The sequence below is a fragment of the Panulirus ornatus genome, chromosome 4 (genome assembly GCF_036320965.1).
Source record: "Panulirus ornatus isolate Po-2019 chromosome 4, ASM3632096v1, whole genome shotgun sequence".
Taxonomy (NCBI): domain Eukaryota; kingdom Metazoa; phylum Arthropoda; class Malacostraca; order Decapoda; family Palinuridae; genus Panulirus; species Panulirus ornatus.
In genome coordinates, this window is record NC_092227.1 from 88,884,517 (window position 1) to 88,956,605 (window position 72,089).

The window sequence follows — 72,089 nt, forward strand, 5'->3', positions numbered from 1 at the left end:
GTGCAAGTGGTGAAAAAGAGGGCAAATGAGAGTTAGGGTGAGAGAGTATCATTAAATTTTAGGGAGAATAAAAAGATGTTTTGGCAGGAGGTAAATAAAGTGCGTAAGACAAGGGAGCAAATAGGAACTTCAGTGAAGGGGGCTAATGAGGAGGTGATAACAAGTAGTGGTGATGTGAGAAGGAGATGGAGTGAGTATTTTGAAGGTTTCTTGAATGTGTTTGATGATAGAGTGGCAGATATAGGGTGTTTTGGTGGAGGTGGTGTGCAAAGTGAGAGGGTTAGTGAAAATGATTTGGTAAACAGAGAAGAGGTAGTAAAAGCTTTGAGGAAGATGAAAGCCGGCAAGGCAGCGGGTTTGGATGGTATTGCAGTGGAAGTTATCAAAAAAGGGGGTGACTGTATTATTGACTGGTTGGTAAGGTTTTTTAATGTATGTATGATTCATGGTGAGGTGCCTGAGGATTGACGGAATGCTTGCATAGTGCCATTGTACAAAGGCAAAGGGGATAAGAGTGAGTGCTCAAATTACAGAGGTATAAGTTTGTTGAGTATTCCTGGTAAATTATATGGGATGGTATTGATTGAGAGGGTGAAGGTATGTACAGAGCATCAGATTGGGGAAGAGCAGTGTGGTTTCAGAAGTGGTATAGGATGTATGGATCAGGTGTTTGCTTTGAAGAATGTATGTGAGAAATACTTAGAAAAGGAAATGGATTTGTATGTAGCATTTATGGATCTGGAGAAGGGATATGATAGAGTTGATAGAGATGCTCTGTGGAAGGTAATAAGAATATATAGTGTGGGAGGCAAGTTGTTAGAAGCAGTGAAAAGTTTTTATCGAGGATGTAAGGCATATGTACGTGTAGGAAGAGAGGAAAGTGATTGGTTCTTAGTGAATGTAGGTTTGCGGCAGGGGTGTGTGATGTCTCCATGGTTGTTTAATTTGTTTATGGATGGGGTTGTTAGGGAGGTGAATGCAAGAGTTTTGGAAAGAGGGGCAAGTATGCAGTCTGTTGTGGTGAGAGAGCTTGGGAAGTGAGTCAGTTGTTGTTCGCTGATAATACAACCCTGGTGGTTGATTCATGTGAGAAACTACAGAAGCTGGTGACTGAGTTTGGTAAAGTGTGTGAAAGAAGAAAGCTGAGAGTAGATGTGAATAAGAGCGAGGTTATTAGGTACAGTAGGTGACCGATAGAATTAGGTGTCGCTCGTTTGTGTTGGGAGATGAAGGGGACGGACGACCACAACACTGATAAATGAAACACTGCGTCCGAGAGGGACAGAGGTTCTGGTGGTAGATAGTGTGGTCAAGAATGCCTTGACCAAGTGTGGGACTGTGAACAGTCTGAGATAGATATGGTTCCTCTTGGAGGATGGTGGTGTCTGTCTCACTGCAATCCCTACATGTCACAAGGGACAAGGTTACCTCGTCCTGATTGTGTCATCAATGTAGGTAGGATGTTGTACAAGGGTCTCCCTGGCCGGGGAGCGCGGCGGGTGGTAGACAACGCAGTGAATGATGTTGCCAGTCTGGCGTGGGTGTAATGTGCGCGAAACCTTGATCCATAACTCCTCCAGAGCCTCAGGCACGCTAGCTGTCAGCTGGACTGGACGGAAGTCTTTGTGACAAAAGAATACCTCACCTGCCCAACGCTTTGATGTTCGGAGGAGATAGACGAGAATACAGTCACTCAAGCTACACATTTCAGGAGTAATCTGCCAGGTTTCTGTTATTGCTGTGACCTGGCAGTGACCTGACCTGGTGGTAATGGCAAGTCTCTCCAGTTTGTTGGGCAGGGAGGCGACATTTAAGAGCAGCAGGGTCGGCAGATTGTACCACTTCCTTGGAACTTCAAAACATTTTAAGGGTTTAATTTCAGCTGTCTTGTGTCGCCTTCTCTTAGTAATTAATGTTTCAATTGTGTGTGTGTGTGTGTGTGTGTGTGTGTGTGTGTGTGTGTGTGTGTGTGTATGTATGTATGTGTGTGTGTGTGTGTGTGTGTGTGTGTGTGTGTGTGTGTGTATGTGTGTGTGTGTGTGTGTGTGTGTGCGTATGTATGTGTGTGTGTGTGTATGTGTGTGTGTGTGTGTGTGTATGTGTGTGTGTGTGTGTGTGTGTGTGTGTGTTTATGTATGTGTGTGTGTGTGTGTGTGTGTGTGTGTGTGTGTGTGCGTGTGTTTATGTATGTATGTGTGTGTGTGTGTGTTTATGTATGTGTGTGTGTGTGTATGTGTGTGTGTGTGTGTGTGTGTGTGTGTGTGTGTGTGTGTATGTATGTATGTGTGTGTGTGTGTGTGTGTGTGTGTTTATGTATGTGTGTGTGTGTGTGTGTGTGTGTGTGTATGTGTGTGTGTGTGTGTGTGTGTATGTGTGTGTGTGTGTGTGTGTGTGTGTGTGTGTGTTTATGTATGTGTGTGTGTGTGTGTGTGTGTGTGTGTGTGTGCGTGTGTTTATGTATGTATGTGTGTGTGTGTGTGTTTATGTATGTGTGTGTGTGTGTGTGTGTGTGTGTGTGTGTGTGTGTGTGTGTGTGTGTATGTATGTATGTGTGTGTGTGTGTGTGTGTGTGTGTGTGTGTGTGTATGTGTGTGTGTGTGTGTGTGTGTGTGTGTGTGTTTATGTATGTGTGTGTGTGTGTGTGTGTGTGTGTGTGTGTGTGTGTGTGTGTGTGTGTGTGTGTGTGTTTATGTATGTGTGTGTGTGTGTGTGTGTGTGTGTGTGCGTGTGTGTGTGTGTGTGTGTGTGTGTGTGTGAGGGGAGGGGGGTTTGGTTAAGTTCTCATGGTCATGGATGGTTCTATGAGTCTTCGACCAAGACGCAGGAAGTTCCTCATTGATTTCCAGAGTCGTGAGGGCAGTAATGCTGACGTGTGAGAGTAACGGAACTCACCGTCAGCTGGCGGACACTAAGTACAGCTCGTCCCTCTGTAGCGAACTGTAGGTTGCGTCAGCAGACATCACTCTGGTCTGTCCACTTCCTCAACACCTTACTTAACCCTTCCTGGACGCTTCCATCCATTCTCCCGTATCATCTGTGTTCTTTTTTGTATGTTAGCTGAGACGGCTTGGGCAACCGATGCCTAAATCAAAGACATCTCATTGGATGGTATTGCAGGTGAATTTATCAAGAAAGGGGATGACTGTGTTGTTGATTAGTTGTTAAGGATAATCAGTGTATGTATGGATCATGGTGAAGGGCTTGAGGATTGGCGGAATGCATGTGTAGTGCCATTGTACAATGGCAAAGGGGATGATGGTGAGTGTTCAAACTACAGAGGCATAAGTTTGTGGATTATTCCTGGAAAATGTATGGGATGATATTGATTGAGAAGGGTGAAGGTATGTACGGAGTGACAGATTGGGGAAGAGCAGTGTGGTTTCAGAAGTGATGGAAGATGTGTGAATCAGGTGTTTGCTTTGAAGTATGTGTGTGAGAACTACTTAGAAAAACAGATGGATTTGTATGTAGCATTTATAGATCTGGAGAAGGCATATGATAGGGTTGATAGAAATGCTTTGTGGAAGGTCTTAAGAGTATACGGTGTGGGAGGTAAGCTGCTAGAACTATTGAAAAGTTTTATCAAGGATGTGGTATACCGGAGTCGACGTGCTGTCAGTGGATTAAACAAGGGCATGTGAAACGTCTGGGGTAAACTATAGAAAGGTCTGTGGTGCCTGGATGTGGATAGGGGGCTGTGGTTTCGGTGCATTACACGTGAACAAATGTGTACTTTTTTGTCTGTTTTCCCGGCGCTGCCTTGCTGACGCAGGGGATGGCAATGCTATTTCCTGTGGGGCGTGGTGGCGCCGAAAAAGGATGAATGCAAGCGAGTATGAATATGTACGTGTGTATATGTGTATATGACTGTGTATGTGTATGTATATGGGTATATGTTGATATGTATATGTATATGTATGTATATGTACATGTATGGGCGTGTATGTATATGAGTGTGTGTGTGTGTGTGTGTGTGTGAGTATATGAATGGATGGATCTTTCTTCGTAAGTTTCCTGGCGCTACCTTGCTGGCGCGGGAGGCAGCGAATGGGTATAATAAAGAAATACCTTAACCTGAGCTAGGTGCTCATCATATCGACTAACCCCAAGAGGTGGGTGAACAGCTGGGTTGTCTGTAGGCCAACTGCTGCAACCAGATTTTGAACCTATGTGCTCGACCCTGGGCGGCCCGTTGATGTGTCACGGACAGGAGGGGCCGCTTACCGCTGCACCACGATGCTCCATTACAAATTTTTTCCTGATTATCTTTTATGGGTCCCACTTGCTGACATAGTCCAGCGAGATGAGCCTTGCTTTTCCTTCAAAAAACAATTTGACATAGTTCACTGGTGGCAGCTATACTGTAGTTCACTGGTGGCAGCTATACTGTAGTTCACTGGTGGCAGCTATACTGTAGTTCACTGGTGGCAGCTATACTGTAGTTCACTAGTGGCAGCTATACTGTAGTTCACTGGTGGCAGCTATACTGTAGTGCACTGGTGGCAGCTATACTGTAGTTCACTGGTGGCAGCTATACTGTAGTTCACTGGTGGCAGCTATACTGTAGTTCACTGGTGGCAGCTATACTGTAGTTCACTGGTGGCAGCTATACTGTAGTTCACTGGTGGCAGCTATACTGTAGTTCACTGGTGGCAGCTATACTGTAGTTCACTGATGGTAGTTTTACTGTGCCTTCCAGGAAACAACAAAGAAAGATGGTAAGTTCCAGGTCGTCTGGAAGGTCAAGGTGGTTTTGTCTTTTCCTCAGCAACAAGTTTGACGAAGAGATGATCTCTCCAACCGATCAAACCTCCTGCCACACACCCACTTGTCTTAACTCTGGAGTTACATACCAGGTAAGACGTGGGCCTCGTGTCGGCGTCCTTGTCTGCAGTTCGGTTTATAATATTCAGTTTTAATTCAGGAGCTTCTGTCAGGAGGTAGAGTGACACCAGCCTGGCTACAGTCTGGTTCAGAAAACGATATTTTAGTTTAGGTTAAGCACAAGCTGGTAAACCCGTCGTGTTTACCTTAAAGCCACGGGTGAACCTCCGTTCTTGATATACACGATCTTCTAAAAGTTCCAAAGTCCTACAAACTGTGTGTATAGTGGGGGATCCTCCTATGGTTTCAATAGTTACTTTCAGTTCATTATAAATCTTGACTTACATTTTCCTAGACTATAGAGTTCTGAAATTCGTGTCCTCATGTCTTTCCTACACCCATGAGCTGCACCTTCTCACAACATCTCATTCGTTTCCTCATTCTTTTCTTCGCTTTCTATGTTCGGTTCAGTGTCTGGGCACGATGAGATCTCAGGTTCGTGACCAAAGATGCGAACGACGGGAAAATGAGATTATCCGCCATGATACCAGCCAGGGAGGTACTTGCACCCGTCCTCACCCAGCCTGTGGTGTACACACGACACCATCCTCCTCCCACAGACACTCAGGCCACGCGTGCAGGGCTGCCTGGGGGGCCGGCCAGCCAGGTCTTAAAAGCAGAGGAAGATAATCGAGCCCAAATGACAGACAAGAGACCGTCCTAAAACCTGACGGGGAACAAAGGCCTTTAAAACCATCTTCCCTCACCATGGTGAGGCTAGACCTAGGGCCACACAAGCCTGGCCAACACAACACCAGCAGGAGGAGGCAGTAACCAAAGTCTGGCCAGCAGTGCCGGAGTGAGAGACGTGGGAACAAAACTCTGGCCAACACAACACGACCACATCATTCATCCATAAGACGGTTGTGAGGGAGAGGAACTCTCTGATCTCCAGGTCCATGCATCATGCAGGCTCTCACTCATGGCTTCATGCAGGCTCTCACTCATGGCTTCATGCAGGCTCTCACTCATGGCTTCATGCAGGCTCTCACTCATGACCAGATATCGAGAGTGTAGAGATGGTGAGAGGGGAGGCGTCCGCCGGTGAGAGTGTGTGTGTGTGTGTGTGTGGTGGCCAAGGTCCGGGGTGAGAGCAGGTGTTGGGAGGACATGCGGTGATGGCCCAGTGTATGGCCTCCCAACAGCCTGGCTCCTGTTGCTCTTATCAACAGAGCTCCGGCAACAGGGGCTCTATTACGTGAGTGTTACTGTTAGTATCAGTAAAGTTATCTTTACAACAATTTTATGAGAGAAAAAAATGTTGATGGATAAGAGAACTCTAGATTTCAGAGATACAATGGTAATCCAGAATTAATTGTGTGTGAGCAGGTCTCTCTGATCAATCTGGATAAAGAAGACAATGGAAGTTAACAATATGGAGTATTTACTTGTCAGTTATCCACAGTTGATTTTGTTATATTTGTACAAAAAGATAAGAAACTAGTTGGACACTCGTGCCTGTGGCGGAGGTCGTCCACAAGAGACCGTAAGATAGGACTGTTATGTCATCCATAACGTGCTGGCTGGCTGGCTGGCTGGCTGGCTGGTTGGCTGACTAGCTGCCTGGCTGGCTGGCTGGCTGGCTGGCTGGCTGGTGAGATGAAGGTTGTAATGTGGGAACACTGGCTCTGGGGACGATGCGGTCATTGTCATGCTGAACACACAACTTGAATTGCTGGGTAGAGTACAGTACGTGTTGTACATTATTTATAACTCCAGCATTCACCAAGGACTGGTATTACACACACACAGACACACGCATACACACACACACACACACACACACATACATACACACACACACACACACACACACACACACACACACACACACACACACACACACGGCAGTTATGGTAACGCTTGACTTGGTGATGGGGAGTCACGGAGATACAAGTTTGTAGAGTGTATACAGGAAGATGTCCTACGCCATCATGACAATGAACATACTAGGATCAGAAAGGCTGATACATCATCATTACCTGATCTTATCTTCACACATACTAACATGAATATTGAGAATATTATAATGGTACACCAACGGGAAAAGTGATCATGTAGTTTAGATATGTGGTAAATGAGGATGTTAAAGCAGCACAAGTGAGACATGACATTCAAAGAGGAAATGAGATCGTGAAAATTAGAAAATCCTCAACAATATTTTTGGTAACTTTGGGAAATGGAGTTCAGTCGCCAGAACCTGGGCTCTGTGGTGTGAGGTTCTGTAAAGGAATGGGTAGAGACGTTGAAACCACTAGCTTTAGATATAGATGGAATAGTAAGAAAGAGGAAAGAATGGTTTACTAAAAGATGTCAAAAAGTAAAGAAGCTTCGAGATATTAAGTAGCAAACATATAGACGGCAGTCCAGACCGCCACATTTGCAAGGTATAAGGGTGCAAGGAACGAGTATAGCAAGATGAAAAAAGAGAAACAAAGAAATTTTGAACTGAATATCATAGACGAAGCAGGAGACAACCCAAAACTTTTCCATAGATTCATGAAGAGTCAGTCGCTAGTTGCAGAGCAGCTAATATGGCTTGAGGGATTCAGAGGGAAGGGTTGTAGAGGATAATGTAAGGATATGTGAGGAACTGAATGACAAGTTGAAGTGTTATGACAGTGAAGGGAAACTGTAGCCCCAATACCAGAGATGGAGTGGGGAGGGAGGAGGTTTTAGAAAATATTGAGATATATAGAAAAGACTCTCGAAGTATTGATAGGTCTTGACCCACACCAAGTTAGTTAATGGTCCTGATGAATTCGTCCACATATTCTGTAGATGTGTGGAAACGCACTTCACAAACCACTTGAAATGTCGCTCAAAATATTAGTGAAAAATTATGATATCCCAAGGGAGTGGAAAGGGCAATCGTCATACCTATCTTTAAGAAAGGAGACCTGGAAGAGTTGCTGGACAACAGATCAGTTTCCTTGGCAAGTGTAGTGTGTAAGGTACTGGAAAAGATAATCAGAAAGCAAATTATTTACTTCCTCTAGGGGGAAAATGATCTAAGTGAAAGACAACATGGTTTCAGGGAAAGAAGATCATGCATCACGAACCTCTTAAATTTCTGCCTTAAACAGAAGGGAAGGCTTGGACGAATGATTGTATTTGGACTGCCAGAAAGCATTTGACTCTACACCACCTGGCTGGCTGATGAAAAAGCTCGATCGCCAGGCAGGAGTAAGGGAGAGATTACTTTAATGAATTGAGGAAGGGATCAGGTGGTTGTGTGTTGGCCCCTCCCAGTACCCCCAGCGAACTCAAGAAAATCCAATCCCCTGCCCTTGGAGCAAATCATTAGGTGCTGGATGGTTTGTGAGGAGGTGTTGGGTGAAGTTAGGTATGTCATGATGGGTGACTCTCCAGCCCTACAGACATAATGTCTCTCCAGTATTTCCAGCCCTCTGGCTGGAGTGGTGGCGGCCTCTGTGCCTGTATAATAGTTGCAGTAACACCTAGCCCATGTACCATGTTGTTACCATCTCTGCTCCTAACACTGTGATCCACATTATCAGCGGTGTATTGAAGGCGATAATGGAAACCTTAATGTCTATGTCTTTCTACTCCTACCACACCAGTCCACGAGTGTCTGTTCTTTTCCACTACAACATACATCCTGGTCTTTTGCTGCCTGAATTAATTTGTATTCTGCAGGTGATGGTAGGGCAGGTGACTCCTGTTCTGCAGGTGATGGTAGGGCAGGTGACTTCTGTTCTGCAGGTGATGGTAGGGCAGGTGACTTCTGTTCTGTAGGCGATGGTAGGGCAGGTGACTCCTCTCAGAACACCTTCTGTTTTGAGTGATGATGAAGTCTATATTCCCTCGTCACATATACACCTTCCATACGTGACTTCCTCAGATGCTGTGCTGATCTAAACTTCTCGAGGTTCCTTTGCCTGTAAGAGCCGCACACACTGTCATGTTGTTATTGTGCATTAGAACGTGACTGACCACACGACATATGGGCCTCGGTCTTTATCATTCCTCAGTGTGAACAATGATCATGATATTCCATAATATTGATTATGAAAATTCGTTCATTCAAGGAGATTCTGTTAATAAAGAATCTATTTTGAATCAGAAACTTTGAATGAACAAAGTTATGCCATGATAAAGTGATTTGCTGGAACACGGCTGAGCCAGCATCATTATGCCTCCATACCTGACTGGAACTTGAAGACGAGATAATCATCATTTTATATTCCAAGTGTCGATAAAATTTAAAGTGGTGATGGTATACTATAAGGTCTAGTTTCAACAATTTCTCAATCAAGATACATTCAGTGCTCAGTCTTGAACTTAGATATATTCCAGTAAACATATCATCAATCTACATTTTATAGTAAGTTCTTCCACGTCCCATTGGAGTAATTATATGCAATATGTCTTGGTTATAATCCTCGTTCTCTTGAACTATTAATAGTTCTCCCCACTATCGTGTTATCTAATATCGTACGTTGATAAAAAGTTATCCTAATCATCTTCTCCAGTCCCTAAGTGCTACTTGTCAATAATACAATAATCCAGTAAGAAAAAAGTGTTTAAAATTTTACAGCTGAACAGATTGTGGTACTAAGAATTTATTTTCTTATTTGTTAAACTAGATTTTATTTGTTTAGGTACACAAAACTAAGACTTTCTCTAACATCGCAGGAGTAAGGTACTTATGTAGAGGTAGCTGGAGGCAAAAGATCGATATATGAAGGCAACGGGCGAGCCTGAGTGGACGCAGGTGTGTGAGTGTGTGTGTGTGTGTGTGTATGTTGTGTAAAATATGACTTAGTTTACAGGATCCAATATGTTACTGATCATTACATATGGAAAATTAGAAAGATCAATACATGTATGCACATAATGTGTACTTACCTCAACGTATGGCATATTTTGGATATAATGTCATTATGTCTTCAAGGGTATGTTCAGCCGTGAAATAGTCAAACTGTCGAAACCACTAGCAGTAGATCGAATATTATGTACTGATCATAAGACTCGCTAATATGTCAGCTTGTGTTCATCGGGTGCACAGCATATTTCTCACTACTTACCACATATATCTGTACCCTTGGTATGTTCTAGTTTTAGAATATCATATTGTCTAGTACAGATCCGGTGCCTTTCATAATGATGTATTTAAACCTAAAAAAAAATATCATCGTACATAATACTTAAGTTTACCTTCAACAACATCAGGAAACATTGATCTGAAAATGGTCTTTGAAGGGATGGCTTAAACGTTATAATTTTGATTCAGCGTCAAACTTCAGTCCTTCTTTAGAAAATTGACTTTATATTTTCTGTGCTATCGATCTGTTGGTCTAATAAAGCTGAGAGATTCCAGTGATCTAGCTAGCCCACGTTGATTTAAGCCCACATTTGAAGGTATCAGTTATCGTCTGTGTGCCATTATTGGCACAAGTCGGGTGTGTGTGTTGTATATATGTGATGAATCATCGTCTCGCCATCAGTCAACTTTAGAGCTGTTGCACTAAGGATGGACCAAGTCGACAAATATCTCTTTTATCCGTATGTATGTAATGACTACTGACGGTACAAATCACTGAATAAGAACTCAGCAATTGTCTTATCGTCAGGAAATGACTGTTATGTCGTCAACAATGTGGGCCGAGATCACAACGAAATGTCGGTAAGGCAGAAGTTTTGGCCAACCATATAACCAGGCGGCAATTTCGATGGTTTACATTATGTTATTCTGGTATATTTTGAAAATCTTGGCATAAAGCAAGTCAACAAAACAGTTCATGAACGCAGAGGTGGCATCATCACCTAAAAGTCATGTGAACACCGTGTTGATTTTAGCGCTTACTGCTATCTTACGAATACACTTCCTCCACATGCTTTATATTCTTGGTTAAGGTAATGACCTTATCACTTGTTTCTCGGCTGTTTTAGTATTTTTGTGTCTTCTCTCATTTCATAAGAAAGGAACAATACATAGTGTACATATGATGAGAGTCTATGTTTGGGAGACCGCTCCGGTGAGAGAGCTATGGAGGAATACATTTTTAATTTGGTTACGAATCTTTTCCTTTTATCAGACATTGTTCTCCCTGCTCATCTGAATATGATTAAGGCAATCTGTGTTATTCTGGTAAATATCGAGTAAGTTCCGCATATTTCGGGAGTTTGCTGCACAGATAAGACCATTCACCTGTCCATAGCCATTCAATCCATGCATACCTACATTGCCTAGTCAGTCCAGTGGGTGGGAGCGACGGTACATTAGCGAGGTGTGCACAAGCCTGTAGGATGGGGATAATGTACAACGTGGATCATGTGTGTCGAAATGTTCTCGACGCCTTACTCTCATTCCACGACATTGACATGTGAATCATCAGGTGTTCTGGGTTGTTTAAGTACCTCGTGTGTAAACCTGCTGGATTTGGATGAAACAGAATTTCATGTCTCATTGTGTTTCGAGTTTTCATCTTGTGAAAAAGTTTGTTATTGTTTGCTCCGCCTTAATTTTGTTCATGTAAAACTCGTAGATTGTAGTTTGTTAGGCGAGCAACTAGTATTTGAGTCTCCTGGTTGTAGCGTTACTTGACACCTGTATATGAATAGCGATTATAAGCTATACAGAACATTTTGCACTTTTCATGAAGGTTGTGGGCATGCATTACATTACATATTATGACGCCCTGGGGGCATATATCATAAGGTATACTCGACATATCATACTACTTAATATGAAGCCCTATGGATGTTCATCTATAGATAAGCAAGACATTCTACAATACCTATCATGACGCCCTCTGGGCGTACATCCAAAAATACTTCTATAAGCAAGTTCACGACCATATCTGGTATTTCAACTTTAGGAGAACGGAAATATTTTTAAAACATTAGCTTTTCAACAAGAAGTGTTGCAGAACAATATATAATAATTCTGTCATTTGACATATTAAAACAATATATCTATAAATATTTTTATAAGAAATATATTTCATATATAATGTAATAAATAGAATGATATAAAGAAGTATGATTATTGATTCGGAGAAAGTAATGCAAACTTGCAATAGTAGTTGTAGTTATTATGATTATTTAGGATTACTTGACGGTTTATGTGGGTGAGCATGACAACTTGGGGAAATCCAGAGATCTTGTAAGAACGTACTTATTGCTAATGGGATTGTCGCAAAGTTGATGAGTGTGTGTAGTCTATCGATTTCTTTTTTTTTTTTTTTCTTTCTCCTTGCCATTTTCCCTTAGCAAAATAGCGCCAGGTATGGATGACTGGACCTCGCTCAGTTCCCTCTGCTCCTTCATTTAGAGAGTTAATACAGGAGAGAATTTCCATATCCTTCTCCCCAGTGCACACACACAGCCCCGTCCCTCCCAGCTGCCCTCTGCACCTGATGTATAGTTGGTTGGTTGGTTGGTTGGTTGGTTGGTTTGTAGTTTACGACTATCAACCGCCAGGGTCAATAGAGTCGTCAGCTTCAAGTTATAAACACCAATCAAAATCCTTGAACACTGTAGTTTTCTTTCGTTTTCTTAATGAAGTTTGTGGGTAAAACTTCGTCGGTCACAAGCTTGGCACAGACTGTTGTCAGTGACAGCCCATTGTCTGGTGTGTCGTTACTGATGTGGGTTGGGTGTAGGTGTTTGGAGTGCCATTACACGCACAGTTCGGGTGTGTGTTCTCAAGAGTGCCATTGCTGGCACAGAACTGATAAGAATAGAAAATTCAGAAGAGCATCACAGATAGTACAGGAATTACGAAAGTCAGCTTTCAAGTAAAGACCAAAGGTCTTGAATTGTCCACCATGGAAGAGAAAAGTGAGTTGTGACCTGATCACAATATGCAAGCTTTTAAACTAGTTTGATGACTCTGTTTGTTTCAGTTTTAAACCTTTACGTATACACGGATAAAGCACTTCAGTGATAGCATGGGTATAGTGGACATACCTATTAGTGGAGGAGGCAAGTATGGAGGTACAGTGGGTCTGTACAGAACATGGAGACAGGAAGGTTTACGACTGGACCCAGAGACCCAGATGGTCCTCATGCCGTCACAGAAGGAGGCAGGTCTAGCGTACATCAAATGCAGGATTCATAATTACAGGACTTCAAGTTCGATGATTGTTTCTATGGGGTAAGATTAGTGGATGAGTAGAATATATGTTTGCGAGATGATGAATACAGATGTTAAAAAGTTTTACCATGAAAAAGTTAAGTATACAGAAGTTCAACAGTTTTGGTATAGCAGAAAATGTTGAAGTGATGAGGCCATGCTTAGATGAGGCTTCATTCATGTGTCATGTGTTGAAGCTGGAGAAAAGTTTCGTCCAAGTGATTACAGACAAATCACTTTTGAGGTAATTTTCCACACAGCCAATAACGCTGGTCAACACGAAAGTTGCAAAGAAAAATTACCAGATTTTAGATTTGCAAATATCAGTGGTCTTCACATTGCTCTTGAAGGCAATCTTGGGTTGATATCGTTAATGAGGACAATAGGGACGTACCTTGGAAAAGTTTCAGTAATACTTTCAAAGTAGTGGAAGGAACATATGACTCAATGTGTATAAGACGGTCTTGTTCCAAAATAAGGTCGAAGTGGTGGAACAGTGGCATAAAGAAGTGCGTGTTGTCTAAGAAAGGATCACACTGGAAATTCAAAGAGACAACTAACCAATATGACGGAATAACTTGCGTAAATTTGCATGGAGAAACGTCAGTATAAAGCGTATTCTGCTAAAAGCACCAAAAGAATCTCTAAAGAGGCATATAGTTGTGTTAGAGGCTAGAGACTCATTACCCAGTCAAATGGTCCATTAATAACGGAAAATGGTGACTTGGTTCAAGACAAGAAGCCATGGCAAAGATCTCAAACTATCATTTTTTAACATCTGTGTATACAAATGAAGACACAACTCAAGTTCCGTAACCAGCTCCATTGCTAAGCAGTAAAAACGTTTTACAACTTATTGAAATACAACATAAAGATGCTACCAGCGCTGAACGGAATGAGAGAAGATAAAACAATAGCCCCAGATAAGCTTTATCTGAGGACACTGAAAGAGGCGAGGAATGAGGCAATTAAATCACTGGCTGCTCTTCTCATTAAGTTACTCGCTATGGGAAATGTTCCAGGGGGATGGAAGTTTGCCAGTGTAACATCGATATTCAAAACAGTTAAAAATTTCTACCCAAAAACTATCGAACATTAGGTTAACGTCAGTAGTTGATAAGCTAATGGGAACCATCATTCGAGATGAGACCGTAGACCACCACCTAATTAACGATTTTCATCATAAGGTTTTCGACGAAAGCGCTCATGTCTGACAAATCTGCTTGATTTCTGTAACGATATACTCAACATGTATGATGAAAGTAAAGTTGATAATGTTATCTATTTAAATTCCCAAAAAGCGTTCGATAAAGTTCCACATCAGAGATTACTGACAAACATTAAGTAACATGATTGATATAGCTAGATGGGGTTATACTTCGGTGATTAGGAAATTGGCTGACTGGCTGAAAATAAAGTGTGATAAATAATGGTCAAGCCTCTGAATGGTCAGACGTAGCAAGTGGTGTACCACAGGGATCAGTCTTGGCACCGGTTCTCTTTCTTATATATATCATTGATACTGATCATGAACTACATTGTAAAATATCTAAATTCGCGGATGATACTAAGTTAGGGAATAAATCTACAACAAAATTGAACGTTTGCAGCCTCAGGCTGACAAATACAATCTGACGGACTTAGCTAACAAGAGACAAATGAGTTTGATATTGTTAAATGCAAAGCTTTACATATCGGTAGTAAAATTGAAAAGGCAAGCTACAGCATGAATTCTGTTAAGCTACAAAAGCAAAAGAGGAGAAGGGCGACTTGGGTCTGGTCATCTCCAGTGACCTAAATCCAAATAAGCATCGCACAGAAGCAGTAAAAAGGACAAACACAATTCTTAGATCCACAGATAGGAATATCGAATTCAAGCCTTGGGAAATCATCCTTACTCTCCACAACTCACTAGTGCGTCCTCATCTTGAATGTTGTGCTCAGTTTTGGTCAACCTCCTCCTTGAGGAGAGACATAAGACAGAATGGAGAGAGTAAGGAGTCCAGCTACTGAGATAATTCCCGGACTGAAAAACAAATCTTATGAGACCCGCTTAACGAACTGAATTGACTTGGCCTAGAAAGAGAAAGTTAAGAGGTGGTCTCATACAAGTATTCAAAATAGTTAAAGGCTTCGATAATCTCGATCTAACAAGCTACTTAAGGATAGATTCGTCTGATATAACTCGCAGTAATAGATATATTTGAGTATAGACTTGATCAATATTTTGATTCTATCCACGACTGACATTATATACACCTCCTGAGTTATACGATAAGTGTACTGTCTGTCTCTGTAAAGTCTGATCCATGAGCTTATGTTCTCCTGCACTACCGCAAACAGCCTCGTTAGTGTTCAAATGTATTCAAGTAAGAGTATAGAAGGTTCTCCCCTTACAGTACAAATAGTTAATTACGAATGGGCGCGAAGATGATTAAAATATATATGCTGATATCAACTGACTATTCTACGTCTTATATCTCATTCTTGTATCTCCCCTGAGGATGTGATCATTACACGAAAGTACACTTGGGAACTTATCGTGTTTCAATTTCCTCGTGTTTGTCAACATATACTTGATCATGAGCACCACTGTGACCACGAGTTTCGAAACCACGATGAATCATGATTCAGTGAACATGAACCATACTCCTATTATTGTCACAGTCAGGGTTAACATTAAGCATCTGCCCATTAATTGAGACTCAAAAACCAGATTCAGTTATTCTTGCTATGATTTCGTGTTTACAGCCAGAGAAAGTACTGCTGTTTCGAAATTCCGAGACAGGACGAATTTGTGTCTCATGCTTCTGAAGCACTGCTCGGATGGTCGGTCAAGGTTCCAGTAGTTTTACGTCAGTCAGTGTATGTAGCAGTGTGGTAGGCGCCAGTGACATCAGCCAAGTGTACAGTGCGATGTGTTGTTCTCGGAGGTCAGCGCAGCTGGGTCCTACGGTGTTCGGCCCAACTACGTGAAAGGTGAGGACATTTGGTGTTACAGTAGATGTTATTGAAGTACGTCAGGAAAATTGTCGGTTATAAGATTTTAAGTTGAGAGATCACTGAAGAGTTGATGAAAAGATGTATCCTAGAATTCCTTCATTGTCGATCAACACTCGCTTTTTCCCTTCATCATGACAATTATTTTCATGGGTTAGTCTGTGTGTTGATGGAATGACTGATGATACACCCTTGTTGCTTGACATAGGCCCGTTTTCTGTTGACATTGTTCTGTCTTACTCTTTCACTCGCTGGTTTTCACCGAATCTTATTCCCAGCCATGTTGACCTGATACTATAAAGGTGTTCACTACATGTAAAATGGAAATACCAGAAACAAATATGAATGTAAGGACTTGAAAGTCGACTTCTTCCCTAATCTGTCGCCAGAATCTCATAATAATTATGTACATTGCCTGCTGGTATATATTAGAACAGCTTTCAAGTATATGGATGAGGAAGTATTCAGCAAGCTGTTCATATCCTCCATTAGGCTAAAACCAGAATATTTGCCCAAGTTAAGCGATTGCGCCTAGGAAGCACATAGAGCTGATAGAGAAGGTCCAGAGAAGGTTGGTACCATTATTTTCATGAAGATTGAGTAACAGACTGAGTTACGTTAGAGACCTTAGGTTTGCCCACTGTGGGAAAGAGAAGAGTAAGGCGTGACCTGATCACAACCATTGAAGTTCTAAACAAGTTTGTTGGCGCCGAGAACAGATTTTGGCAAGATAGATGGATAGAAGAACAAGCGGCCATAACACGAGATTAAAGCGAGAAACTTGTTTGAGAAGATGTACAGAGACATGTTGTAGCATGAGTGGTAGACGAATGGAATATACTGAGATGTGAAACAGAATGTGGTCAGCATTCAGCTATATAAGATGTAAGATAGTGGTGAAAGATCGATAGACAGATCCCCACGAGCGTAGAACTCTCTCTCTGTGCAGGAAAAATGGGTAATTATATCCCACTTGGTTCTATGGTCAAAGGTTAATTAACTGATTCAGTTTGTATCTTTACATATTTCACTTGTGAATAATATAATTTCTGACCAATTTTTGTTATTCGTTCTAAGCAGTCTGACGCCGAAGATATTCATTTGTTATGGATAACATTGAACACATGAAAAGAAAATTTCGGGTTGATTTAAGTTTTATTAGTAATGTATGGAGAATAAGACGACATAGAGCTACATGTAGGTGGACGTGGGAAGGACATACGACACAAGACCTGATGGTGTATGACGAGGCTACCTGCTGGAGGACAGTACTAGTATGGTACAGGATAATCCAGCAGATATCTCGTACATATATACTTACACAAGTTTAACTCTATGTGCCACGGCTGCAGCAGTATGTGAGGATAGAAGGTCATGTACATACCAAGGCTGGTGTTATGAATGTATATATATAGTGTCATTGATCAGCAATCCATGAGTACATGTGGTTGTACGGACGTGCATAACGTGTGTGTGTGTGTGTGTGTGTTTGTGTGTGTGTGAAGATTTCTAAATCAGGAAATGATAACGACCAGTGACGACTCTTTGATGTGTATATTCTAATACGTGAAAATGTTATAAAAATGTACACCAATGTATATATGTATACTTGTGTATATGTACACAGATGTATATATGTATACTTGTGTATATGTACATAGATGTATATATGTATTCGTGATGTAGACCTAAGCTGTGTCCCTGATGGTAGTGAGGAGCTGGTGTGGCCCTAACCCAGGTCCCTGATGGTAGTGAGGAACTGGTGTGGCCCTAACCCAGGTCCCTGATGGTAGTGAGGAACTGGTGTGGCCCTAACCCAGGTCCCTGATGGTAGTGAGAAACTGGTGTGGCCCTAACCCAGGTCCCTGATGGTAGTGAGGATCTGGTGTGGCCCTAACCCAGGTCCCTGATGGTAGTGAGGAACTGGTGTGGCCCTAACCCAGGTCCCTGATGGTAGTGAGGAGCTGGTGCAGTTGTTGGTCGAGGGTGACGCCCTCCAGTCGCTCGTCCAGCTGCTTGAAGTCCAGCTGCTCCACCAGGTCTCGAGGTTCGACCTGGACGTCAGGCGCTGCGAGAAGCTCTGAGGACGACGTAACAAGTCATGACAGACAGTATATGTTGAAAGGTCATAGTGGGGCAGGGGTCATGGCTGGGCAGGGGTCATGGCTGGGCAGGGGTCATGGCTGGGAAGGGGTCATGGCGTGGCATGGTTCATGGTGGGGCAGAGGTCATGGTGGGGCAGGGGTCATGGTGGGGCAGAGGTCATGGTGGGGCAGAGGTCATGGTGGGGCAGAGGTCATGGTGGGGCAGAGGTTGGACAGGTTGATCATATGAGGGAAGATCAGTAGGACAAGTCGTTGTTTACATCATGCACGTCGGGACTTACAATAACTTACCCGTCACCATAGCAATCCTGGGGTAACTTACCACCCGTAAACTACATGCGAAGATGACCTACGTGTGAGGAAGACTACGTGTGAGGAAGACTACGTGTGAGGAAGACTACGTGTGAGGAAGACTACGTGTGAGGAAGACTCTACGTGTGAGGAAGAACTCACCATAACAGAAGAGTCTCTCAGCGAAGGCAGAGATGAGGATGAAGTAGTCCCGGTCGAGAGCGAGGTCAGGCAGGGTCACGAGGGCCGACAGCCTGGTCAGCTGCTCCTTCGTCACACTCCCTCCCAGGGCGTTGCCAAGGGCCTCCCCGAAGTCGGATGTCAGCATCCTCTCCACCCGGATGCTCTGACCAACCCAAGAACAGGTTTATGTAGACTGTGGTGTTGATATGATCACTGTTTAATGATGTCTGGATAGCAACTGTCTATCATCAAAAGTATTTTTGGGGGAGCTGCCAAATTCTACTTACCATATAAAAGATGATTTCCCCGTTCAACACATTTATCATCAATAGATACCTTTTCCCTCTGTGCAACAAGCGTCAATCATCACAATATCCTTTTTTTTTTCGTTCGTTCAACATGATAGAGTTATGCATGTAAACGTACGACTGGTTTCGAAGATTTGGAAAACATTAAGCATTTTCGAAGAAAAAGTTGAAGCGTATCAAAAGATGGTTTTATGAAGTGTACGTTTAACATGGGGGGGAGGGGGGGGGGTGTAGGATGGCATTCAGTGCATTGATGAAGTCTTAGACATTCTACAGAAGTGTTGATGATGACCAATGACCTCATTCCTCTGTGGGAGAGGGTCATTAGGACAGTAATCAGACCTCTAACTTTCCTGAGTCGTGAGGTTAAGCGCCCTCAAGATTTACTCTATCAGCTCTGATATTACTTTCCCTCAGTGGTATTTAAAGGCAACCCTTGCCCATCTCGGGAGAGTATGTGTTATTGACTGACTCACCTCCAGATCACGATGCCTCGTGAAGACCATAGAGTACAGCTGCCGCCGTGAGGTCCTCAGACGCATGTACTTCCTCAGGTAGTCAATCGAGGACATGCCTGACAAGGAAAAAATTATTTCATAACCCAGTCTTTCTTTACTAAGCTCTCGTGAAACATTTCAAAGATTCGAGAATCCGCAGATAATAGGAATTTTAGAGGATTCTCACAGACGGGATCGCCGTAACAGACGTAACAACCACGAACTCCACCACCTACCGAGGAGTCGTGTTATCTGTACTGGCAGAGTGAAAACGGCTGCACGATGAGACGGACTCCGGGGGAGACTAAACCAAAACACCTCCGCCTCAGTGAGTGTCGCACCCCCTACTCCAGGTCCGAGCGCCTCCTGCAACTTGGCCAGCTCTGACCCGTCCTCAGGAGGGTTGTTAGCTCCTAGGAACTCCTAGAACAGTGGGGAGTAAAGGACATTTATTACATGATAAAGCTTCATCACTACAAGTCGCTTACACCGCAGGAAATGAAGCTTGAGCTGAAAATTCACAGCATACGTTTACTTGTTTGATGTTGTGTTATTATTCTAATTTCAATATTGTAAGGCAGTTTATCTGATGGACTGAAGTTGATTAGTTGGTTGGGTTTAACCGCCAGCGACCTATGAGGAAGGTCACTAGGCCTGCAACCCTTGTTTTTGACTTTTGACTGTATAAAGTCCCTATAGGAATATGATGAGCCTATAAGCACTATCTAAACCTATAGGGAAAAAAGTATAAAACAGATGAATAATAGCAACAAGAATAAGAGACTAAACAGATATTGGAATAGAAAGTATGTAAGTAGGGTATTGTGTCAACGTGACTGCAAACACCACCTAACCGTCACAACATCCACTGGTGCAGCTGCCAGAAGGACTGCGAAAACATAGGACTGATTAGAGATAGTCCTTCACCATAGCATGAAACATATAGATAAGTTATGAAACATTATCATCGGCAATTCGTCAGCTGGACATCAAAACGGAACCAGCTCCAAAAACCGAACAACCCCTGCTCCAGGCCAGCAGCATAATGAGCAGACAGACCCGACAACCAGCCCAGAGCAGAAGCAGCCACACCTTGAAGTTAGCCCTGACACAGAGTCGACCCGACGATGCACCTTACATCATCTTGATTATTTCCGTGTCCTCGAGAGAGAAAATCAATTTGTTAATCATATTACGTTATTGCATGAGGGAATCGGGTTGTTGTCTAATTTAGCTGCTAATTCGAGACTTTAGTTTTATGGGTATAAACAACTGCGACACTTTTAGCTGGTGAAAGTAAATCCCCAGTGTAGCAGCCGACGATGAACGATCTAAAATACAACTTGAACCCGCCCGGCCGAAGACTGTGCATCAGGCAAGGTTGCCATATTGCACAATCACAATCATCAGTATGAAGTGAGTGTCTAAGATTTCAAGAGCCCGAAGCTGGTGACAACATTCTTGAACTGCATAACATTAGTGAGGCTTATGTACATATTTTACTGAAAACCAACATAAAGTTGAATCAATTACGATGGAAATCAAATCTTATTTTCAGGTAAAATCCTAGTGTTTTAGCCTCATGTTATGGGGCTGAAAACTTCAGTATTAACTTTAAACGAGACATTACAGTTTTAAACGAGACATTACAGTTTTAAACGAGACATTACAGTTTATTGTCATTTTGAACATCATATCCGTCACACTGCCTCAGTGGTGCGATTAGTCCATCACTGACCACTGAGGTATGACTGCCGTCTCCTGGCGGTACACCTGGTCCTAAGACGGCCGACATGAACCATAACAACGATCTGTCAGGAAGAAAATAAGATCCAATAATGATAACATAAACAACTTCAAGTTTCGTATCGTATAAGATAGCTGAAGCATATGTTACACCTGAAGTGTGTGTTACTGGTGAATCATATGTTACTAGTAAATCGTGTGTTACAACTGAATCATGTATTGGAAAGATGAGATTTATGACACCACGGGGATTGATCCATCCGTAACAAGCAATACGTGTGATTTAGGGACGTACATACAAACCTTAGACAGTACAATCATTCGTTACGTCATGTTGTTACGCCACTCGGTGATACCTTCGTAACACACCCCAGTAACAGTGACCAGAGGTGTAGTTCATCTCGGGTGTCGTGAATCACACCAGGTGAGGCGCTGCACCTGTGACGTGGCTGCAATGTGACCAGATTCTCGGGTTGGCTTCTACAGTAGACTTATATAACGTCAACATGAGTGCTAGCTACTCCAGTGTTCTATCTGTATTTGGGAATCGAATAAGCTGTGATTTATTGTCTTCATCCCTTTGTTTTGTTATGTGATTTCGCGGTAGCGTGACACGAATGACGTATGTATGATATACACGTAAATTTGGGATCATCATGCTAATCATTAACTTGTGTGACGTCATGTGTATAGCCGTAAACTTCGAGCAGCACCGTATGTGTTGATTGACCCGTGTGTTGATCGTCTTAATGTTGTATGTAAGTTCAGGGATACTTGTACTTATGTGGACTTCTTCAGAATCCGTTTTGGGAGTCTATGAATAACTACTGACTGTATCTGCGAGACTTGAAACACCCTTTAGTTGGCTTTGGGCATCCCACATGACATCCTTGCTTGACACATCACAAACCTGTCAACGATTCATGAGCCAAACGAGACCATATGAGACGAGTGATCTCACGAACGAGAAGAGTGACCTCACGAGCGACACGAGATATCATACCACAGCTGACACGAGCAGAAGGAAGATCTTTAAAACGTGAATGATTTTTTCGCATGATTATATGCGTTTGAGAAAGTCGTGCAAAAAAATGCCATTGCCTTATGTAAATTACCCCTTGAGTTATGCCTATGTTATCAATTACCCTTTGAGTGGTACCTAAGGCTGGTGTAAGGGTAGTTACTCCTTGAGTGGTATTGAAGGTTGACCTTGGTCTAGTATGACAGTGTAGTATACATCATATCATACTAAATACCTTAGATTCGTACACAAGTCGTACCTTTGGGTCGTAAGAGAGAGGGTCGTGAAGTCTGCGGTGAGAGGAGGACGATTTGGACGACCTGGCTGAGGTGGGCTTGGAGGAGTGGGAGCTGCCGGACCTGCGCGAAGACCCAACACGGCTGTCGCCCACCGTCGACACCTGACGCACACCTCCCGGTTAGTCACGGATCAGCCATTCATCATTCATTATTCATTATTCATACATAAGTATTCTTCATTTTCTTCAGAGGAAATGATCATATGTCTGGTAGGAGGGTTAAAATGGCGTCCAGGAGGAGCTTTACAAAGTTATTATGGCTGACTACAGCAGAATGTTGATCTATGGATCTAGGAAATCTTCAGTGTGTGTGTGTGTGTGTGTGTGTGTGTGTGTGTGTGTGTGTGTGTGTGTGTGTGTGTGTGTGTGTTCCTCCCCGCACCACCTGACGTCTCTGGTCTCGACCTTACCGCAGTCTGGCCGGGATCGTCCAGTCCTCCCTCCTCGCCCTTCTTCTTGCCGCCTCTCCGCGGGCGTCGTCTGGCTGGCCGCTTCTCACCGCCCACACCGGAGTCCTCACTATCCTGCAGGAGGGCAGTAGCTCGGGTTAGTCTCCCACACACAACACCCGACCCGACCGGTGTATAGTGACCTCCTAGCCGTGCATGGGTGTCTACCATCAACGTTGAGATCACTATTCTCTGATGATCTTGTGTCAACAAATGCAGGACTAATGTTACTGATTCACTGTTTGGTATAAATACGATCGTAAACCTTTTTTTTTTTTTTTTGTTAGCGGCTCCAGTCACAGAGAAAAGTCTGCATCAAGGCCGGGTTTCATATAAACATGGAAAAGTTAATGAAAGGGAAAAAGAAGAGACGGAAAAGTATTTACGAATTTTGGAGGAAGTGAAACACCCCGTCTTTTGAAAATGTGTCAGGTCATAGTTACTGGGAAAGACATGAGATGGTAGAGAGTTATAAAGCTTCGACGTGTAGGGAAAGAAACAGTTATCAAAACGGGAGCAAAGTGAGGGAGGGAAGCCGAGAGAGAGAAACATATAGATGACGCCCCCATGCCACATCCTGTCAAAAGTTTTCGTTAGGTCAAGGATAACTGCAAAGGATCCCCGTAAATCTCTCGTTGATCATGACCAGACATTAGGTTCTCTTTTAATCTGATATACAATACGATCACTACAACACTTATCGTACGGAAGGATCAATATAACACTTGTCGTATGCATGGATCAAGACAACACCTGTCGTATGGAAGGATCAGTACAACACCTGTCGTATGGAAGATTCAGCACAGTACCTGTCATATGGAAGGATCAATACAACACTTGTCGTATGGAAGGGTCCTTGCAACACCTGTGGTATGGAAAGATCAACACAACACTTGTCATGTGCAGGGATCAATACAACACCTGTCGTATGACAGCATCAACACAACACCTGTCGTACGGAAGGATCAATACAACACCTGTCGTACAGAAGGATCAATGCAACACCTGTCGTACGGAGGGGAGAAGATCCTGTAACGCCTCCGACCATGGTGAGGTAAGAGGAGGGAGGAAGCTGTAGTAATTCCTCTCTGCCCTGATGAGGTGGGAGGCAGCAGTCTTGAACTTGGAGGGTTGTGACCTCTGAGGTATTGGAGGCAGCCGGGGAGGCTGGCCGTCACTACCTCCACCTCCAGAAGTCTTGGGAACCTCACTCGCTGGCAGGTCTCTCAGGCTACGCACGGCAGCTTTCAGTTTCCTCTTCGTCTGGCTGGTGGAGGCGACGGCCGCTGAGGTGTCCTCGGTGGGTTTAACTTCAGGTCTTCCTGTGACGGTCTGGAGGCGGGATGTGACGTCGTACCAGAAGGCTGTGTTACGGCTCAGCGTCACCAGCAGCTGTTCTTTCACACGTCTGTTCTCAGCACTCTTGTGAGATCCTTTGCGCTTTCTTCTCTTCTTTTTTGATGTTTTCGAAGCGACCTCGGCCGAGCTGAGCCTGTCTTTTGTTTTAGGATGTTGCAACCTCAACAGTTCAGCCAGAATGTCAGGTCGAAGAAAATCCATTTTCAACAACTCCGAGTTATTAGCCTCACTGGTCTTCTGGACACGTTTGGTCTTCCTGTTATGTTTTTTGCTTCGTCGTGTCTTTCTGCTGACATTAGAAGGTTTGACGTCATCACCGTCACTGTTCGTGACATCATCACTGCCAGAACTCTCCGTCCAAGAATCATTCACTGGTTCTCTCCGTCTGAGAAGTTCCATAAACTTGTTACGTGCTCGAAGCTCTGGTTTGTTGTGTGGGGAACACCCCAGAGTTGCATCAGTCTGGCCGGCCAGGCCTGAGGAAGGCAGATGGTGTTGCTTCTCACTGTTGGGCGATGACGGTGCTCCCGGGTGACCTCTGGACTTCTCGTCAACACTGTTTAAGTACATGAACGACCGTCCTCCTCCACCCTTGTATGACTGACTGGGACAAATTCCTTGAGCTGGATCGATGCCAACTTTCTCTACGTCAGGGAGAATATAATTCTGTTTTGCTGTCATCTTGCTAAGATCATCTCTACTGCCATTCCTCTGGTGACCTGGACGGGCAGTGGTCAGCTGACGCAAGGGAATATTCGTTGAATGCCTGTTATCTACAGCATTCCGTTTTCCACGATGAGAACTCTGTGGCTGATGATTGAAAACGAAGTTTCGTTGGCAACCACCAGCCATATCTGGGACAGTAAAATGAAGCGAGTTAAGATGTACCACATCAACATCATCCCTGACTGTCCTCCTGCTGGACACCTTCAGTAGACGCGGTCGTGGGTGGATGGTCACCTTGCAAGCCAAGACTTCAAAACAATACAGCGACGGGTAGTGAACACGTCGAGGGGCAGGCCCTCGTGGAACACACCTGACCGTTCTTTTCACACAGCGTCCCGGCATGACTGGGAACCTCCACAGCATCGCGCCGGGAGTCGCGAGTTCTTTTCTGTATATCTGCCACCGATCTGAGGGCCGGGGAGGTCTGGGGACGTGGTGAACCCCTGTGTGTATACTGGGTGGGCGAGAAACATTCTCGAGACGTGTGACGTCAACCTCCTCACATTGCCCGTCTGTTGCTGCAGCATCACACACAAGCTCCGTTGCCTCACTTTCCTTCTGGGTAACTTTTTTGTTGAAAACAATTTTCCACTCCCTCATAGGCATCGGTTTCAGGTGTTTATCATCATTGCCATATAATGGTGAACTTTTCCTGCCTCTGTCACTCGTCCTTACTGTTCCTCTCAGTGTTCCTCCCTCCACCTGAGACAAACCTCTTTTCTTTCCATCTCTTTGGTTTTCGTAATGTTTCGAAGCCTCTGACTTATCACTGTTTTCCAAAATCTTTCCACGACGCACCAAATTGTTTTCCCTTGACAGGTTAAAATTCCGGCCACGACGTTTCCCCAGAGCTGAGAACCGACGGCTGAATCTCTTTGGTGGTAATATGAGTCGATAGTTTACTCCACTCCTGCCACTACGCCTGGACTTCCTCCTCCTGAGCCTGGCAGTGATGAGGGCAGACCTGCGGCAGTAGATCAGAAGACCAGGACGCCTTACAACTCGCCTGATCCTGGCGGGGTCCAGACAGGAGTGCGTCCGATACCTGATCACATGGCGTCCCATCCTCTGTACACTCACACCTACTGATCTCGTCATCTGATTTCGACTTCCATCTTTCCTGCTGTGTTTCTTATGTCCAGATGTCTTAGCTAGACCGAAGATCTCAGTTCCTCTGAAAGACTGTGTCGCTCTATCTTCATCCTTCATTCCACTGGCAGTGTTATCAGCTCTTCTTCCACGAATTCGTGATGTTGACAGTGTTCGATCACCACCCCTCTCTCTGCTCATGTCTGATGGAATCGTCTTCGTGTGATGTATGGCAATCAAGGAAACACTCATGTATGTGGCTCCGTCACTTGTGCATGTAGCTGAGGTCGATGATGGAGGTAGAAACAGTTTTCAAAGAGTGTCAGTTGTTTCGTCGGCTGATGATAAAGCGGCTGTTCCACCTCTCCCACCCAGTCTCTAGTTCATACTGATAGAAAATCGTTCGTACAAACTTGTCATATATGAGCTAAGGACGCAGGCACAGTTGCTAGCAATGACAAGTCCCCCAGCGACCGCATCCGTCAACGTTATCAAGAATTTTGCGGTAAACCTAAGTCACCTTATCAACCTGCTCAGAGGAAATGAAAAGCTGTTAAATGATAAGGAGATAACAAACGGCTGAGGAAGAGGGTGGGTAGAGCGGGAGGCATCGCACCCCGCCAGGGAGGGCAGTGTTGACTTTAGTTATCAGGAGATATTGTCAGTCTCACCTGCCACCTACCTACACACACACACACACACACACACACACACACACACACACACATCTTTTCTTGCTCCACTTACACTCTCTCTCTCTCTCTCCCTATCTCCCTCCATCTACCTTTCCCTTCCTCACTTTCCTCTTCAATATTCGTTCTTGAAATATTCGGCCGGTCATCCTGTAATGTATTCATTCTCGAAAATTGTCCTCTCGTTCATCCTACAATATAAAGAGATAATTGCTTCATAGTTCATCCAAGGAAAAAAAATCAGATTCTTACTTATCCTTGGAAGACAATCGCATTATTCTTTTTAACCTAAGTAAGAATCAGAGTCTTCATCATCCTTGGAAGAGAATTATTTTCTTGTTCATCTCAGTAAGCGAATCATGTTTTAAGCAATGATATACTTACTTTCCTACGTTTTAAGTCAGTAATCGTTCAGTGAATTTAAGTATAACGCAGATTGTAAAGTCTGGCATAAAGTGTGGGATTTCCTTATTTTGTGAATCGTACGTGAGCTCATTACACAATAGTGCATTAACATAATAACGTTCACGTAATGGGTGTCGGCTACAATTACATTAGCCTCTGCAAAAATCTTTTCATTTTCTCTAAGGTCATCAACATTTTCTTTTTTGAGAATTTGACGGAAACATTGGAATATAAACTGTTGATCATCAAGTGATTTTCTAACTTATTTCATTTACCTTTTTTGGAAAGATATCTGAAAGTTTAAACCTATTCATACAGAATTATATATCATGGCATATTTCAAAAGATTCATTGATATTTATACCAACATTATTGTCTAAAAGTTTTTCAATGTTGTTATTTCTGCTATTGTTATTCTATAATTCATTTTAATCCAAGACCTATATCTATAGCGAGCCGAAGGTACATGTTCCACGTTAATATTGCAGTGCCACATATTGTACCAGGTTCCTCTCTGTAAAGTGACCACAACTGAAAAGAGTAATTTTATATAATCTATGTGCTAGCCTTGACGTCACACTCAGATATGTATACTGTATAGGCAGGTGTTACCAGACTCCGCCTGCTCGTATGGAAAGTCACATCTGGTGAGGCTGTAACATTGAGATTACGTTCTCGCTAAGAACTTCTCACTCCAAAGGATTCTACATCCCCCTGCTACTGGAAGTAGAGCGTCTTGGACTACAGGAGCCTTAAGAAAGGTCTTGGGTAACACCAAGACTCACAGAAATTGGTCCTGTGATAAATGCAATATAAAAAAAAAAAAATCTGTATACGTGTTTTGACAGATAAACCCGGGTCATGATTCTCTAACCAATCCTCAGTGGACAAGGAAGTCAAATTGGCCATTCCGTTTGAAAGAGGGACGCTATACAATATTTTTTACCCTCTGCAGTTCTTTATTCTTTTTGGGTTTCCAAGTCCCATTTAGCTTACCAATTACAGTAAATATATATATATATATATATATATATATATATATATATATATATATATATATATATATATATATATATATATATTTTTTTTTTTTTTTTTTTTTTTTTTTTCTTTGTCGCTGTCTCCCGCGTTTGCGAGGTAGCGCAAGGAAACAGACGAAAGAAATGGCCCAACCCACCCCCATACACATGTATATACATACGTCCACACACGCAAATATACATACCTACACAGCTTTCCATGGTTTACCCCAGACGCTTCACATGCCTTGATTCAATCCACTGACAGCACGTCAACCCCGGTATACCACATCGCTCCAATTCACTCTATTCCTTGCCCTCCTTTCACCCTCCTGCATGTTCAGGCCCCGATCACACAAAATCTTTTTCACTCCATCTTTCCACCTCCAATTTGGTCTCCCTCTTCTCCTCGTTCCCTCCACCTCCGACACATATATTCTCTTGGTCAATCTTTCCCCACTCATTCTCTCCATGTGCCCAAACCATTTCAAAACACCCTCTTCTGCTCTCTCAACCACGCTCTTTTTATTTCCACACATCTCTCTTACCCTTACGTTACTTACTCGATCAAACCACCTCACACCACACATTGTCCTCAAACATCTCATTTCCAGCACATCCATCCTCCTGCGCACAACTCTATCCATAGCCCACGCCTCGCAACCATACAACATTGTTGGAACCACTATTCCTTCAAACATATATATTTTCCGCTGTCTCCCGCGTTTGCGAGGCAGCGCAAGGAAACAGACGAAAGAAAATGGCCCAACCCACCCCCTACACATGTATATACATACGTCCACACACGCAAATATACATACCAACACAGCTTTCCATGGTTTACCCCAGACGCTTCACATGCCCTGATTCAATCCACTGACAGCACGTCAACCCCGGTATACCACATCGATCCAATTCACTCTATTCCTTGCCCTCCTTTCACCCTCCTGCATGTTCAGGCCCCGATCACACAAAATCTTTTTCACTCCATCTTTCCACCTCCAATTTGGTCTCCCACTTCTCCTCGTTCCCTCCACCTCCGACACATATATCCTCTTGGTCAATCTTTCCTCACTCATTCTCTCCATGTGCCCAAACCATTTCAAAACACCCTCTTCTGCTCTCTCAACCACGCTCTTTTTATTTCCACACATCTCTCTTACCCTTACGTAACTTACTCGATCAAACCACCTTACACCACACATTGTCCTCAAACATCTCATTTCCAGCACATCCATCCTCCTGCGCACAACTCTATCCATAGCCCACGCCTCGCAACCATACAACATTGTTGGAACCACTATTCCTTCAAACATACCCATTTTTGCTTTCCGAGATAATGTTCTCGACTTCCACACATTCTTCAAGGCTCCCAGGATTTTCGCCCCCTCCCCCACCCTATGATCCACTTCCGCTTCCATGGTTCCATCCGCTGCCAGATCCACTCCCAGATATCTAAAACACTTTACTTCCTCCAGTTTTTCTCCATTCAAACTTACCTCCCAATTGACTTGACCCTCAACCCTACTGGACCTAATAACCTTGCTCTTATTCACATTTACTCTTAACTTTCTTCTTTTACACACTTTACCAAACTCAGTCACCAGCTTCTGCAGTTTCTCACATGAATCAGCCACCAGCGCTGTATCATCAGCGAACAACAACTGACTCACTTCCCAAGCTCTCTCATCCCCAACAGAGGTATAAGACAGAGGTATAAGTTTGTTGAGTATTCCTGGTAAATTATATGGGAGGGTATTGATTGAGAGGGTGAAGGCGTGTACAGAGCATCAGATTGGGGAAGAGCAGTGTGGTTTCAGAAGTGGTAGAGGATGTGTGGATCAGGTGTTTGCTTTGAAGAATGTATGTGAGAAATACTTAGAAAAGCAAATGGATTTGTATAGCATCTGGAGAGGGCATATGATAGAGTTGATAGAGATGCTCTGTGGAAGGTATTAAGAATATATGGTGTTGTTAGAAGCAGTGAAAAGTTTTTATCGAGGATGTAAGGCATGTGTACGTATAGGAAGAGAGGAAAGTGATTGGTTCTCAGTGAATGTAGGTTTGCGGCAGGGGTGTGTGATGTCTCCATGGTTGTTTAATTTGTTTATGGATGGGGTTGTTAGGGAGGTGAATGCAAGAGTTTTGGAAAGAGGGGCAAGTATATATATATATATATATATATATATATATATATATATATATATATATATTTTTTTTTTTTTTTTTTATACTTTGTCGCTGTCTCCCGCGTTTGCGAGGTAGCGCAAGGAAACAGACGAAAGAAATGGCCCCCCCCCCCCCATACACATGTACATACACACGTCCACACACGCAAATATACATACCTACACAGCTTTCCATGGTTTACCCCAGACGCTTCACATGCCTTGCTTCAATCCACTGACAGCACGTCAACCCCTGTATACCACATGACTCCAATTCACTCTATTTCTTGCCCTCCTTTCACCCTCCTGCATGTTCAGGCCCCGATCACACAAAATCTTTTTCACTCCATCTTTCCACCTCCAATTTGGTCTCCCTCTTCTCCTCGTTCCCTCCACCTCCGACACATATATCCTCTTGGTCAATCTCTCCTCACTCATTCTCTCCATGTGCCCAAACCATTTCAAAACACCCTCTTCTGCTCTCTCAACCACGCTCTTTTTATTTCCACACATCTCTCTTACCCTTACGTTACTTACTCGATCAAACCACCTCACACCACACATTGTCCTCAAACATCTCATTTCCAGCACATCCATCCTCCTGCGCACATCTCTATCCATAGCCCACGCCTCGCAACCATACAGCATTGTTGGAACCACTATTCCCTCAAACATACCCATTTTTGCTTTCCGAGATAATGTTCTCGACTTCCACACATTTTTCAAGGCTTCCAAAATTTTCGCCCCCTCCCCCACCCTATGATCCACTTCCGCTTCCATGGTTCCATCCGCTGACAGATCCACTCCCAGATATCTAAAACACTTCACTTCCTCCAGTTTTTCTCCATTCAAACTCACCTCCCAATTGACTTGACCCTCACCCCTACTGTACCTAATAACCTTGCTCTTATTCACATTTACTCTCAACTTTCTTCCTCCACACACTTTACCAAACTCAGTCACCAGCTTCTGCAGTTTCTCACATGAATCAGCCACCAGCGCTGTATCATCAGCGAACAACAATTGACTCACTTCCCAAGCTCTCTCATCCCCAACAGACTTCATACTTGCCCCTCTTTCCAGGACTCTTGCATTTACCTCCCTTACAACCCCATCCATAAACAAATTAAACAACCATGGAGACATCACACACCCCTGCCGCAAACCTACATTCACTGAGAACCAATCACTTTCCTCTCTTCCTACACGTACACATGCCTTAATCCTCGATAAAAACTTTTCACTGCTTCTAACAACTTGCCTCCCACACCATATATTCTTAATACCTTCCACAGAGCATCTCTATCAACTCTATCATATGCCTTCTCCAGATCCATAAATGCTACATACAAATCCATTTGCTTTTCTAAGTATTTCTCACAGAATATATATATATATATATATATATATATATATATATATATATATATATATATATATATATTCTGCTTGTGAAATGACTGTGAGGTTGAACTCTCATATATGCATAGATATTTGCTTTATAGTATTTGTACTTAAACCTTACACACACACACACACACACACACACACACACACAGTGCTTCCTGTAGTATATCTTTCAATAGAATATCTATACTGTTCCATTACATGAACGAACCAACTTCCATTATGGGGAACACATGTTGATATCGCTTGCGGACGGAAAAGCCTAGCCCACGCCCGCCGCTCCACGAACCGTTGAGGAATAGGATGGCAGGGGTAGTTCCCATGGGTCTGACTGGCTCAGCAGCCTTTCAGCCATAACTTAATGCATCGTCAGATGTGAAATAAACTAAACAAAGTTCGCAAAACTCGGCAGCCATTCAACCGCCGGTAAAGATTTTCTGAATGGACTCTTGATACGAAATATTGTATTGTTGAGGATATTTGGTTAACGTATGTGATTGTGGTGCATATTTCAAAAAACCTATTAAGGGTTTTGCAGGATGTGCATACTAGTAAATGTTAACAATTTTTGAGTAACTCTGGCATCGTCTACAATAGCTGATAAGAAGGATCGTTTAGTCCCTTGTAATCATAATAAGTGCAAGTTAAAAACATTTACATTGTAACTTTGGTTGTAACTTGATTTATAACTTAGCTCTCATAAAATGTGGCGAAATTCATATGGCAGATCTTCAACTTTTCGACTGTGTAAACAAGGAATATCCCTTGATGTAAACACTACATACCTGAGCTTTTAGCTTGGCTCTGGGAGCTCGTGAACCTCCTTTCTTAACTTGCTGTTGTCTGTTCTGTTCCCGTTGGTTTTGCTGCTGCTGTTGTTGCTGCTGCTGTTGCTGTTTCTGGTGCTGTCCCTTAGCCACAAGGTTCAGCTGTTTAGACAGCTTCGTGGTGAAGTCAGCTTCCAGCCTCCCCTGCTTCCGTCTCCCCGTAACCCGTCCTGCCAAATATTCCCAATTGTCCTCTTTACGAAATCAGGAAAGATAACCAAGTAAAATTAGAATAATCTTATGATAAGAATATGCTTTATGCTTTTGTCTTTGCTTCCGAGAGCTGGCTGCTTGTGTGCCCCAAACACACAACTAGCTAGAACACGCAATAGTCGGCAAGCTTCGGCGATTACTATGTGGCCGTTGGCAACTCGAGGGTGGGCTGTTTTGATAACTATTTCTTTCCCTACTTTTCCAAGCATTGGAACTCTCTACTAGAGATGTATCGGATATCCTCATCCGCATGTGCGGAACATCCGCAACATCATCTAAATCCGCATCAACATCCGTATCTGCAACCTTACCACACAGAAGAGGATGTGGTGGATATACATAAGAAGTCTGAAAAACAAGAATTGGCATCGCTGATCGCTTCTTATCAAGTGTTGTGGGGGAGCTGGCGTGAGTCGAGTCACCCGCACCGGCAGCAGTGGAGAGGAGCTTGCCTCAGGGTTTGGCAGTGTGTCAGTCGATCATACAGCTTGACGTGAAATAATCAAGTTTACCAAGCCTTGCTGATTCTTTTCTATGTACAATGTCGTCAAGAAATAGTCAAGTGTGGAAGTAATTCGTGGAACAACCAAATAAGTTAGCGCATGTCGTTTTTGCAAAAAACATTATTCCCGAAAGGGACGTGGAACTATATCTTTGAAGAATCATTTGAAATCAATGCACAAAGAACAGTTTGAAGAGTTAGAAGCACAAGAAAGAAAGAAGTTAGAGCGGGAACTAAAGACAAAAAAGAATTGCAATAGATGAGGTCAGACATTAAGCAAAGAAATGTTGAACATTTTCAAAGTGGAAAACTGTGTGATGCTTCTAACTTTAAATCAAAGAAACTGGATAAGTGTGCAGCAGAAATGTTAGTAATGGATTATTACCAGTCAGTCAAAGGACATATTATTCATGAGACTGATGGCTGCAGCTAATCCACAATACAGGCTGAAGCAGCGACACTTTTATTCCTCATTGATATATGCAGTGACATGTATAAAGTCTGTTTTCAGTAAAATGAAAAGAAAATGATTTGCAAGACAGCAAAATTTCCTTACAACCGATGTATGGTCAGATAAGTCTGCAGGTGTTTCATTGCTGAGTATAACTGCACATGCTACCACTTTGAAAGAATGAATTTTGTGTTAGGTGCTGAACCACTACAAGAACGGCAAACAGGAGAGTATAATGCTAGAGTTTGATGATTTGTTGATGAAGTAGGACATTTCTAGTATAAATATGCACTGTGTTATGCGTGATGCTGGAGCAAATATGAATGGTGCTTTACTCGTGTCAGGTGCAAATCATTTGGATTGTGCTTTGCATAAAATGCAAGTTGTCAAAACTTGAATATCATCACAGAAAAAACAGAGGAGATAATTCAGAAATGTCACAGCATTGTTACTCATTTTTATCACTCAACGATGGCACAAGCTGAACTAAAAAAGATTCAGGACAAGCTGCAAAAACCCAGGTTATGTGTTGTCCATGATGTACCCACAAGATGGAACAGCATCTTGCAAATACTGAAACAAAGGAGCCACTGTGCTTGTACGCTGCTGTCAACTCTAAAATAAAGCAACTCAGCACCACTGAATGGTTAATAATGGCCAAATGTGTCAAAACTATTGAACCTTATAAAGATATCACAAAAAGGTTGAGCGACTCACTATCTACAGTAGGTGATGTGATGATACCTCTTGTAGTTTCCTTGAAAACCACACTTCAACCAAGCACATCAGAAGTTTCTGAAGGAATTGATACCTCGGTGTCAGGTTCTGGACCAGATATAGAATCAATGATTGAGTCACCCAAAAATTAAAAATAACATAGTTGGTAAACATCGTGAAACAAACAAAGCGAGCTGATGTTAAAAAAAAAAAAAGATTATCCTGACTTGAAAGTGGAATTTCCACAAAGTTGCAACATATCTTGATCCAAGATATAAAGTAATTTCTTTTCCTCTCCTCACATCACTGATCAAGTGAGAGCATTAGTTGCCAGACTATGTGAAGATTTGACTCTGCTGAGCACCTAGGCAAATGAAGACTACATACCAACCAGAAAACGAAGATACAAAACACAAACAATTAACACAGCCAACACCTATGGAGCACTGGATGAAGCAATGCCCTCTATTCTTGCTTCCAGTAGTGACGATGAAGCGGGAGACACGTGCAGCAAGGAAGAGTGCAATGGAAGATATTGAGATGTAGGTATCAAGAAAAGAGAGTCATTGGAACAGTGAAGATAGTTTGCGATGGTGGAAGGAAAGGATAAGACTATCCTGATTTGGAAAACAAATAATGTATGTTTACCAAATGGCGTCCTAGCTTCGTCTCTTCGATGTATATCAACTGACTGTTATATTTCTCTCTTTTGTCTCCCCTGATGATGTGATTATTACACGAAAGTGCACTTGGGAACTTTTCGTGTTTCATTTTCCTCGTGGACTCGTAGGAATATCTTGATCACGCGCAAAATTGTGATCCTTTCCAATATATATATATATATATATATATATATATATATATATATATATATATATATATATATATATATATATATATATATATAAACGCGGGAGACAGCGACAAAGTATAAAAAAAAAAAAATATATATACATTCGCCGTTTCCTGCGTTAGCGACGTAAAGTCAAGAACAGAGGATGGAGCAGAAAAGATTTTGAACGATCGGGGCCAGAACATGCAGGAGGGTGAAAGGGTTGTACAGAATAGAGTGAATTGGAAGATGTGGTATACTGGGGTCAGCGTGCAGTCAATGGACCGAACCAAGGCATGTGAAGCGTCCGAAAATATCTGTTGGGTCTGGCTGTGGGTAGGGAACTGTGGTGTCGGTGCATTACACTTGACAGCTAGAGAATGGATGTGAAAGGATGTGGCATTTCTTCTTCTGTCCCTGGCGCTACCTCGCTAACGCGGGAAACAGCTAACAAGTGGTGGTAGCGGTGGGGAAGGGAGATATACATAAATTATATACAGCTCTGGTGGCTGATTCGAGTGAGAAGCTGCAGAAGTTAGTGACTGAGTTTGGAAGACTGTGTGAAAGAAAAAAGTTGGGAGTAAATGTGTATAAGAGCAAAGTTATTAGGTTCAGTAGGGTTAAGGGACAAGTTAAGTGGGATGTAAGTTTGAATGCAGAAAAAGTGGAGGAAGTGAAGCGTTTTAGATGTCTGGAAGAGGACTTATCAGTGAATGGAACCATGGAAGCGGAAGTAAATCACAGGGTGGGGAGGGAGGCAAAGGTTCTGGGAGGATGAAGAAGAGTGGAAGGGGAGAACGTTATCGTTGAGAACAAAAATGGGTATGTTTGAAGGAATAACAGTTCCAATAATGTTATGTGGTTGCGAGACATGCGTTGTAGGGTGGATGTGTTGGAAATAGAGTCTTAGAGGACAATGTATGTGGTTTGAGCAAGTAATGAAAGGGTTAGAGAGATTTGTGGAAATGAAAAGAGTTTGGAGAGAATGTTTGAGGAAAGATTGACAAAGAGGTTATATGTGTCAGGGGTGGAGGGAACAAGAAGAAGCGGGAGACGAAATTGGAGGTGGAGGGATGTTGTGAACAAGATTTTGAGCGATCGGGGCCTGAACACACAGGAGGGTGAGAGGCTTGCAAGGAATAGAATGAATTGGATCGACTTGGTATACCGGAGTTGACGTGATATCAATGAACTGAACCAAGGGCATGTTAAACGTCTGGGGTAAACATTGGAAAGGCCTGTGGGGCCTGGATGTGGAAAGGGAGTTGTGGTTTCGGTGCATTACACATGACAGCTAGAGACAGTGTGAACGAGTCCCCCTTTTTGTAAATTGTAAACTCCCGTTGGCCATCACATTTGGCTATAATATCTAGAACTCATTATTCACCTAATTAAGTTATATCACCGGCCAGTCCTACTGATATCAACATTAGCATTACCTGCTACGTACTTACGCTGATTAAACTATATCAAAATGTCATATCCACTTCTTTATTACGGTTATCCGACGTAAACAGCAAACTGCATGTGAAAATATCATCTTACAACAAAAAAGGAATATGGAAAGGTTTGTGCCAACCTGTAAATGTTGTTATACAAAACGCTTGTGAAATTCATAGTTGGCAGCTCGTTCATGATTGATGGCGTCCCTAATCCAACGGTTATTTTCCGCCTAGCCTCCAGACAACCTGTTATACCGGCTAAGACCGTAATTGCTCTAGGACTCCGGGTCAACGTCTCCTTGACCTTCCATGTGTAAAGCAGCCAGCTTCGTGTGACACAGAGGTTTTTGATATTCGTTTCCCAGTAGAAATCATGTCAATTCGTCTCTCAGAGCAGTTTCGGCCACAAAGCCGAAATGGTATTTCATTAATTTCGTTTTCCCTTCTGTTTCCTCGTTAACATTCAATATGCATTTATAGATTATCTTTAGAATTACTGTTATTGTGTGTGTGTGTGTGTGTGTGAGTGTGTAAAGATTCGCCAAGACACGGATCTTCTCATGACAGCCCGTTCTTGTATGTGCCATTACTGGCACAGCTCGGGTGTGTGTGTCAGGGTGCAATGACTTGCTGACAAGGCCCCATCCTGTGTTTAGTCTCAGCGATGTCTGTTGACAACTGATAGGCCAAAAAAAAAAAAAAAATATAAATACAAGAACCATATCCACAATGATAATGTGTGTGGTCTTATCATTAACCAGTTATTCTTAAACCATGAAGAAGGGGTTCAAGAGTTAGTGATGGCGGATGTAACTTGACGATGACGACTTTACTGACTTTACTAAAGCCTAAACAGCCAACCAGTCTTAATGAAAGTCTTGCAACGGAAAATTTAAAACAAGTGTAATGCCAAATATTTGAAGGAGAACTCATGTAACATTTACACTGACTGCTTCATCTAGCCTAAGCTCCTCACACTAAGCTCTTACTTTACCTTCCTACTGGGGCGTGTCTTACCTGTGGGCATGAAGGTGTGGGCGGTGCGACCAGTGGCTAGGTTCGGAAGGCTGGTTGACCTGCGCAACACATGATGACGTGGACGCCGTACTGGTTCTAGTGTGTCGGGGGTCACGCACCTGTGGGTTAAGCCACAGGTAATGTTTTAAAAACTACAAAAGAATCATTACATTCGTCATTACAGTAAAAATCAATATTTCGACGCTACATTTGAGTTGCTTATGCAAAGTAGAATCAAATTTGTACCAGAAAAATAGCGTTAAAGAAAATCGTAAGCATGAATATGAGATTATCACTTTCAATCTTAAGTTCATCCTATCAGTACTCGCGTTAGCTGTGCTTGCTTGTCGCTTATTTTCCACTTCTTATTAGAAGAAACTCCGCATAACACAAATGAAAAGGGACGTTTTCTTTAGTGATAACGAACATGACATTATGAACTTATTAATGTGGATCGACTCCGGAAAAATAACAGATATGTAAATCGCAGTAGACGTAGAAAGTAGTGATCGGCCGCTGACAGAAGGATACTTTAAGCACATCTGGCCCTGGTTAATGTGTCATGTCATGAATGTTGGGAATCTATATCAAGTCGAATTTTCATATCATCAGTCTTTCGTGTCAAGAAATCTGGCCTGCACCATCATAAAACAAAAAAATATATAAATATAGATATAAATATAAAACCGTGTAAAACCTCTTTGAGAATCTCAAGAACGTATATTCATTTACTGAATATAACTAAACTTTAGATAACTATGATAATTCCTGGTATGCATTTCATCTTGTATAATTAGTACAGTATGCGCGGGTATTGACTGCCAGATTCCTCTCAAAATCTTAGAAATAATTATTGATAACACATGCCATGAACTAAATTCATTTTGGATGAAGCAGATCATATTTACACACACACACACACACACACACACACACACATAAGAGCCTACTACGCTAGTAACACATAGGCTGACGTGTGCCACTAACGGCACACCAGGGAACGGGCCGTCAGTGACAAGTGCCGATGCTAGGCTTGGTCTTGGCGAATATTCATACATACATAGAACATGTGTAATCTTAGCATAATCTTTGATATCTAAAGAAAAAAATCTATTGGGCAACAGCTTATGGTTCTAATATCTCTGGCAGTTGATAAGCTTAAAGCCCAGAACACTAACCAGTCAAACAGCAAGGGCAGAGAGAGTGTATGGTCTTGAAATTATCTTAAACTTCTGGAGATGTTTACAACTTTTCATTATCTTTTCTTTATTTAAAATGTATATATCAACGTAAACGGCCTTAATAACCCTGGTGGTTTATAGATGTAAAACCTAACCAACCAATTTGTTTATAATTTACTTAAACTTGTTTATAGTCATCTTGTACTGCATCACGTTTACTGTATGCCGGCTGTGTCTTTGGATAGTACAGGATTCAACTTGGGCAGCAGTAGGTCTGGCACCCTTTACTGGGAGTCCGGATTTTATGACGAAAAATAAATGTACGTTACTCTTCAAATCTTCCTCAGACAAATATATAACATTCTTATATACGTTCAGATTAATCACATGTTCGTTCATTCTTAATTAGATAACATATTACGTAACTGGATAACACAGTTCTCTTTAGAAAGGTCAAACATGTTTACGAATAAAAGAAAAATATGAATAATAAAAATGAGCCTTTATGAAAACTTACTGGTCTTTGTTAGATGACATATTAAACGTTAGTAAATCAACAGAACCTGCTTGTAACAAGTCAGTCTGTTGGTTCATAACAGTAGAATGTATTTTTATCCATGAGTAGACACGAAATTTACTCACAATCTCAAAACTCTCAGATGACAAGGAAGGAAACAATACATTGATTGAGGTACTAACGAGAACTCTGTGTTTTATCCAAAAAATGGAGTGTACCTTGTGTCGTGGTTGAATGTCAAGCTCCCCAGCCTCTCATAGAGCAAGTAAACAGGCTAATTACCATGCAGGACGCCGAATAAAAATGTCTAGTTATTTTATAATGAGCGAGGAATGTTTACGTTGTCCGCGCCATGAAAAGAGGGAACTAGTTTTTCCCTTTGAGGCTTGATGTTGGTCCTCCATATTTGCTTATTATCGAATATTTACTGTATTTCATGATTCATAAATCTTTATAAGTAGGGTAATTTGTTGACTGGTAAACAATACGCCAACATCGACCTAATATACGTGTGTTCTGTAGTCGCATTGTTTCATAAGACTCGGCAGTAGCTTCATAACACACACACACACACACACACACACACTTTTTTTTTCTAATAACACATGATTGGTAACTTATGTTGTATGGAGACGTGTATATATGTATGTATACGGGATATCGTGTTGCCCTAAGGACATATAAGTTGAGGTAAAGAGTTGTTCAATTCTGAGTACTGTTGTAGTGTTTGCTCTTTACTGTATATATATGAAAGTCCCTAAACTTATGAGCCCCAGTACCTTCAGTTACGTACATGTGACGCTTTTTTAGTAGTGTTTTACAGCACACACTGTGACAGGAGGAGTACTGGGTCATAGAAGTGGACATTTACAACGGTATGCTGGACGTGGTGCTGAGCTAAAAGTAAATTTCTGATCGTCTGTGTAGTGCACGGAGCCACAGTGTTGGGAAGACGCTTAGTCAAGACAGTACTTTAACAAAAATGTATAGGTCGGGAATTATGTTCGCCTGTCGGAAAAAGATATGCTCACGTTCCCAGCTTAAGCTAAGGCAGTATTGTGCGTCATTAAATGAACATGATGGCTGATGATATGTGCGAGTTACATGTTCACCAGCAGAAGCTAACTACGCGAGACATGATCCAGTTAGAGTTGTGTGTGGAACTTTTTTCTTTCCACTGAACCCGTGACACTAGGCAGTGGAGGACGGTCTGTGGCGTGGAGGAAGTTGTGTACAGTGTGAGACAGTTGTATGTAAGTCTTTATAGTGAAAAAGTCTTTGATGCTGTAAGATTCATGAGATCACTAAGTAAGAATGATAGAAGCGACTTCGGAATCCTGTCTCATTTGAAAGGGATAAAATTTGACAGAAAACCATTAGCATAATACTGTGGTGTTTGATCTGAGCTCCGTAATTCAGAGATTTTCAAAAGCGACTTATCTCCGGTCAACAGATAAGGGAGTCCAGTGAGGATCTTACGACAATTTACTTGAGGAAATTTTAATTTTCAGAAGCAATAAGCAGCTTTGGATTTTTCATATGAATCTAATCAAAATAAATGAATTATTGAAGGAATTCAGATTGTGCAAATGCGGGAATTATATACATATGATAAGATTGTTATAATCCTATAAACAAGACACGACTTTAGGATATAGGGGGGATGTATCCTAAACATGTGTGTGTGTGTGTATGTGTGTGTGTGTGTGTGTGTGTGTGTGTGTGTGTGTGTGATAAAGTCCTTCTGGTGCCTCAGTAAATTCTGATGTCAAAAGTCTTCCTTCTATTATAGAAAAACGTGAAATTGCGTTTATGCGTGTGACGGCGTACAGGGTCATCCTGAAGACAGAGAGATTAGCATTATTAAGTTTTGCCTGAGAGAGAGAGAGAGAGAGAGAGAGAGAGAGAGAGAGAGAGAGAGAGAGAGAGAGAGAGAGAGAGAGAGAGATTGTTGAGAACCTTCACATAACGAGACCATCATCATCTTCTCTGTTTGCTTTTAGTTTAAGCAGTTTCTGTGAGGCCAGTTAGCGAGGTCTCAGCCAGTTTAGGTGATGATAATGGTAGCAATCTGAGTCGTGGTTTATTCCCCACGGGGCTGGACATGGCTCTCTGGTAGCCTAACCTTCACGAGATATACCAAGGATTATCATGACCTGATTTTAGGATTATGTTATTACAAGTATTGCACAATATAATATGATATAGTTTCATCCAACAAGACTAAATATTTTCCTACTAGTAAGTAATCCACGACGTGCGAGGCAAAAACATCCACCAGTCGAGTCCATTTCAAGTGAAAGGAAGAATAATGAGTTTAGAAATAAGATAGAAAAAAACTGTGGATCCAAAAGGATTAGTTTGAGCTCGTTAAGTGGTTGCAAACCTGATTCTCAAAAGATGGAAAGATTACAGCAAGAAGCAAGAGAACAACGCAGCCTCACTTTACTGTATGAGGAAAGGTTATCATAACCGTCACTGCTCGTGTAGCTGGTCTGTACACACAAACTATGGGAAACAGCATCGAGTCGCGTGCCTTGGGTGCAGGTCTTAGTTGCCGAGACACACGCAGACAGCTCACGCACGCCTCGTCCGTCCGTCACGCATGCAGGAGGGAGGGAGGAGTGCACCACCGCCTTTCTTCCCTCCACCAGCCACCAACGGACGGCAGAGGTGTACCGAAATAAGCGTTATATATTTTCCATTACTCAAGTGAAATTCATCAAAATTCGATATAACTGATTGAAAATGAATCCCAAAATAATCTGAGTAACGGAGTATTGCTACAGTGTTACTTACTTAACATTACTGTTTATAAAACTGTTGGAAGTGGCCATATTGATCTCTAGGGGTTCACGTATACAATGACTTATGATTATCATGTGTACGTACATCAGTCAACGATATTTCTTACAGAAACCCTGGTGGTAGCGAGAGATGTTGAGTGTGTGATGAAAACGATTTCAGTTACTGCCTGAAAAATCTGAAACAATATAGGTTTATTTCACTAGAATGAAACCCTGTGAGGGCAAAAAATTAAACATTTGTTCTAATGATCAATTTAGACTGGTTCTGTCCATTCAACGATTCCAGATCACGCTAAAGAGCCATTGAATGATATCGCAGGAAATTTATAGATATCAAAAATCATAATTTTAATTAACTTAGAATATGGATATGATAATTACTCACACATCTGCATATCAAATTTTTATGTAAGCTGAAACGGCACGAGCAACTGCGGCCTTAATGAAGTCCATCCCATTAACGTTATATATATATATATATATATATATATATATATATATATATATATACCCTAGCTTGAAACAGGTACCCATTCTATCGACCAGCCTCTAGGAGTGGATAAACATCTGGGTCGACTGTGGACCTAATTCATCACAGTCTAGAACGCAAACCGTTACACCAAGGGAGCAGTCTGTTATCCAATGATCGTGAAACGGGAATGGTTGATAATAATCTACAAGTGTGGGAATGTCTACAGGTCGACAGATATAAGAATAGTGTGTGTAAATACTTCGATATATAGGAATTGCTGGCGACCCTCATGTTGAAAATAAGAACATTTCAACATTTATAGTTATAGTTGGTGACCTGCAGGTGTGAAAACGGTGATTAGTAGACGACAACCCACCTTCTGAAAGGTGCCAGGCGGGAGGTGTGGACCAGCAGGGTTGGAGCTGGGGAGTCGGGTCGGGAGTCTGAGCGAGCGAACTTGGCCAGGAATTCCTCTGGGATGTTTACCTTAAGAAAGAGACCATTCATGGCGACCTTGGTAGCTGTCAGTCTTTGAAGGTATCATCATTTATGCTGGTAATACAGTAGGCACAGGAGTACCTCCTTGGCGTACCTGGAGTCCTTCGGTGCCGAGCGGGGTGAAGGGCATGCTGGAGGGCGTTCTCCGATCTCCGGTGTCGCCGTCGGCGTCGATTTGCGTCGCACCAGCCCGGGTCATGTGCGCGCGCACCTCCTGCAGCTGACGTATGTGCCAAAGAAACATATGTCCATTAAAAAAAAGTAGATATCACTACGACACAGTAACTGCGAAAGCCATTATGGAAGTATGATTATCATTAAAGAAGTTCTTTTGGCTTTGTTTACTAAACAAACATGAAAAAAGACCTTCACATACCGTCTGAGGAACGTAAATAAAACAAATCTGACCAAATTGAATTTGATCTAATTTAGTTTAATGTTGTTGACTAGTCAGAATCGATATCTAGGGAACTAAACATGATACTACAGACCTCATTACAAGACTACCTAGGTAGATTTTGTCAAGATATGACACCACTAAGTGATCAGAGGAACATTACCTGTCGATTTCATATCAAAATGAATGAGTCATTTTAACTCTTTCTATGTTATGAGACGGCACGGGCCCCTGAATGTTGTGATCGAGACCACCTCATGAATGTCCAAAATAAATAAGTACATATATCCCTTAGCCGAAGCCAGAGGGACCCGTTCTATCGACCAATCCCTAGGGATGGATATACCGTTGGACTGACTGGACCCGACGGCTGCAATCAGGTTTCGAACCCGTGTGCTCGATCCTCGGCGGCCCGTGAATGCATCACGGTTAGCAACGCTAACCGTTACAACAAAGAAGTTCCTCAATTCGTATGTATTTAATCATACATGTGTTTACTATAGGCTGGAAGAGAGAGGAACAGCGCAGGGGTTACCCATGACGCCCTGGTGAGGTTGAGGAGGTTGCGGTGTGTGTGGGGAGCCGTCGGGTGGTTGCAGAGTACAGAACACCCAGGATGGTCGGTGTACGGAGAACGTACAGCGCCGTACGGCCGGTGGGAGTAGGCTGGCCGTTGTACAATCTGGATGTACTCCATGCTGCTCCTGCCGGGGAGACGGTAAAGTGTAAGGATTATACCCAAGAACTGTGGTTACCAGTACTGGAGCATAAAGGAAATAAAAGAGTTGGTGGGATTAACATGGGCCCCAAAGAAACACAAAATAATATAGTTCCTAATCCAGTTTCTATTAGTAATAAAATGCTTCCAGTGGTCAACACTAACGATGTTTCTCCTGACCAACATCTGACTATTACAACCTTTTGTGAAAATATAACAAAGTTTCATCCAATTTCTTTCGTTTCATCTTTAAATATTTTTAAGCTCATGGAGAGAAGATAAAGAATCGAAAAGTTCCCGAAGTAGGGGAAGCTTTCTTTTCAAAAGGGTTTAGTTTGTAAGGAAAGATATATGAAAGTAAAGACTTGCTATGGTTGGCGGTGTATGGATAGAAACGGCCCATCTTGAGTGGCCAGCGGCCACAGAAATCATGTGACAAAGTAGCGGCTGAGAGAGAAAATATGTTGCTACGACCCTCTCGTCTCACTGAGCTGAGAACAGCATTTAGTTGAATAAGTTATTATAGTCATTGTTATCATTATTATCATTATTATTATTATTATTATTATTATTATTATCATTATTATTATTATTATTATTATTATTATTATTATTATTATTATTATTATCATTATTATTATAATTATTATATTATTATTATTATCATTATTATTATTATTGTTGTTGTTGTTGTTATCATTATTATCATTACTATTATCATTATTATATGATGTAACAGACAACCATACTTTGGGGTTATTTTCTTTTTAAACGACTTTTGTTGAGAGAGTGTTGGCAGTAACTGGCCTCCGGCCTCACAACAAGAATTATAATGGTTTGGGAATCTGTATGATAGTTACAACCATTAATTAAACTTTGTGTAGCCTGAACCTGAACATGATCCATCACTTGAAGTCAATATCTATTGTCAAGAGAATAAAATCTCATATTATTTTTTGTGTTAGTGACTAATGAAGGGTTGCACAGGGTCTTGGTTTACAACACTTGCACGCGCACAAATGAATTTTTAACAAGAGTCTCGTCTAAGAAAAATCTTAAACTGATTTTTGCCTCTTCCTTTAGATGGCGCAGCAATTAAGTAGTTGTAATCGTTTAGTATCTATTATTGATTGTATATATGTTTGAAAGATAAGCGAAGTTAGCATGAATTGAAGTGGGCCAAGAGCCAGCGAACCAGCTTGGTTACCAGTCGAGAGTAAATACTTAAGATAGAGGCAGGTTATATACTGAGATTTAAAGAATAAAACCGCAAGGTGTAATAAAAAGGATTATATGAAAAAAAAAAAAGACGAGAGAAGGAATAATATTCGCTAGGTCACGTCAGACATAACGGGGAATGAGAGAATGGATAAATATGACACATCCTTAATGGAAAACATTTAACATTGATCAATGTCGTGTTATCACCGGAACACACGCGAAGACCTGGCCATACTGATGCCTCTGTGGAGGCCAAAGTGAGGTTATGATGGATAACCTCAACTATGAACTACCATGAGGGAAGGATATCTTCAACCACCATGAGGAAGGGATGGCCTCAAACATCAGATACCATGAGGGAAGGATGGCCTCAAACATCAGGTACCATGAGGGAAGGATGGCCTCAATCATTAGGTACCATGAAGGAAGCATGGCCTCAAACATTAGGTACCATGAAGGAAGCATGGCCTCAAACATTAGGTACCATGAAGGAAGGATGGCCTCAAACATTAGGTACCATGAAGGAAGGATGGCCTCAATCATTAGGTACCATGAAGGAAGGATAGCCTCAAATATTAGGTATCATGAAGGAAGGATGGCCTCAAATATTAGGTATCATGAAGGAAGGATGGCCTCAAACATTAGGTACCATGAAGGAAGGATGGCCTCAAACATTAAGTACCATGAGGGAAGGATGGCCTCAAACATTAGGTACCATGAGGGAAGGATGGCCTCAAACATCAGATACCGTGAAGGAAGAATGGCCTCAAGTATTAGGTACCATGAAGGAAGGATGGCCTTAAGCATTAGGTACAATGACGGAAGGATGGCCTCAAACATTTGGTACCATGAAGGAAGGATGGCCTCAAACATTAGGTACCATGAGGGAAGGATGGCCTCAAACATCAGGTACCATGAGGGAAGGATGGCCTCAAACAGTAGGTACCATGAAGGAAGGATGGCCTCAAACAGTAGGTACCATGAGGGAAGGATGGCCTCAATCATTAGGTACCATGAAGGAAGGATGGCCTCAAACATTAGGTACCATGAAGGAAGGATGGCCTCAAACATTAGGTACCATGAAGGAAGGATGGCCCCAGACATTAGGTACCATGAAGGAAGGCTGGCCTCAAACATCAGGTACCATGAAGGAAGGATAGCCTCAAACATTAGGTACCATGAAGGAAGGATGGCCTCAAACATTAGGTACCATGAAGGAAGGATGGCCTCAAACATTAGGTACCTTGAGGGAAGAATAGCCCCAAACATTAGGTACCATGAGGGAAGGATAGCCCCAAACATTAGGTACCATGAAGGAAGGATGGCCTCAAACATTAGGTACCATGAAGGAAGGATGGCCTCAAACATTAGGTACCATGAGGGAAGGATAGCCCCAAACATTAGGTACCATGAGGGAAGGATGGCCTCAAACATTAGGTACCATGAGGGAAGGATGGCCTCAAACATTAAGTACCATGAGGGAAGGATGGCCTCAAACATTAGGTACCATGAAGAAAGGATGGCCTCAAACATTAGGTACCATGAGGGAAGGATGGCCTCAAACATTAAGTACCATGAGGGAAGGATGGCCTCAAACATCAGGTACCATGAAGGAAGGATAGCCTCAAACATTAAGTACCATGAGGGAAGGATGGCCTCAAACATTAGGTACCATGAGGGAAGGATGGCCTCAAACATTAGGTACCATGAAGAAAGGATGGCCTCAAACATTAGGTACCAGTAGAGAAGTAGGGAACTCAGATATCAGGAACCTAGAAGGAAGCCCTGACGGTTATAAACGCTCCTAAACTCCCTCGCACAGAATTGCTTGGTCCAGCGTGACGTGTGGGACACCATAACACCAGGAGTGTAGCAGACCTGCCTGCAGTCATAGGTAGTCCGTGTGAGGCCTCTTGACTGGTAGTCACGCTAAGGACGGTCTAGGAGGGAGTTCCTACGTGTTTACAACTTGGTGACGAATATTTTCCAAATGTTCATTGGATGTGAGTGACGATGATTGTGTGGTAATTGATTTGTGCCGGTAACCCGGGAAAATTTATTGTGCACCCCATGCTCATCCTGTGAGCGGTGGCACAAAAGGATTGCAGGGGTCACAAAGGGTCTGAGTCAGACCCAAGTGGGTTGATATTACAGAGGATGTTACACTACACTTAACACGTATTTCATTACGTACATTACATAGTTTCATAAGATAAGTTTTACCGGCTAGATGCAAAAAGTGAGTGCAAGCAAAATTTCAGACATCTTGTTATTAACAATAAGGTGTTGTGACATTTCTTGCAGGGTTTGTTTAAATCCATCCCTAAACAGCTCCGTTTTTTCACATTGTAAGACACACTGTTCTAGATTGTGTCCAGTTTTTCTACCACAAACTTTACACTTCACATGATTAACATCTCCAGTTAGGGCCAAAACGCCAATAGTTCCTATAGCCTAGCCTTACTCTAGCAGTTACAACATATGTAATTTGCATATCTTATTACTTTCTCCATATACATCTTTTACTTTATACGTTTCACTGTAATGGTTTATGTTTCTACTTGTGCTTCTCTGAACTCGTCTTAGTGCTTCAAAGAGGTCTCTTATTTCCTTTCTGATTACAGTTTTGAGGCTTCTAATTGGCAATCCAATGTTGTTTTCAGCATCATCTTTACTAAGTGCAAGTTTGGCTAAAGCATCAGCTTTGTCATGCTCACGGAGGCCTATACGAGTGGGAATCTATAACACTTTGATTTGAATTTGTTAAGCAATAATGTCTAAATATTTGTATCTGGCTTCAGAGACCAATATTTTACATTCTGATCTCAAGGTGTTAGGGGCAAGTAGTAAAGATAAAGAATCAGAGATGATTAAGCTGTCTATGGCAGTGATTTCTACCTGCTCAAATGCGATAAGTATACAGGACAGGACAATTCAGTTTGTAAGGCAGATGCCCACTTGTTTATTGTAACTATTTCTCTAATCTATTACCAATGGGTTGGGTCACAATGGCAGGACTGCCTGCTCTCCCAGAGGCAGAGTCGCGAGAACCGTCAATATAGACGCACTGGGTTATGTTATCATCAGTTTAAGAGCATTGGTTTTGGCTAAGTGTTGAAGGTTAAGATTATAAGTAATTAGATTCTTGGGTAGATAAGTAGGTGTAGTGACATCAAAGAGTGATCTGCCCGGGAGGCAGGAAATGCTGCTGCTTCCTAACTTTATACAACTTATGTTCACCAGACATTGTCATGTGGTTAGCTGTTATGGGTCCTCTACACTCATGTCATGGCGTATATGGTTTAGCAGTTCTTTAGAGACAACACTACTATCATGTGGTAGGTACATAATGGCCATCCACCGGTATGGATATCAAGGCTTCAGAAGGGTCAGCCATCAGGGTTGCGGTCAACATACAACGAGCAGGAGAGTGGGTTGGGGTACCCTACCCAGTGATATTAAACAGATCATAGTTAAACCAACCATTTAAAACTAATCCATTTGAAAAGTCATTAGATAGTTTACTGAAATTCAGTTGAACAAATAACTGTACAGCCTCTGTCATGGACGGACCAGAATTCAACAACGCAACTGTATATGAATATATGTACGTCAGCCTCACATCGTTACGTTACATACACAGTTGGACGCACATACCTTTTCAAAAATGTTCTTGTCTAGATGTATCCAACACGGCTGAATTGTGTTTAGTAACCATCTCAGGTCAGTATTTACCCAGAGAGATGACAACTTGCAAACTCGAGACCAGTTTTGTGGTTTTGACCATACTGAAAACGTCTTCAGGTCATTATGTATTTCATGCTGCTATAGTTACGTGCGAACCTTATTGCCTGGAGTTGCAGCACTGACAGCAACATTGGACGTATGGCTAAATGCATTCATGAATACCACAGTCAGAAGCTATAGAGCTTAGGTGTTTAAGATCATAGTTAGCGAGACGTATTGTAACAAACGCGTTACATCAAACAATACTGTATATGTAACACCCATAACAATTAATGAAGCATTTTTGAGCCCACAAACTGTTGGTGTTATGTTGACGTACCTCCAGCGACGCGACTCTGTCCCCCGTCACGTCTCGCTGGTAACACATTGACCCTGCGTCACCACGACGCTACGGCGTTACAACTGGTACTTGTCACATTTCACCGTCACAGCCATGGTTGCAGGAGGGCAGTATCATTGCAGCCGGTCACAGCCCTGCCAACTTGGCCGTGAGTCACTGTCCACCATGCACTCACACACACCAGTGAAAACCCCCAGACTTCACATTCACGACCATCACCCTCTTGTGTCGTCCTCGGTCACCTGACCCACACACACTCCGTCCGAGTGGCCCAGGTGGTCGGGTCTGGCCTGGAGTCAGGTGTGAGTGGAGGGTACTGCTGAGGTTGTGTGTTGGTGTGAGTGAAGGAGGGCGCTGCTGAGGGTGTGTGTTGGTGTGAGTGAAGGAAGGTACTACTGAGGTTGTGTGTTGGTGTGAGTGAAGGAGGGCGCTGCTGAGGGTGTGTGTTGGTGTGAGTGAAGGAGGGTACTACTGAGGTTGTGTGTTGGTGTGAGTGAAGGAGGGTGCTGCTGAGGGTGTGTGTTGGTGTGGGTGTAAGGCTCCGGCCCCACGAACCAGTCACGGAAACCACCACGTCAATACCTACACCGTTCCGTCCCACCTCCCCAGACGCACTGGCTAGAGGCACCCGCACAGGGCCATCTCCTCCACACACACACACACACACACACACACTGGACACCAACCACGGAGTTTACTATCTCAAGATCCTATTCATTCATTTTTTCGGATCATAACTGATGTAAGGAGTAGAGCATTGATTGACTTACGAAGAAAAAATAGAGGAGAAGAATATGATAAGTACACAGACGTCTGGCAACTGTTCGTTTACACACACACACACACACACACACACACACACACACACACACACGCACCCTCGTACTTGGAAGCCAATCTTAACCCTGTGGTGATCCTGACCAGCCGGTGTGTGCGGACGCTACAGACGACATTCAGGCGATCGGCCAATTTTCTCAATTACTCTCGCCTTCTATTAGAGACGTTCTGTATTTACTGGTCCCCAGCGACGAGGTAAATGGTGAGAATGGTATCAATTGCAGACCACGTCAGATAAGATGCAACCAGCGTTCCAGGGATTCTGATGGAAAGCTGTTTCTTGCGCTCCGTAACCCTTTATCTGGTGCCACGGGCATGACTGACATGCGGAATGTCAAGGACAGTCAGGTGTGTAATATGGCCAGGGAGGGTGAGGTGTGTGGCTCTAGGGAGATGGGGGGGTCAGGTGTATAAGACAGGGTTGGTGATGAAGGTGTGGGTGACCCCCTCACCTGGCACAACCAAGAAAATCATTACCGGACTTGGTGGCAGTTACCGTCTTAACGACCCAGCCACGAACGACGGACGGTACCTGTGTACACTGTCTCTTTGTCTCTCTCAACCTGTGTCTGTTATGTTTGATGTCTGGATCTGTCTGTCGTGTCTGTTGTCAGTAGACCCTCGCAAAGTCTCCCGGCGTCCTATGGTCGGCAATTTAAGTTCTATAGGATGACTGAAAAACCCAGCAGCCAAGTTTGTTATAAAGATACGTTGAGGAAAAAGATATAACTTTTTGATCTTAAAGTCAACATGTTAAAGATCGAGGTCAGTGTGACGCTTTAAGTTCATTTCAGAAATTATTTGTTTCAGTGTCATATTGCAAGTTCAAATGGGATGACGTGGTGAACATTCAGTGTGAGTATCCCTTGGGACAAGAAAAGTCCTTCTTGATCTTAAGGTCAACAGGTCAAGAAACAAGGTCACTTGTGAGTCGTGGATGATTTTGTATCTGCCCAATAACTTTGGTTTGATAGGATGGATTTCACTAAGACTTGACCTCGTGTGATTTTGTTTTTCTTTTATTTACGATCAAAGTTTCAGTCACGAACCAAAGTTCACGTGGAGGCTGGGCCTTCACTGAAGTATAGAGGAAACCATGAAAAGAAAAAAGATGAGACAAGGAAAAGTATTTACGAATTTTGGAGGAAGTGAAAAATCTGTCGTTACAGTTGGAATAATGATAGTAAGTTAAGAGGTCAAGGTTACAGCTGTACATATGTAGAAATCATATCACTTTTGTATCAGAATTCAAGTTGTCTTCGGTAGATGTCAGCAGACTTTCAAGCTTCAAGATAAGATGAGCCAGGGAATTTACATTACAGTGTTGCATTTTGATGGAATGTCACGCAATCCAACTTCCATGTTCTTACGTTTAGGGAGGAATCGCGTTTTCATACCTTCTTCATACGTAATGATCAACCAGTGCTACAGAAAAATTGTAAATTACAATTCCTGGATAATGAAAGATTACGAAGTTGTCCAGTGAGGCATGGGTCAGGGGGACCTACTACTGGTGGAATGCTGAAGCGTTCAGTTTGCAGCAGCATATGAAGGTGGATGACCGTTCGTCAATACTGGCCATTTCTTCGTCTGTTGCTGGTACTGCACAGCTGACATGAGACGACAAAGTATGATATATATATATATATATATATATATATATATATATATATATATATATATATATATATATATATTATAATACTTTGTCGCTGTCTCCCGCGTTAGCGAGGTAGCGCAAGCAAACAGACGAAAGAATGGCCCAACCCACCCACATACACATGTATATACATACACGTCCACGTACGCACATATACACACCTATACATCTCAACATATACATATATAAACACACTTAGACATATACATATATACACATGTACATAATTCATACTGTCTGCCCTTATTCATTCTCGTCGCCACCCCGCCACACATGAAATGACAGCCCCCTCCCCCCGTATGTGCGCGAGGTACCGCTAGGAAAAGACAACAAAGGCCACATTCGTTCACACTCAGTCTCTAGCTGTCATGTATAATGCAAGGAAACCACAGCTCCCTTTCCACATCCAGGCCCCACAAAACTTTCCATGGTTTACCCCAGATGCTTCACATGCCCTGGTTCAATCCATTGACAGCACGTCGACCCCGGTATACCATATCGTTCCAATTTACTCTATTCCTTGCCCGCCTTTCACCCTCCTGCATGTTCAGGCCCCGATCACTCAAAATCTTTTTCACTATATCATTCCACCTCCAATTTGGTCTCCCACTTCCCCTCGTTCCCTCCACCTCTGACACATATATATCCTCTTGGTCAATCTTTCCTCACTCATTCTCTTCATGTGACCAAACCATTTTAAAACACCCTCTTCTGCTCTCTCAACCAAACTCTTTATATTACCACACATCTCTCGTACCCTTTCATTACTTGCTCGATCAAACCACCTCACACCACATATTGTCCTCAAACATCTCATTTACAGCACATCCACCCTCCTCCGCACAACTCTATCTATAGCCCACACCTCGCGACCATATAACACTGTTGGAACCACTATTCCTTCAAACATACACATTTTTGCTTTCCAAGATAGCGTTCTCGACTTCCACACATTTTTCAACGCTCCCAGAACTTTCGCCCCCTCCCCCACCCTATGATTCACTTCCGCTTCCATGGTTCCATCCGCTGCCAAATCCACTCCCAGATATCTAACACACTTCACTTCCTCCAGTTTTTCTCCATTCATACTTACTTCTCAATTAACTTGTCCCTCAACCCTACTGTACCTAATAACCTTGCTCTTATTCACATTTACTCTCAGCTTTCTTCTTTCACACACTTTACCAAACTCAGTCACCAGCTTCTGCAGTTTCTCACCCGAATCAGCCACAAGCGTTATATCATCAGTGAACAACAACTGACTCGCTTGCCAAGCCCTCTCATTCACAACAGACTGCATACATGCCCCTCTCTCCAAAACTCTTGCATTCACCTCCCTAACAACCCCATCCATAAACAAATAAAACAGCCCTGGAGACATCACGCACACCTACCGCAAACCGACATGCACTGAGAACCAATCTCTTTCCTCTCTTTCTACTCGTACACATGCCTTACGTCCTCGATAAATACTTTTCACAGCTTCCAGCAACTCACCTGCCACACCATATACTCTTAATACCTTCCAAAGAGCATCTCTATCAACTCTATCATATGCCATCTACAGATCCATAAATGCTACACACAAATCCATCTGTTTTTCTAAGTATTTCCCACACACATTCCTCAAAGCAAACACCTGATCCACACATCCTCTACCACTTCTGAAACCACACTACTCTTCCCCAATCTTATACTCTGTACATGCCTCCATCCTCTCAATCAATACCCTCCCATATAATTTTCCAGGAATGCTCAACAAACTCATATATATTTTTCAAGGTGATAAAGATGGAAAACAAAAAGGTGTTTTTCATGAATGTACTGGAAAAGTTGAGGTCCAGATAAACTTTTGGTCAGTCAAGGCTTTATTATGGCGGATGACCAACTACCTACCCTTATGTATCCAAGATATGGTTGCACTTTGTGTAATGAAGACAATTGAGAAACATCATAAGCCAATATTCCAGTTTCATGATAAGAGAAGTGGACCAGGCAGTATGATACAGTGGTTAAATTGATGAAAACTACTATTGACGTTTGTGTACATAAATTATACATTTCCCTTTTCCATAGCCAGAGGTTGAACCATTATGTGACATTCTTTTTTCATTTCATTTCAAGCTAGAAGTTTGTTTTCTAAATTATTTCTTACATTTTTCATATATATATATATATATATATATATATATATATATATATATATATATATATATATATATATATATATATTTTTTTTTTTTTTTTTTTTTTTTTTTTTATACTTTGTCGCTGTCTCCCGCGTTTGCGAGGTAGCGCAAGGAAACAGACGAAAGAAATGGCCCAACCCCCCCCCCCCATACACATGTACATACACACGTCCACACACGCAAATATACATACCTACACAGCTTTCCATGGTTTACCCCAGACGCTTCACATGCCTTGATTCAATCCACTGACAGCACGTCAACCCCTGTATACCACATGACTCCAATTCACTCTATTCCTTGCCCTCCTTTCACCCTCCTGCATGTTCAGGCCCCGATCACACAAAATCTTTTTCACTCCATCTTTCCACCTCCAATTTGGTCTCCCTCTTCTCCTCGTTCCCTCCACCTCCGACACATATATCCTCTTGGTCAATCTCTCCTCACTCATTCTCTCCATGTGCCCAAACCATTTCAGAACACCCTCTTCTGCTCTCTCAACCACGCTCTTTTTATTTCCACACATCTCTCTTACCCTTACGTTACTTACTCGATCAAACCACCTCACACCACACATTGTCCTCAAACATCTCATTTCCAGCACATCCATCCTCCTGCGCACATCTCTATCCATAGCCCACGCCTCGCAACCATACAACATTGTTGGAACCACTATTCCCTCAAACATACCCATTTTCGCTTTCCAAGATAATGTTCTCGACTTCCACACATTTTTCAAGGCTCCCAAAATTTTCGCCCCCTCCCCCACCCTATGATCCACTTCCGCTTCCATGGTTCCATCCGCTGACAGATCCACTCCCAGATATCTAAAACACTTCACTTCCTCCAGTTTTTCTCCATTCAAACTCACCTCCCAATTGACTTGACCCTCACCCCTACTGTACCTAATAACCTTGCTCTTATTCACATTTACTCTCAACTTTCTTCTTCCACACACTTTACCAAACTCAGTCACCAGCTTCTGCAGTTTCTCACATGAATCAGCCACCAGCGCTGTATCATCAGCGAACAACAACTGACTCACTTCCCAAGCTCTCTCATCCCCAACAGACTTCATACTTGCCCCTCTTTCCAGGACTCTTGCATTTACCTCCCTTACAACCCCATCCATAAACAAATTAAACAACCATGGAGACATCACACACCCCTGCCGCAAACCTACATTCACTGAGAACCAATCACTTTCCTCTCTTCCTACACGTACACATGCCTTACATCCTCGATAAAAACTTTTCACTGCTTCTAACAACTTGCCTCCCACACCATATATTCTTAATACCTTCCACAGAGCATCTCTATCAACTCTATCATATGCCTTCTCCAGATCCATAAATGCTACATACAAATCCATTTGCTTTTCTAAGTATTTCTCACATACATTCTTCAAAGCAAACACCTGATCCACACATCCTCTACCACTTCTGAAACCGCACTGCTCTTCCCCAATCTGATGCTCTGTACATGCCTTCACCCTCTCGATCAATACCCTCCCATATAATTTACCAGGAATACTCAACAAACTTATACCTCTGTAATTTGAGCACTCACTCTTATCCCCTTTGCCTTTGTACAATGGCACTATGCACGCATTCCGCCAATCCTCAGGCACCTCACCATGAGTCATACAGCGACAAAGTATAAAAAAAAAAAAAAAAAAAAAAAAAAAAAAAAAATATATATATATATGCAAAGTGAGAGGGTTAGGGAAAATGATTTGGTAAACAGAGAAGAGGTAGTAAAAGCTTTGCGGAAGATGAAAGCCGGCAAGGCAGCAGGTTTGGATGGTATTGCAGTGGAATTTATTAAAAAAGGGGGTGACTGTATTGTTGACTGGTTGGTAAGGTTATTTAATGTATGTATGACTCATGGTGAGGTGCCTGAGGATTGGCGGAATGCGTGCATAGTGCCATTGTACAATATATATATATATATATATATATATATATATATATATATATATATATATATATATTTTGTCGCTGTCTCCCGCGTTTGCGAGGTAGCGCAAGGAAACAGACGAAAGAAATGGCCCAACCCACCCCCATACACATGTATATACATACGTCCACACACGCAAATATACATATCTACACAGCTTTCCATGGTTTACCCCAGACGCTTCACATGCCCTGATTCAATCCACTGATAGCACGTCAACCCCGGTATACCATATCGCTCCAATTCACTCTATTCCTTGCCCTCCTTTCACCCTCCTGCATGTTCAGGCCCCGATCACACAAAATCTTTTTCACTCCATCTTTCCACCTCCAATTTGGTCTCCCTCTTCTCCTCGTTCCCTCCACCTCCGACACATATATCCTCTTGGTCAACCTTTCCTCACTCATTCTTTCCATGTGCCCAAACCATTTCAAAACACCCTCTTCTGCTCTCTCAACCACGCTCTTTTTATTTCCACACATCTCTCTTACCCTTACGTTACTTACTCGATCAAACCACCTCACACCACACATTGTCCTCAAACTTCTCATTTCCAGCACATCCATCCTCCTGCGCACAACTCTATCCATAGCCCACGCCTCGCAACCATACAACATTGCTGGAACCACGATTCCTTCAAACATACCCATTTTTGCTTTCCGAGATAATGTTCTCGACTTCCACACATTCTTCAAGGCTCCCAGAATTTTCGCCCCCTCCCCCACCCTATGATCCACTTCCGCTTCCATGGTTCCATCCGCTGCCAGATCCACTCCCAGATATCTAAAACACTTTACTTCCTCCAGTTTTTCTCCATTCAAACTCACCTCCCAATTGACTTGACCCTCAACCCTACTGTACCTAATAACCTTGCTCTTATTCACATTTACTCTTAACTTTCTTCTTTCACACACTTTACCAAACTCAGTCACCAGCTTCTGCAGTTTCTCACATGAATCAGCCACCAGCGCTGTATCATCAGCGAACAACAACTGACTCACTTCCCAAGCTCTCTCATCCCCAACAGACTTCATACTTGCCCCTCTTTCCAAAACTCTTGCATTCACCTCTCTAACAACCCCATCCATAACAAATTAAACAACCATGGAGACATCACACACCCCTGCCGCAAACCTACATTCACTGAGAACCAATCACTTTCCTCTCTTCCTACACGTACACATGCCTTACATCCTCGATAAAAACTTTTCACTGCTTCTAACAACTTGCCTCCCACACCATATATTCTTAATACCTTCCACAGAGCATCTCTATCAACTCTATCATATGCCTTCTCCAGATCCATAAATGCTACATACAAATCCATTTGCTTTTCTAAGTATTTCTCACATACATTCTTCAAAGCAAACACCTGATCCACACATCCTCTACCACTTCTGAAACCACACTGCTCTTCCCCAATCTGATGCTCTGTACATGCCTTTACCCTCTCAATCAATACCCTCCCATATAATTTACCAGGAATACTCAACAAACTTATACCTCTGTAATTTGAGCACTCACTTTTATCCCCTTTGCCTTTGTACAATGGCACTATGCACTCTTCCCCTTTACCCTTGAATCATATATATATATATATATTTATATATATATATATATATATATATATATATATATATATATATATATATATATATATATGTGTGTGTGTGTGTGTGTGTTTCTTTCTTTTCTTTCAAACTATTTGCCATTTCCCGCGTTAGCGAGGTAGCATTAAGAACAGAGTACTGGGCCTTTGAGGGAATATCCTCACCTGGCCCCCTTCTCTGTTCCTTCTTTTGGAAAATCCAAAAAAAAAAAAAGAGAGAGAGGAGGATTTCCAGCTCCACGCTCCCTCCCCTTTTAGTCGCCTTCTACGACACGCAGGGAATACGTGGGAAGTATTCTTTCTCCCCTATCCCCAGAGGGGCAAGGATGAAGTCTGTTGGGGATGAGAGAGCTTGGGAAGTGAGTCAGTTGTTGTTCGCTGATGATACAGCGCTGGTGGCTGATTCATGTGAGAAACTGCAGAAGCTGGTGACTGAGTTTGGTAAAGTGTGTGAAAGAAGAAAGTTAAGAGTAAATGTGAATAAGAGCAAGGTTATTAGGTACAGTAGGGTTGAGGGTCAAGTCAATTGGGAGGTGAGTTTGAATGGAGAAAAACTGGAGGAAGTAAAGTGTTTTAGATATCTGGGAGTGGATCTGGCAGCGGATGGAACCATGGAAGCGGAAGTGGATCATAGGATGGGGGAGGGGGCGAAAATTCTGGGAGCCTTGAAGAATGTGTGGAAGTCGAGAACATTATCTCGGAAAGCAAAAATGGGTATGTTGGAAGGAATAGTGGTTCCAACAATGTTGTATGGTTGCGAGGCTTGGGCTATGGATAGAGTTGTGCGCAGGAGGGTGGATGTGCTGGAAATGAGATGTTTGAGGACAATGTGTGGTGTGAGGTGGTTTGATCGAGTAAGTAATGTAAGGGTAAGAGAGATGTGTGGAAATAAAGAGAGCGTGGTTGAGAGAGCAGAAGAGGGTGTTTTGAAATGGTTTGGGCACATGGAGAGAATGAGTGAGGAAAGATTGACCAAGAGGATATATGTGTCGGAGGTGGAGGGCACGAGGAGAAGTGGGAGACCAAATTGGAGGTGGAAAGATGGAGTGAAAAAGATTTTGAGTGATCGGGGCCTGAACATGCAGGAGGGTGAAAGGAGGGCAAGGAATAGAGTGAATTGGATCGATGTGGTATACCGGGGTTGACGTGCTGTCAGTGGATTGAATCAGGGCATGTGAAGCGCCTGGGGTAAACCATGGAAAGTTGTGTGGGGCCTGGATGTGGAAAGGGAGCTGTGGTTTCGGGCATTACTGCATGACAGCTAGAGACTGAGTGTGAACGAATGGGGCCTTTGTTGTCTTTTCCTAGCGCTTCCTCGCTTACATGAGGGGGGAGGGGGATGGTATTCCATGTGTGGCGATGTGGCGATGGGAATGAATAAAGGCAGACAGTGTGAATTGTGCGCATGTGTATATATGTATGTGTCTGTGTGTGTATATATATATGTGTACATTGAGATGTATAGGTATGTATATTTGCGTGTGTGGACGTGTATTAATACATGTGTTTGGGGGTGGGTTGGGCCATTCCTTTCGTCTGTTTCCTTGTGCTACCTCGCAAACGCGGGAGACAGCGACAAACCAAAATAAATATAAAAAATGAATATATATATATATATATATATATATATATATATATATATATATATATATATATATATATATATATATATATATATATATTCATTCACCATACTTGATCTCCGTCTCCCGCGTCAGCGAGAAACGCTAGAAAACAGACGAAGAATGCCCCATTCACTCAAATACACATATGTATATACACATAAATGCCCACACATATACATATACATACATATACATATCAACATATACATGCATATACTACATAGACATACACATATATACACATTGGAAAGGATCACAATTTTTCGCGTGATCAAGATATTCCTACGAGTCCACGGGGAAAATGAAACACGAAAAGTTCCCAAGTGCACTTTCGTGTAATAATCACATCATCAGTTGAGACACAAGAGAGAAATATAACAGTCAGTTGATGTGCACCGCAGAGACGAAGCTAGGACGCCATTTGGTAAACATGTGGCGTCCTAGCTTCATCTCTTCGATGTATATCAACTGACTGTTATATTTCTCTCTTGTGTCTCCCCTGATGATGTGATTATTACACGAAAGTGCACTTGGTAACTTTTCGTGTTTCATTTTCCCCGTGGACTCATAGGAATATGTACACATATATATATTCATGATTGCCTTCATCCATTTATGGCGCTACCCCACCCCACAGGAAACACCATCCCTACCCCGTGCTTCAACAAGGTAGCGCCAGGAAAACAGACAAAAAGAAAAAAAGACCACGTTCGTTCACACTCAGTCTCTATCTGTCATGTGTAATGCACCGAAACCACAGCTCCCTATCCATATCCATGCCCCACAGACCTTTCCATGGTTTACCCCAGACGTTTCATACGCCCTGGTTCAGTCCATTAATAGCACGTCGACCCCCACTATCCTACACTGTTCCAATTCATTCTATCCTGTGCACGCTTTTCACCCTCTCGCATGCTCAGCCCCAAATCGATGAAAATCTTTTCTACTCCATCCTCCCATCTCCAATTTGGTCTCCCCGTTCTCCTCTCCCCCGGCACATATATTCTCTCTGTCAAGCTTTCCTCACTCATTCTCTCCATATGCCCAAACTATTTCAGCGCTCTTAACCACACTCCGTTTATTGCCACACCTCTTTCTCTCTTACCCTTTCATTCTTTAAACAAACCACCTCACACCACATATTGTCCTTAAACATTTAATTTCTAACATATCTACCATCCTCTGCACAGCCTTATCTTTAGTCTCACATCCATGTGATATTGTTGAGACTACTGTACTGTACAAAATACCCTCACAGATAACGATCTTTTCTTTCACACATTCTTCAACGCCTCCAGAGCCCTATATATATATATATATAGTTTAAGCGGAAGAATGGTTTGCAAACGTCTTAGGAGTAAAGTCAGAGGTTGGCGAAGGGATAAGAGATAAGGAAGGAGTAGCACTATTTCTGAAGCAGAAGTTGTGGGAGTATGTGATAGAGTGCACGGAAGTAAATTCTAGATTGATGTGGGTAAAACTGAAAGTGGATGGCTAAAGATGTGTGATTATCCGTGCTTATGCACCTGGCTATGAAAAGAAAGATCATGAGAGGCAAGTCTTGTGGGAGCAGCTGAGTCACTTGGCGGAATACATATATAGTGATACTTTATAAAGATAAATGGGATAAAGGTGAGCATTCAAACTGCGAAGGCATATGTTTGTTGATTATACCAGAAAAGTTGCATGGGAAGGTATTGATTGAGAGGGTGAAGGTATGTACAGAGCATCAGAGTGGGGAGGAGCAGTGTGGTTTCAGAAGCGGTAAAGGATGTGTGAATCAGGTGTTATTGCTTTGAGGAATGTGTGTGAGAAATACAAAGGAAACAGATGGATTTGTATGTGGTATTTATCATTCTGGAAAAGGCATATGATAAGAGTTGATAGAGTTGCTTTGTGGAAAATCTTAAAAATATACAGTGTGGAGGGTAAGCTGCTAGAAGCAGTGAGAAGTTTTTATTGAGGGTGTAACGCATGTGTACGAGCAGGAAAACAGGAGAGTGAATGGTTCCTGGTAAAGATCGGTCTGCTGCAGGAATATGAGATGTTACCTGATTGTTTAGGTTTTTATGGATGGGGTGCTTAAGGAGGCAAATGCAAGAGTTTTGGAGAGAGGGGAGAGTATGCAGTCTGTTGGAGATAAGAGGGCTTGGGAAGTGATTCAGTTGTTGTTCGCCGATGATACAGTAGTGGTGGCTGATTCGAGTGAGAAACTGCAGAAGTTGCTGGCTAAGTTTGGAAGAGTGTTTGAAAGGAAAGGATTGAGAGTAAATGTGAATAAAAGCAAGATCATTAGATTCAGCGGGGTTGAAGGACAAGTTAGTTAGGATTTAAGTTTGAAAGGAGAAAAATGGAGGAAGCGAAGTGTATCATACATCTGGGAGTGGACTTGGCAGCGAATGGAACAATGGAAGTGGAAGTGAGCCATGCGGTGGGGAGAGGTCGAAGGTTCTGGGAGCGATGAAGAATGTGCGGAAAGAGAAAGCATTATCTTGGAGAGCAAAAATGAGTATATTTGAAGGAATAGTTGTTTCCACCAATATTACATAGTTGCGAGGCATTGGTTATAGATAGCGTTGGGCGGAGAACGGTGGATATTTTGGAAATGAAATGTTTGAGAAGAATATGTGGTGTAAGGTGGTTTATAGCATGATCTTGTGGAGGGTTTAAACCCCCTGTGAGTTTCTGATGCGCAGTTCGTCGAAAGTGATAAAGACACAAGTTAAAATAACACATACGTAGTTAATCATGAACGTGGGAAACGTAAAGATAATTTGCACTACAAAACTAAACTGGGACAAGTGAGAGAGATATGGGAACGATGCTTTCATTTTCCCCATGAGCCACGTACGTAGTGAGGAGTGTATGTGGTCTTATTTTCAACACCTGATGAAGGTGTTAAGGATTTTTCCTCAGATGGATGAGGCTTGACGTTGACAGCCTTAATGACCATGTTAATAGAATAGCTACAAACCATCCTAATCAGCCATTCCTCTACTGAGAAGTTGTTTAGAAAGTGCCACAGTTTTGGAAAATATTAGAACTGTTAAGAACGAAAACTTGGCATACTGTAAGCTTTCAACTTATGTTGATGAGAGAGACAATCACAGTTCACTGTGGCCGACATGCTTAACCTCTGAGCGGCAAGGCATAAAGATTACAAGGTCACAAATGGTCTTCACCAGACTCCACTGGACAGATGATTATCTGATTGTTACAAAGTTGATTCATTTGATAAGTTTACTCGCAGATACAAAATGTGGAATACAATCTTAGATCTGTTATTAACACAACGGTGTTATGCCATTTCTTGCAGGGTTTATTTTGACCCATTTCTATGTAACTCTATTTCGTCACATTCTATGACATAATGTTCTAGGGTGTGCATATCCCTGACCACAAGCTTCACAATGCGCATGATTAACATCTCCAGGTAAGCCAAAGTGCCAATAACACCTATAGACTAGTCTGACAATAACAATCATGTAGTCTGTTAATCTTATTATTTTCTTCATGTACATGTTTAGTTTTACTCATTTCATTGTAGTGGAAATTGTTTCTACGATTGTCTATCTGTACTCGTCTATTTTCATCAAAGATATTTGTTAGTTCCTTCTTAATTATAGTTTTGAGACTTCCACTTGACATCCCAGCGTTGTTTCCAACATCTTTACCTTGTGCAAGTTTGGCTAAAGCATCAGCTTTATATTGTTCCTGGATTTCAGTCCCTTGACCAATGATGACTGAATATCTGTCTCTGGATTCAGAGATCAGTATGTTATATTCTGATCTCAGGTTGTTTAGAGCAAGTAGTGATGATAAAGAATGAGACATTTCATTCGTCTGTTGCAATGAGTTGTACCAGCTCAAATGTGTGAAGTATGGCGGAGTGTTCATCAGTATGTAGGGCAGATGTTCAGTTGTTTATTCTAACATGTTTCTCTTACCATTGAGCAACAGACCCAACCTTCCCCCGCGGCAGCGTCGAGAGAATCGTCAGCGTAGCTACACTGGGTTAGATTAATGTAAGTCTGGAGGTTCTGTATAGGTTCAAGAGCGATGGTTTAAGCTAAGCGTTGAAGGTCAAGATTATGAGTAATTGGTTTAAGTCATGGCAAAAGGAATTACCTGCTAAGGAGGCGGGAAATGCCGCTACTTCCTAATTTTGTACAACTCATGTACTCCAAAGATCATCATGTGAGTGGCCGTTATTTGTATACATCTCAATTTATTTGTGATATTTCATATATACTTCAGCAATTATTTGGAAGTAACATTATCTGAATCACTAGGCAGAAGTTCTTGTCTTATCATGAGATTAATCATAAGTATTTTGTGGACATTGCTGGGTATACCAAGTTTTTGCAAGTTATAACAAACCTGGATTACTAGATTTACAGTTTCATCAACAGCATGAACCTCACTGTTCCGCATAATCTTTCTGTGTTTGAAATTTTCTTCAAGTATTCTGTCTTGGAATACATCAGTGTACAAGAAAAGTTAGTTAGCTGATGAAACCGAGGGGAATGGAATGTTGATTATTCGAGAAACTGAAGGAAAAGATATATTAGTATTCAGTCCAAATAGAGTCCCGGATAAAATCCTTAATGGCATTTAACTGTAAATGTTTTAATTTAGTTTTGATAAAAAAAAAATAAAGTAATTATGAGTTGGTATATGACTCAAATTGGAACTGTTCACATCGACTTATATAACATCCCATAAAGTGTCATCAGGTATAGCATAATCTATAGTAAATGCATTAAGTATACAATAATATATTTCAGTAAATATTTTCTGAAATGTCAATCATAAGATGAGTTATTGAAGGCTAATATCTCTCTATATTACTATGATAGTTTTGCCACAATCTTCGGTGTTACTTCCGTTTTCTCTTGTACAAGAAGGTTTATCTCAGATTTTTTTCCTTACGTTTGATTACTGAAAGTAAGTTAGAGACCGGAAGACACATCTAGGACCCCAGTACTACTCTCGATTAAAATTCATTTCTATTCCCTATCTCCAACCTCACAGCGACCAATGATTTCCTGTTATTAAGATATTTCCGCCGTCACTCCGACCACAAGCCTCCAGCACCAGAGAAAATGGAAGATCACGACGACTCGTAGTAAAACTACATAGTATACTGTTATGTTAATCCTAGATTATTAGAGAGAGACTTTATCAGCCCACATAATCTGTTTTATGCTTGCTATTTCCGAAAACATTAACTTGAATACGTTATTTTGCAGTCAGTGTACTTTTGTGGATTTGATCATGATGTAGAGTCACTAAGACATATACGAGCTCTTGTTGCAGAAGGTGTCAGAAGATGATGTGAACGCTTATGATACATCTTGATATAACTTTATTGAATTTTACCAAAATTAAAGAAAAGGTTTATAAAAACCAGATTCTTTGTAAAATCTATATGTTTTTCTTCTTAGCATAAGTATTAATATAGTTTTTCTCGGTCTATCAAGTGGTATAGCCTCACCACTAGCCATCTGTTTCCAACGTCTAATCAGCCACTAATGCTACTTCCTTGTTAAATGCATATATTACAAGAGAGAGAACATTTGACCCTTCTGTTACCTATCATTATATTGCTGTACACACAGACCCAATGTGCTTGCCTCTGACTATGTCCAACCGTCTGTAAGTCATCCATACCAACATGTAAATTGTAAATGATTTGTCTGTTTAAGTACTGAAATTGCCAAATCATGTAAATTCACATACAGAACCGTCTATCACACTGTACTTTGTAAGTTATGTTCCATATATTTCATGTACCTCAAACCTTTCCTTGATTCTCTGTACCTTGTGCATTGTACACCTAAACACCTTGTAATGTATTATCACTCTCCACTATACGGTAATGTTTGTACATGTACGCAACTGAACCCTGATGTTATATATGTAATTTCCATTACTGGCTGAGGTTAGGTGTGTGTACTCGGGCTTGCCATTACTGATGCAGGGCGGCCCGTGTGTAACTGTAGTGTGGTGGGCTCTGAGGTGAATGTGTGTTGTGTAAAATGTGACCTTAGTCACTTCTATAGAATTTACCTTTTTTTTTCATATTCGCCATTTCCTGCGCTAGCGAGGTAGCGTTAAGAACAGAGGACTGAGCCTTAGAGGGAATATCCTCACTTGGCCCCCTTCTTTGTTCCTTCTTTTGGAAAATTAAAAACGAGAGGGGAGGATTTCCAGCCCACCGCTTCCTCCCCTTTTAGTGGCCTTCTACGACACGCAGTTAATACGTGGGAAGTATTCTTTTTTCTCTATCGCCAGGGATGATATATATATATATATATATATATATATATATATATATATATATATATATATATATATATGTATATATATATTTCTTTTCTTTCTTTCAAACTATTCGCCATTTCCAGCATTAGCAAGGTAGCGTTAAGAACAGAGGACTAGGCCTCTGAGGGAATATCCTCACCTGGCCCCCTTCTCTGTTCCTTCTTTTGGAAAATTAGAAAAAAAAAAAAACAAGAGGAGAGGATTTCCAGCCCCCCGCTCCCTCCCCTTTTAGTCGCCTTCAACGACAGGCAGGGAATACGTGGGAAGAATTATTTCTCCCCTATCCCCAGTGAGGATATATATATATATATATATATATATATATATATATATATATATATATATATATATATATATATATATATATATATATGGAGAGAATGAGCGAAGAAAGGTTCACAAAGAGGACACATGTGTCAGAGGTGGAGGAAACAAGAAGAGTGAGTAGACCAAATTGGAGATGGAAGGTTGGAGTGAAAAGGATTTTGAGCATTAGGGGCCTGAACACGCAGGAAAGGAAAAGGTGTGTACAGGATAGAGTGAACTGGAATGATGTGGTATACTGGGATCACCCTATGAATAAGAAAATGAGGATACCTTGCCTTTCTTGGATGTCTTGTTGCACAGACATATAACTGCTCAAGTTCATCATTTTCAGAAAACCTCCTAACGTTTGCTGATATATACACTCCTACTCAGCGCACTAGGTTAAAGTAGAACAATCCATGTTCACCTCAATGTTACTTCGTGTGTACCGCAATGACAGTCCAGAATATCCTGATGGTGAAAGCAAAACTACTTCAGAAATTTAAATGTCAATATTCAGTATCACTAACAACAGCAACACAAAGAGAAACATGGTAATGAAAACTGAAATTTCAAATGGTTGTTTTTACCATATACCATTCATCAAGTGCAAGAAGTTTTCCTCAGACAAAGAGAAAAGGAATAAAGGAACGTCACTCAGTATAGCGATCGTGTTGGACACGAATCAAGCGCTCTATTTCTGCACATGCGAGACTCCACCCCTCCCTACTGGCTACAACTACGCTCAGACACTTGTATGTTGTTACTCAGTAGCAGAAAGAAATATTACAGAATGTTGCATTACTAAACACAGCTTTCATAATGAGTTCAACATCTGTCTGAGCATGAATATATTAGATCCTTTCACTCTGAAAATGATTGTCAACGTGTGCATGTTTATGAGTTCATCCATGACCTGACCCTGGTGTCTGTTCGATCAAACCTGGACCCTGACGGTCACATTTCTGCACAATCTCTCCCTGTGTTCATCATCTCAATGTCCCTGATGAAGTGAATACCCGCGAAAGGGCTAGGATGTTTGTCTCAATATTCATGGGACTACCAACACCCACCCACACACACACACACACACACACATATATATATATATATATATATATATATATATATATATATATATATATATATATATATATATATATATATATATTGCTTTGTCGCTGTCTCCCGCGTTTGCGAGGTAGCGCAAGGAAACAGACGAAAGAAATGGCCCAACCCACCCCCATACACATGTATATACATACGTCCACACACGCAAATATACATACCTACACAGCTTTCCATGGTTTACCCCAGACGCCTCACATGCCGATTCAATCCACTGACAGCACGTCAACCCCGGTATACCACATCGATCCAATTCACTCTATTCCTTGCCCTCCTTTCACCCTCCTGCATGTTCAGGCCCCGATCACACAAAATCTTTTTCACTCCATCTTTCCACCTCCAATTTGGTCTCCCACTTCTCCTCGTTCCCTCCACCTCCGACACATATATCCTCTTGGTCAATCTTTCCTCACTCATTCTCTCCATGTGCCCAAACCATTTCAAAACACCCTCTTCTGCTCTCTCAACCACGCTCTTTTTATTTCCACACATCTCTCTTACCCTTACGTTACTTACTCGATCAAACCACCTCACACCACACATTGTCCTCAAACATCTCATTTCCAGCACATCCATCCTCCTGCGCACAACTCTATCCATAGCCCACGCCTCGCAACCATGCAACATTATTGGAACCACTATTCCTTCCAACATACCCATTTTTGCTTTCCGAGATAATGTTCTCGACTTCCACACATTCTTCAAGGCTCCCAGAATTTTCGCCCCCTCCCCAACACTATGATCCACTTCCGCTTCCATGGTTCCATCCGCTGCCAGATCCACTCCCAGATATCTAAAACACTTTACTTCCTCCAGTTTTTCTCCATTCAAACTTATCTCCCAATTGACTTGACCCTCAACCCTACTGTACCTAATAACCTTGCTCTTATTCACATTTACTCTTAACTTTCTTCTTTCACACACTTTACCAAACTCAGTCACCAGCTTTTGCAGTTTCTCACATGAATCAGCCACCAGCGCTGTATCATCAGCGAACAACAACTGACTCACTTCCCAAGCTCTCTCATCCACAACAGACTTCATACTTGCCCCTCTTTCCAAAACTCTTGCATTCACCTCCCTAACAACCCCATCCATAAACAAATTAAACAACCATGGAGACATCACATACCCCTGCCGCAAACCTACATTCACTGAGAACCAACCACTTTCCTCTCTTCCTATACGTACACATGCCTTACATCCTCTATAAAAACTTTTCACTGCTTCTAACAACTTGCCTCCCACACCATATATTCTTAATACCTTCCACAGAGCATCTCTATCAACTCTATCATATGCCTTCTCCAGATCCATAAATGCTACATACAAATCCATTTGCTTTTCTAAGTATTTCTCACATACATTCTTCAAAGCAAACACCTGATCCACACATCCTCTACCACTTCTGAAACCACACTGCTCTTCCCCAATCTGATGCTCTGTACATGCCTTCACCCTCTCAATCAATACCCTCCCATATAATTTACCAGGAATACTCAACAAACTTATACCTCTGTAATTTGAGCACTCACTCTTATCCCCTTTGCCTTTGTACAATGGCACTATGCACGCATTCCGCCAATCCTCAGGCACCTCACCATGAGTCATACATACATTAAATGACCTTACCAACCAGTCAATAATACAGTCACCACCTTTTTTAATAAATTCCACTGCAATACCATCCAAACCTGCTGCCTTGTCGGCTTTCATCTTCCGCAAAGCTTTTACTACCTCTTCTCTGTTTACCAAATAATTTTCCCTAACACTCTCACTTTGCACACCACCTCGACCAAAACACCCTATATCTGCCACTCTATCATCAAACACATTCAACAAACCTTCAAAAAACTCACTCCATCTCCTTCTCACATCACCACAACTTGTTATCACCTCCCCATTTGCGCCCTTCACTGAAGTTCCCATTTGCTCCCTTGTCTTACGCACTTTATTTACCTCCTTCCAGAACATCTTTTTATTCTCCCTAAAATTTAATGATACTCTCTCACCCCAACTCTCATTTGCCCTCTTTTTCACCTCTTGCACCTTTCTCTTGACCTCCTGTCTCTTTCTTTTATACATCTCCCACTCAATTGCATTTTTTCCCTGCAAAAATCGTACAAATGCCTCTCTCTTCTCTTTCACTAATAATCTTACTTCTTCATCCCACCACTCACTACCCTTTCTAATCAACCCACCTCCCACTCTTCTCATGCCACAAGCATCTTTTGCGCAATCCATCACTGATTCCCTAAATACATCCCATTCCTTCCCCACTCCCCTTACTTCCATTGTTCTCAATTTTTTCCATTCTGTACTCAGTCTCTCCTGGTACTTCCTCACACAAGTCTCCTTCTCAAGATCACTTACTCTCACCACCCTCTTCACCCCAACATTCACTCTTCTTTTCTGAAAACCCATACAAATCTTCACCTTAGCCTCCACAAGATAATGATCAGACATCCCTCCAGTTGCACCTCTCAGCACATTAACATCCAAAAGTCTCTCTTTCGCGCGCCTGTCAATTAACACGTAATCCAATAACGCTCTCTGGCCATCTCTCCTACTTACATACGTATACTTATGTATATCTCGCTTTTTAAACCAGGTATTCCCAATCACCAGACCTTTTTCAGCACATAAATCTACAAGCTCTTCACCATTTCCATTTACAACACTGAACACCTCATGTATACCAATTATTCCCTCAACTGCCACATTACTCACCTTTGCATTCAAATCACCCATCACTATAACCCGGTCTCGTGCATCAAAACCACTAACACACTCATTCAGCTGCTCCCAAAACACTTGCCTCTCATGATCTTTCTTCTCATGTCCAGGTGCATGTGCACCAATAATCACCCATCTCTCTCCATCAACTTTCAATTTTACCCATATTAATCGAGAATTTACTTTCTTACATTCTATCACATACTCCCACAACTCCTGTTTCAGGAGTACTGCTACACCTTCCCTTGCTCTTGTCCTCTCACTAACCCCTGACTTTACTCCCAAGACATTCCCAAACCACTCTTCCCCTTTACCCTTGAGCTTCGTTTCACTCAGAGCCAAAACATCCAGGTTCCTTTCCTCAAACATACTACCTATCTCTCCTTTTTTACATCTTGGTTACATCCACACACATTTAGACACCCCAGTCTGAGCCTTCGAGGAGGATGAGCACTCCCCTCGTGACTCCTTCTTCTGTTTCCCATTTTAGAAAGTTAAAAAAATACAAGGAGGGGAGGATTTCTGGCCCCCCGCTCCCGTCCCCTCTAGTCGCCTTCTACGACACGCGAGGAATGCGTGGGAAGTATTCTTTCACCCCTATCCCCAGGGATATATATATATATATATATATATATATATATATATATATATATATATATATATATATATATATATATATATATATATATATATTATCTCGGAAAGCAAAAATGGGTATGTTTGAAGGAATAGTGGTTCCAACAATGTTGTATGGTTGCGAGGCGTGGGCTATGGATAGAGTTGTGCGCGGGAGGATGGATGTGCTGGAAATGAGATGTTTGAGGACAATGTGTGGTGTGAGGTGGTTTGATCGAGTAAGTAACGTAAGGGTAAGAGAGATGTGTGGGAATAAAAAGAGCGTTGTTGAGAGAGCAGAAGAGGGTGTTTTGAAATGGTTTGGGCACATGGAGAGAATGAGTGAGGAAAGATTGACCAAGAGGATATATGTGTTGGAGGTGGAGGGAACGAGGAGAAGTGGGAGACCAAATTGGAGGTGGAAAGATGGAGTGAAAAAGATTTTGTGTGATCGGGGCCTGAACATGCAGGAGGGTGAAAGGAGGGCAAGGAATAGAGTGAATTGGAGCGATGTGGTATACCGGGGTTGACATGCTGTCAGTGGATTGAATCAGGGCATGTGAAGCGTCTGGGGTAAACCATGGAAAGCTGTGTAGGTATGTATATTTGCGTGTGTGGACGTATGTATATACATGTGTATGGGGGTGGGTTGGGCCATTTCTTTCGTCTGTTTCCTTGCGCTACCTTGCAAATGCGGGAGACAGCGACAAAGCAAAAAAACAAAAAGCATATATATCCCTTTATCCCTGGGGATAGGGGAGAAAGAATGCTTACCATGTATTCCCTGCGTGTCGTAGAAGGTGACTAAAAGGGGAGGGAGCGGGGGGCTGGAAATCCTCCCCTCTGATTATATATATATATACATATATATCCCTTTATCCCTGGGGATAGGGGAGAAAGAATACTTCCCACGTATTCCCTGCGTGTCGTAGAAGGCGACTAAAAGGGGAGGGAGCGGGGGGCTGGAAATCCTCCCCTCTCGCTTTTTTTTTTAATTTTCCAAAAGAAGGAACAGAGAAGGGGGCCAGGTGAGGATATTCCCTCAAAGGTCCAGTCCTATGTTCTTAACGCTAACTCGCTAACGCGGGAAATGGCAAATAGTTTGAAATAGTTTGAAAGAGATATATATATATATATATATATATATATATATATATATATATATATATATATATATATATATATATATATATATATATATATATATGGTGTGCAAAGTGAGAGGGTTGGGGAAAATGATTTGGTAAACAGAGAAGAGGTAGTAAAAGCTTTGCGGAAGATGAAAGCCGGCAAGGCAGCAGGTTTGGATGGTATTGCAGTGGAATTTTTTAAAAAAGGGGGTGACTGTATTATTGACCGGTTGGTAAGGTCATTTAATGTATGTATGACTCATGGTGAGGTGCCTGAGGATTGGCGGAATGCGTGCATAGTGCCATTGTACAAAGGCA

General features: G+C 42.1%; 1 protein-coding gene across 1 annotated transcript; it reads right to left on the reverse strand.

The window, feature by feature from the left end:
* Window positions 1-17,131: 17,131 nt before the first annotated feature.
* Window positions 17,132-50,385, reverse strand: LOC139764629 (uncharacterized). The gene is made up of 12 exons (XM_071691482.1): window positions 49,630-50,385; window positions 44,160-44,328; window positions 43,322-43,447; window positions 43,106-43,215; window positions 37,753-37,871; window positions 32,537-32,748; window positions 22,848-22,961; window positions 22,399-22,539; window positions 19,609-19,795; window positions 19,352-19,449; window positions 18,547-18,730; window positions 17,132-18,068 (listed from the first exon to the last, which is right to left on the reverse strand). Exons 2-12 carry the CDS (start codon window positions 44,319-44,321, stop codon window positions 17,923-17,925), a joined length of 1,599 nt encoding a protein of 532 aa, XP_071547583.1. The 5' UTR covers window positions 44,322-44,328; window positions 49,630-50,385; the 3' UTR covers window positions 17,132-17,922.
* Window positions 50,386-72,089: the final 21,704 nt, after the last annotated feature.

Excerpts from the sequence above, each read along its gene's own strand:
- LOC139764629 (XM_071691482.1), bottom strand. The coding sequence starts at position 44,321 with ATGGAGTACATCCAGATTGTACAACGGCCAGCCTACTCCCACCGGCCG. Across the intron at positions 22,962-32,536 it reads GAGCCAAGCTAAAAGCTCAG|GATAGTGAGGACTCCGGTGT; the intron begins GTATGTAGTGTT and ends GCCCTCCTGCAG. Across the intron at positions 19,450-19,608 it reads ACAGATAACACGACTCCTCG|GCATGTCCTCGATTGACTAC; the intron begins GTAGGTGGTGGA and ends TTTCCTTGTCAG.